The sequence below is a fragment of the Salarias fasciatus genome, chromosome 13, assembly GCF_902148845.1.
Source record: "Salarias fasciatus chromosome 13, fSalaFa1.1, whole genome shotgun sequence".
Lineage (NCBI taxonomy): Eukaryota > Metazoa > Chordata > Actinopteri > Blenniiformes > Blenniidae > Salarias > Salarias fasciatus.
In genome coordinates, this window is record NC_043757.1 from 24644813 (window position 1) to 24716266 (window position 71454).

At 45.9% G+C, this 71454-nt stretch overlaps 3 protein-coding genes across 4 annotated transcripts in view; all 3 read left to right on the forward strand.

Moving 5' to 3' along the window:
- The first annotated feature begins 7552 nt into the window (after nt 1–7552).
- LOC115399897 (E3 ubiquitin-protein ligase TRIM39-like) lies at nt 7553–27836 on the forward strand. Of its 2 annotated transcripts, none has more exons than XM_030107576.1 (2): nt 7553–7629; nt 17552–27836. In XM_030107576.1, the coding sequence occupies exon 2, from the start codon at nt 17561–17563 to the stop codon at nt 19202–19204; it is 1644 nt and encodes a 547-aa protein (XP_029963436.1). In that variant the 5' UTR covers nt 7553–7629; nt 17552–17560; the 3' UTR covers nt 19205–27836. The 2 variants fall into 2 exon arrangements, with proteins under 2 accessions (XP_029963436.1, XP_029963435.1); XM_030107575.1 differs by lacking the exon at nt 7553–7629 and adding an exon at nt 16383–16597.
- On the forward strand, nt 20089–37289 carry LOC115399375 (homeodomain-interacting protein kinase 1-like). Its single transcript, XM_030106699.1, has 7 exons — nt 20089–20163; nt 35613–35771; nt 35911–36087; nt 36177–36358; nt 36444–36489; nt 36899–36991; nt 37116–37289. Exons 1-7 carry the CDS (start codon nt 20089–20091, stop codon nt 37287–37289), a joined length of 906 nt encoding a protein of 301 aa, XP_029962559.1.
- Nucleotides 37290–67198: 29909 nt separating this feature from the next.
- Nucleotides 67199–71454, forward strand: part of LOC115399902 (E3 ubiquitin-protein ligase TRIM21-like) — a 5522-nt gene continuing 1266 nt past the window's right edge. Inside the window, exons 1-2 of the mRNA XM_030107582.1 lie at nt 67199–67336; nt 68317–71454. The exon at nt 68317–71454 is cut by the window's right edge and continues 1266 nt beyond it. Of these exons, the coding sequence (XP_029963442.1) occupies nt 68326–69960 (1635 nt within the window). The 5' untranslated portion in view covers nt 67199–67336; nt 68317–68325 and the 3' untranslated portion in view covers nt 69961–71454. The remainder of the gene's footprint in view (nt 67337–68316) is intronic.

The window sequence follows — 71454 nt, forward strand, 5'->3', positions numbered from 1 at the left end:
GGAGAAGGGGGGGAGAAGGGGGATCTCAGCTGAGTGCTGTGTGAGCATGCGCAGTTCAGCACAAACAGCGTGGCGCGGTGCCTAGCGACAGACTAAAAGCTTTCTGACGTCATATGTGACGTCACCAAAAGTAGCTCACGTTCAAACAGAGCCCCCAGAATCACTCATTTGCTCCCGAGCAGAGAGTTCAGGAGTGACTTGAAGGCGTAAATTATCACTACAGCTATCAGAAGTCTGAAGGTTCATCATGAGCGTTTTACACATCCGAACACGAAGGAAAAGAGGAGAAATGTCTGCTGCTTCAGGTGAGAAACATCCTCCAACTAAATGCAGATGCTGTGAAAAGGGCTTTGAGTGTTGAACGGAAAGCAGCTCACAGCCGCTCAGAGTCTCCTGGACCAGAAAACATCCTCATGGACTCATTTCATGTCAAATCAAACAGCTTCAGAAAATCCTGCTGAATGACTTTGATTCTTTCTGCATTTCTACAAGTTTTCCTGTCAAAAAAAGAAAAGTGTATGAACATTAGCAATGTTAGTCTCTGCTTGGCTGTTTATTCATCTGTCTCACATCTCTGTGCAAATGTTTCTTCATTAATCCAGGAAATACCTGCCCTCCTCCTGAAAAACAGCTGATGGGCACATTCACTGTTCATCCTTCAGACCGTCATGAGACAGGTTAGCTTCACTCTACTGATGATGTCTTGTTGCAATATTAATCCTGAACAAAACAACTTGGTGAATTGTGCTTCACAATGTTTTGACTGAGTGCTTCTCACACACTGACTGAAGGAACTCTCTCTCTTCTCCTCACCAACAGGACTTCCTCTTCAGGAAGGATCTTTCCTCTTTGGCGCCTCCTCCGTTTACAACATCCAGCAGTTCATCGGTGAAGGCAGCTTTGGTAAAGTGGCCAGGTGCCGCAACGTGAAGACCTCTGAGACCGTGGCGGTCAAGGTCCTCAAAAAGGAACGGGAGAAGGACGACGACGAGGTAAATGTCTGGACCTCTGATATTTCCTCACTCACATTTTTTCTTCCTCATCAGAGTTCATCCCAGGTTGTGCTGGTATTTGTTTGAGTCACCCAGACCACATCTTCCTCTTTTTTCTCTCCAGCTGTCCATCTTGAAGACCATCGGTGTCCTCAATCCTGACGTCACGAACTTGGTCAAGTTCTTTGAGTGTTTTACCCACCTGGGACAAACGTGTCTCGTGTTTGAAATGCTGGACATCAGCCTGTACCATCTACTGAAAGAACGGCAGTGGAAACCCATGTGTCCCAGCGAGATACGCCCCATCGCAGAGCAGGTTTGTCCTGTTGACTCTAATAATGTCTTGTTGTCTACTGAACTGTGAGTGCGTCCTCTCTAACCTGTCCCCTCATGGTTTGTCCGCAGCTAATGGTGGCTTTAGGCGCTCTGAAACGTTTCGGCATCCTGCACGCCGACATCAAGCCTGATAACGTGATGCTGGTCGATGCAGCGGCGCGGCCATTCAGGGTGAAGCTCATTGATTTTGGAGAAGCAGTTCCAGTCTCCAAAGTCACTCGTGGGATGCAGATCCAGGCTATTGGATACAGGTGAGTTCACATTCTGCTGCCAGTCGCAGGCTCCGTCAGTTCTCCTTCAGCTTTCACAGATGACGCTCTTGTGTTTCTCCTCAGGGCTCCGGAGGTGTGTCTCGGCCTCCCTTTCTCCGAGGCCGTCGATGTGTGGGGTGTTGGCTGCGTCCTGGCGTTCCTCTACCTGGGGAACAACCTGCTGCCCGTACACTGTGAATATCAGATGGTGAGTCTACTCCTTCCAACATTTATCCCCAAACAGATGGAAACATCAGAACCTCAACTAAACTGTGTGTGTGTGTGTGTGTGTGTGTGTGTGTGTGTGTGTGTGTGTGTGTGTGTGTGTGTGTCTGTGTATTTTGTCTGCAGATGAGGCGCATGGTGCAGCTCGTCGGTCAGCCACTGAACCGCCAGCTCGGCAGGGGAGTCTACACCAGATACTATTTTACTCTGGAGAGGACTGCTTTTTGCCCAAAATGGAGGTTGATGGTAAAGAAACTTACAGTGTCTCTCTGAAGTTACTTCAACAATCCTACTTAAACATTTGTAAGACAGTTGTCATAATTCTGTTCCTGCAGACGGCGATGGAATTCCGAGCAGCGAACCACAAGCCAGCACAGGAGGGTTACGCTTTACCTGAGGGGATCCACTTCCTGGAGGACATGGTTCATGTAGGTGTTCTCTGCTGCTTCGTTTGGCTCACTCACAGCTTCTGTCTTCCTAACTTTCTGAGTGAATCTGTTTGTGACGTGTCTCTGAGCTGATCCACTGTCCCGACTCTGTTTTTAAATCCAGATTCATCCAGTCAAGGACACTGCTGAGCTTGAGGAGAGGAAAGCCTTCATCGACCTGCTGAAGGGGCTGTTACATCTGAACGGGGACCAGAGATTGACCCCCCGTGCAGCTCTGAGACACCCCTTCATGAAGAAGTTCTGTCTGAGCCAGGACCCCCACAGCAGACCCGGGTAAGTATCTGTTCGTCTGCTCACAGCGGAATGCTTCTCTGTAGTTTCTGATTGACTCACTAACTCTGCTTTTTCTGAACAGCGCCCAAGACACGAGTGTGTGTCTCCTGGAGGACTCTGCTAAAAGAGGCAGCAGGAACCCTCAAGACCCCCAGGACTCAGACTCAGGGGTTTCTGACCTCTCTGAGACTTTCTTTGATGGTGTAGTCTGCAGACGCCTCTCAGAAGGAGAAGTCACAGGCCTGATTAAGAAGGTTTCTTTTCTCTCCGATAAATCTGAAGGGGAAAACGTCTCTGATGAGTCTGATGAAGAAAACGATTGTGAAGACTCCGAGGAGGAAAACGCCTCTGATGAGTCCGAGGAGGAAAACGATTCTGAAGAGTCCGAGGAGGAAAACGATTCTGAAGAGTCCGAGGAGGAAAACGCCTCAGATGAGTCCCAGGAGGAAAACATCTCTGATGAGTCTGATGAGGAAAACGTCTCTAACAAGTCACAACAAGAAATGGTCTCCTTTGACACTGCAGTCTGCAGACGCCTCTCAGCAGGAGAAGTGACAGGCCTGATTAAGAAGGTTTCTTTTTTCCCTGATGAGTCCGAGGAGGAAAACGCCTCCGATGAGTCAGAGGAGGGAAACGATTCTGAAGAGTCCGAGGAGGAAAACGATTCTGAAGAGTCCAAGGAGGAAAACGTCTTTCACAAGTCACAACAGGAAACGGTTTTCTTTGACAGTGCAGTCTGCAGACGCCTCTCACAAAGAGAAGCCAGAGGCCTGATTGATAAGGTTTCTTTTTTCTCTGATGAGCCTGAGGAGGAAAACGTGTTTTATAAGTCTCAACACAAAAAGTTCTTTCGTGAGCCTGTGGCAGAAATGTTCCCTGCCCAGGACTCCTCCTCCACTGGAGGCTTCAGGCAAATGAGGAAAAGAGTCAGCAGACTGTTCAGGAGGATCCGGGACACGTTTTGTTGTTGCTTCAAACTCGAAACTGATGACTAATTCCTGTTTTTGTCACGGGGTCAGAACTCCACATGAGCAGAAACAGGAACGGGGGCACAACGATCCGGCAGCGCGAACCGCGAGGTAGACGTCCGGAGGTGCGCCGGTGGCGGCCAGAGGCAGACGGCCCGGCGGCACGCTGGCGGCGGCCAGAGGCAGATGGCCCGGCAGCGACCAGGGGCAGACAACCCGGCGGCGGCCAGAGGCAGACGACCCGGCGGCGACCCGGTGGCGGCCAGAGGCAGACGACTCGGCAGCGGCCAGAGGCAGACGACCCGGCGGCGACCAGAGGCAGACGACCTGGCAGCGGCCTGAGGCAGACGACCCGGCGGCAGCCAGACGCAGACGACCCGGAGGCGCGCTGGCGGCGGCCAGAGGCAGACGGCCCGGCGGCGACCAGAAGCAGACGGCCTGGCGGCGGCGACCCGGTGGCGGCCAGAGGCAGATGGCCCGGCAGCGACCCGGTGGCAGCCAGAGGCAGACGGCCCGGAGAAGGCCAGAGGCAGACGACCCGACGACGCGCTGGCGGCGGCCAGAGGCAGACAGCCCGGAGGCACGCTGGCAGCGGCCAGAGGCAGATGGCCTGGCGGCGGCCAGAGGCAGACGGCCTGGCAGTAACCCGGTGGCGGCCAGAGGCAGACGGCTCGGCAGAGGCCAGAGGCAGACGACCCGGCGGCATGCTGGCAGTGGCCAGAGGCAGACGGCCCGGAGGCGCGCTGGCGGCGGCCAGAGGCAGACAACCCGGCGGCGGCCAGAGGCAGACAACCTGGCAGTAACCCGGCGGAGGCCAGAGGCAGACGACCCGGCGGCACGTTGGCAGTGGCCAGAGGCAGGCGACTCGGAGGTGCGCTGGCGGCGGCCAGAGGCAGACGACCCAGAGGCGTGCTGGCAGCGGCCAGAGGCAGACGGCCCGGAGGCGGCCAGAGGCAGATGACCCGGAGGCGCGCTAGCGGCGGCCAGAGGCAGACGACCTGGCGGCGACCTGGCGGCGACCCGGTGGCGGCCAGAAGCAGACGACTCGGCGGCGGCCAGAGGCAGACGACCCGGCGGCGGCCAGAGGCAGATGACCCAGAGGTGCGCTGGTGGTGGCCAGAGGCAGGCGACCCGGCGGCGACCCGGTGGAGGCCAGAGGCAGACGACCCGGTGGCGGCCAGAGGCAGACGACCCAGCGGCGGCCTGAGGCAGATGACCCGGCGTCACGCTGGCGGCGGCCAGAGGCAGACGACCCGGTGGCGGTCAGAGGTAGACAACCCGGCGGCGACCCGGTGGCGGCCAGAAGCAGACGGCCTGACGGCAGCCAGAGGCAGACGACCCGGCGGGGGCCAGAGGCGGACGACCCGGTGGCGGCCAGAGGCAGATCACCCGGCGCCACGCTGGCGGTGGCCAGAGGCAGACGGCCCGGAGGTGCGCTGGCGGCGTCCAGAGGCAGACGACCCGGCGGCGACCCGGTCGCGGGCAGAGGCAGACGACCCGGCGGCGGCCAGAGGCAGACGACACGGCAGCGACCCGGTGGCGGCCAGAGGCAGACGGCCCGGCGGCAGCCCGAGGCAGACGACCCGGTGGCGACCCGGTCGCGGCCAGAGACAGACGGCCCAGCGGTGGCCAAAGGCAGACGACCCAGCGGTGGCCAGAGGCAGATGACCCGACGACGCGCTGGCGGCAGCCAGAGGCAGACGGCCCGGTGGCGGCCAGACTCAGACGGCCTGGCGGCGGCCAGAGGCAGACGACCTGGCGGTGGCCAGAGGCAGACAACCCGGCGGTGACCCGGCGGTGACACGGTGGCGGCCAGAGGCAGACGGCCCGGCGGCAGCCAGAGGTAGACGGCCCGGCAGCAGCCAGAGGCAGACGGCCCGATGACGCTTTGGCGGCGGCCGGAGGCAGACGGCCCGGCGGCAGCCAGAGGCAGACGATCCGGCGGCGACCCGGTGGCGACCAAAGGCAGACGGCCCGGCGGCGGCCTGGGGCGTGCCGGCGGCGGCCAGAGGCAGACGACCCGACAACCCGCTGGTGGCAGCCAGAGGCAGACGACCCGGCGGCGGCCAGAGGCAGACGACCCGGCGGTGACCTGGTGGCGGCCAGAGGCAGACGGCCCGGAGGCGCGCTGGCGGTGGCCAGAGGCAGACGACCTCGGCGGCGGCTAGAGGCAGACGTCCCGGCGGCGGCCCGGGGTGTGCCGGCGGCGGCCAGAGGCAGACGACCCGACGACGCACTGGTGGCAGCCAGAGGCAGAGGACCCGGCGGCGGCCAGAGGCAGACGGCCCGGAGGCCTGTGGCGGCGGCCAGAGGCAGACGACCCGGTGGCGCAAGGCGTGCAAATAACAGGAACACGCGGACTGACCCCCAAGGAACTGACAAGAGGAGAGAGGGGAGCAGAGCTTGAGTCGAGGGCAGGACAGGTGCAACCATTTTGGGCAGTAACGAGGGAGGCCAGACAGGAGAACAAGCGGAGCAGGCAGATGACCAGGCAGGAGAAAATGAGGGGCAGACACGTACAGTTGAGGTGGGGCAAACAAAGACAAAACAGGCCCCCAAGCGCCCCCATCTGGTTGCAGAGGCAAAGGGCGTGACAGTTTTCATACTGTTTGGAAATAAATAAAAAGTAAACCTTTGTTTGCTCAAATAACTTTTTTTCACCCTTTTTTAAAATTTGGAATTCATATTTAAACTAAACTCAAAAAGTTTCACCGAAAAAACAGACAGCAACATTGATTTCACAAAAAGTTGTGGAATGTGGGGCAGTTAAACCCTGCTAATTTGAAGTAGTCACTGAGTTTATCTTCTTCATTTCTGTTTTCTTCATGTACATGAGAGATTTGTGTCTGTTTCTCGTAAAGTTGTTTCTTGTATCTTCAACAAATGTGTGAGTTTTAATCACAGCAGCACAGAAGATTGTCAGCTGCCCTCTCCCAGGTGTGGATCGCTTCATATGTCGTCCATGTATACAAATATGTTTAATACGATAGTTTTCAATGGGATTTAAAAAATAATCATGTAAATGGAGCCACAGTTGAGCTGATGTAATGGAAACCTGTTGAAACATGACAGTAAATGAACCAGTTTTCATTGAGTTTGATGACCAGACGTTTTGTTTACAGGAAACAGCTGATTGCTCTCAGGCCTCCAACACTTCTTTGTAAATATTCTTTATTGTCAGTCACTCTGTATATGTTTATTCACAATTTGACTTGTAAATATTAATATTGCCTGGTACATATTAATATCGACCCCAGTCCCGCTGAGTCTGCAGCATTTCTTATTGATCCACTGACTGGAGCCAGTGACCCATCAGCTGTTCACTGCTGTCATGTTTCCCAGCTGTCAGTGTGCTGGAGCAGTTTCTCAGTGGTTCATCAAATGTTGAATAATCTTTCTGAAAGAGTTAAAGAACTATCTGCCTGTCAGTTCTATATAACATGTTGACTTGTATATTCTTCTATATATCATTTCATAGCCTGCAGTGTGACCAGTTGATTACCTGATCACACTGACTGAAACACTTTTTCATGATTTTTGATCTCCAGATCACAACACGGTATTTCAAAAGAGATAATTCTCCACCTCGACCTGAAGTTACATTTCTGTAAATTAAACCATGTGAAAAACAGTCGAAAAATCACTGAGTTATATATATTTTGTTCATGGACAAACCTCTTTCCTCAACAGAAGAAAATGCAGAGCACACAAGGAATTTGTGTCTATTTACAGTTTCTGCAGCTCATCTTTCTGATGTGTTCCTGGATTCGGGATGTTTCTTCTTGGATTGTGGCTCCAACACTCATCAGTCCTCGGCCTCAGCCATTAAAGATTCAGCACTAAACTGGTTTCAGTCATATTTCTCATTGATCTCTCCTGGATGAACAACAACCCAGCCAGGGAGGCTCAGCAGAGACGACACTTCCTGAGAGTCTGTGTGAAGCTGATGGAGGAAACAAACACTGAAGAACAGAGCTGCAGGCAGAGGAGGAGACACTGAAATCCCACCTCACACTGGGGAAGTGAAAGTCAAAGATAAACTCAGAGCCCGAGTTCAGACACGTCTCTGAGTTTCTCTGTGAAGAAATCTAACCTGAGTTCATCTGGACTTTCACAGACACTGACTCCAACACTGGTGAGTACAGCTGATCACACTGATACTGACTCTCAGGAAACTGATGAAGAAGGTGAACAAATGTCCTCTTTTGTCCAGACAGGTCCACGTTTGCGGTCTGTTTCAGGGTGTGTCTGACAAAAACTTTTGTATTTAATCTGTGAACACATGAGAATGGTGACGTATAAAATACAGTCAAAGAACTGAATGATTTTTATGTAGGGCCGTCAAATGATTAAAATGTTTAATCAGATTAATCACAGTTTACAAAATAATCAATCACGATTAATCACAAATAATCGCAATTTCAAACTATGTGTGAAATATACCCTTTTTTCCTGTATTGCATTAACAAAAAACGACAGAACATGATTATATATATTTAACACATGATGTGTCTTATATTTAAGGAGCCAAATAAAATAAATATTCAAAAAACTAAAACATGCACACCATAACATATTGTGTGTGTGTGTGTGTGTGTGTGTGTGTGTGTGTGTGTGTGTGTGTGTGTGTGTGTGTGTGTGTGTGTGTGTGTGTGTGTGTAGTGCTCCCTCTGCAGTCCCTCCAGTTGGCTTTTGGCAGGAGTTACATTTTCAGGTCTGTAACCACAGAACAGTAAAACGAAGAAATACCACACTTTTTTCTTGCACAATTAAACAGGGCATTCTTAGCCAGTCTTCCTTTATGTGTGGAAAACAGAAAACTGCTTCAACATTTTTTTAATCAAACAAGTAGAATCCATGGGGCCAGCGGCTTATCTCCCTCCATATTGCTGTCTTCTTCTGCTTTGATAAATGAATTGACGCCAGGCCTCCTTTGCCTCTTGTCTGCTGCCCGTCCATGCTTCACATGTCTGCGTGGTAGGGTTGCCAACTCCCAGAGATTGAAATAAGGGACGCCTCTCGCAGGCAGCTGAAAAAAATTGGGTTTTTTAGGGGGTCAAAAACGTATATATATAAAACAGCATTTTGCCACAGTTATCCCTATTACAGACTATTAAAACACACTAGGCTACTGTATTACACTCACAGTAACAAGATAATAACTCATGATCAGTTTGATCAGTTTAGCATACATGTGAGACAGTTATCATTCAAGGATCAACCATCATGGACAACAGCTCTCAGCCACTGCACCAGACGGTAGAGGAGCTCAGCAGCTCCTTCAGTGGCCGACTGAGACGCCCTCAGTGCAGGAAGGAGCTACCACAGGTCTCTCATCCCCACCGCTGTCAGACTGTACAATTCTACTGTGAAGAATGTGTGCAATAATCCTGGATATTATAATATGCCCTCCCCCCTTAAGAAATTCAGCAACACTTTATTATCCATTCACTCTGCTGTATCCATTCACTCCACTAAAACATATTGTACATATTATATATCGTACTGTATAGTTATATATTGCATCGTATATTGCATACTGCATTTTATATATTGTACATATTATATAATTCCTGTTAAATTTTTAAGATTCATGTTGTACATACAGTTCATTGCCTTGAGCTTCTATTATCGATCCTACTATGATTTGCACTATTACCTGTTAATTATTGCCCCATTCATTACTTTTGCACCCCACTGTGTGTTTGTTCGATGAGCCTATACACCTGTAAATTTCTCCACTGTGAGAATAATAAAGTCTTCTATTCTATTTTTATTGCTAAATGTGCAAAATAACATCAAACAGCTGCTGTCTCTTCTGGATTGTAACATGCTCTTTTTTTTTATTTTCAACTGAAAAAGTGCAAAATCAAAACTGAAGAACCTTCCGAACAAAAAAACAACAAGGTGCAGTTTCTAAACTGAAAACACCACACACAGTCTGCAGCAGCAGACACAAATCAATGAAATGAACAAAACATACCCGATATGGAAACGGCTCAAACTTACATGTCTATGGACGCACAAGCGGCAGATCAAGAGATGAAAACAGAAACTTGAACTTGAACGAACAGACAGAGACACCGGATGAAACTCCACAGAGATACAACGTCAGTATTCTTCTTCTTCTGACCCAAACAGAGCAGCTCCACAGTGAGTTTCTTCTTCACTCTGCCTGGTGCGCTACTACTCTGGTTTTAGCGCCCCTAGTGGCTGGGCCCTCGAATTACATGCCATGCCATACAGCCTTCAGAACACAGAGAAAAAAATAAAATGCGTCTTGCCTTTACTCGTGCGGCCTGGACAAACAAAGTCCTGTACGGGACACGCCTCTTTTGGCTCAAATCCGGGACGTCCCGGCTAATACGGGACAGTTGGCAACCCTACTGCGTGGGTGTGCATTGTGCGTCGGTCCGCATGACGTAAAAATCGTCATGAATTCCTGTCCGCTAGGGTTCGCGGACCAATTTCGTTTTATTCTTTTAATCTGGAAAGCACTTTGGAACTGTGTTTTAGAAAAAATGCCACACAATCTGAGTTTATTATTATTATTATTATTATTATTATTATTATTATTATTACCAGGGCTGGCTCTAGGCATAGGCGAATTAGGCGGCTGCCTAGGGCGCCACGTCCAAGGGGGGGGCGCCGTGGTCGTACAAGGGGCGCCACGACGCTCTGTGTTCCGTGTGCCCCGCTGTGCAGCGGTCTGACGCACCGCGGCACTGATCGGTATCGTTCGGCATCGCTCCTCACCCCCCCCCCCCGAAGCCCGGGCCGGCCCTGATTATTATTATGACCTTGTAAAGTGTCAAGATGAAAAAACATTTCTAACCGAAAATAAAAATGAGTTGCTTTTCCTCATGTGTCCATTGGGGGCGCACTGTTAAAGTCCAAGCAGAAATCAGAGACCAACACTGAGAGCCAGAAGTGACCAGCAAAGGGCCGCAACACTAGCAGCCACAGATCAGAGATGCTGCAGTGAAAGCGAGTTTCTTTCTTGATGGCAGGAAAGCATCAGCATGAAGATTCACCATGAGGGAGAGTCAGTGAAAACACGCTGAAGGCTGCAGAAACCCTGAGTTCTGACAAGTGACAGATTAGACTGTAGAGAAACGTTGTTCCAGCTCACATCTCACTTTCAACATTGAACCATCTCCATGTCCTCCTTCACTCCATCCATGAAGCTTCTCTGAGGTCTTCCTCTACAGAGAGAAAACTAACTCTTTCATGGTTCACTTTGTGTCCACATCTCCTCATTTCTGCACAGGATGTTTCCTGCTCAGGACTTTTTACTGAGCTCCTCTCCACAATCCTCAGCAGCTTCAGTGGTTTAAAACAAGAGCATCACTATTTCAGCTCTGTCAGTGATCATACAGTCACATTCAGAGCTTTTTCTCCAGTGAGAAGCAAACAGAAATATATTTAAAGTTAAATCCAGGCATCATAAGTCTGATCCTAAACTTCCAGTTCACATTATTTTTAGCTTTAAAGGTGCTGTAGGCAGGATTTCGCTAGTCAATGCTAATTTTTCTGTGTTTTCTTTGCATTAAATGTTAGAGTATTCATTGATAATCCTTTAGGAGTGCAGCATATTTGCACTACTGCAAGGGTGCAGCGTTTCCATCTGTCTCTGTCCTGAGCTGAAAAGGAATCTCACAGCTCCAGGTATCTTTAACCAATCAGAAGAGCCCCTGAGGCTCTAACCGTGATTGGTCGAGGGGTGTTCGTTGCACGTTCTTGTGGGAGGGGCTTAACTTGGGTAAGGGCATGATGTCAGAGAAAACAGGACAGGATTGGCTGTGCTGAGTTTCAAATCGTCCTCTTAGATGGGTCAAATCGCCAGCAAGATGGCGGAGATGTTTCCTGTTTCAGCATCTCTGCTTCAGCATCTCAAATCAAAAACTCTCTTGGTTTTTATTCAGACTCCAGATCAGCTTTAACGCTGAGACTGAAACATTTCCCCAAAACACAAACAGTCCTGAAACAAACCAGAAGAAAAGACGAAGTGAGGAAAGTCTTGTTTCCACAATGAATCAAACTCTTTTTAAGAAAGGAGGCAGGAGGTTGATTTTATTTTCTGTCTTTGTGAAATATTAAAACTTCATATTGTGGCGATCTCGACAAGCGGCGGAGACAGAGTAGGAGCCCCTTTGCGTGGCCGCACTGTCCCACCAGCGGACACCGGTCTGGGCGAGGGGTTGGAGCGAAGAGCGGCGACCCCCTCACGGCACCGCTCCTCTCCCGTTTCCCCGGAGCCTGACTTTTTGGGGCGGGTGCTGAACAGTTTCTTGCAACGTGACCCGGCTCGCCACACCGGTAACAGCGGTCATGTTTGCGGCGTTTCCGACGAATTGTTTGGGGTGATGTGGAGCGCTGTGCCTGGACGGCTGTTTCGGCTTCTTCTTCTGTGGGTTCAGCCAGTCGAACGCAGGGCGATGATTTGGCGCCGACCCGTGGTGTGGAGAGGATTGTTTCGGCTCGTTCTGCTTCCCGGAGGGCCTCCTCCAGGGTCTGTGGGGTACCGAGCCGCACATGTTGACGCAGCTGCTCGGGTGTGAGTCCTTGTAGGAATGCATGGAGGGCCAGTTCCTCCAGCACGCTTACGGGGAAGGTGGGGAAGCCCCGCCGCGCGTATAGCTGGACGTTGGCGGCGAAGGAGCCCAGGTTCTCTCCCTCACGGCGACGGCGATTATTCAGCTTTTCTCTCTCAGCAGCCTCTACGGTGCGCCGTCCGAAGCGCCGCTCGAGTGCGGTGATTAACGCAGCCAGGACCCGCTTTTCTCCCGGCGCCAAATCGAGGAGAACTTGCTGGGCCTTGCCCTCCAAGGCCAGGGCTAGATGCGCGGAGGTGTCTTGGTCACGCCAGCCATTGTGCGTAGCGGCGACTTGTGTTTGCTTGATGAAGAGCTCCAGTGAGCCGGCGCCGTCATACTTCGGCAGCTTGACAGCGGCTCTCGCCGCAGCGGTGGGCGGGAGAGCTCCCGCATCCACGCGATCTTCACCCTCTTCGGCCATCTTTGCCGCTTCTGGACGGTGTTTTCGCCGATCACTGGATCCGTCGGGCCGGCTCGGGGTCCCCCACTGCGCGGCGATCCTTCCCGCGTTCTCCGGGCGTTTGTTCTCTGGAGTATGCCGTGGCTCCATCCCACTTCTGACACCAACGTCGCGATCTCAACAAGCGGCGGAGACAGAGTAGGAGACTCAGGTTGCTCTTTAGTTTAACAGCAGCAGGTTTATTGTTAAAACAACCAACCCACGCAAATAGCCTCTAACACCCTCCCTGGAGGCGCGCAGGCCAGGCCCCTCCCCCAGAGGTCTCCCTGACCCACGGTACACACATAATAAAAATAAAAGGAACACAAAACAGTGACAAAAGCACAACAACAATAAACCAAAACACATGTCAATGAACGGAACACACATGAACACATAAACCGGCCGTAGCGGCCCAGAAACGGTCCCACAAGTCCCCCTTCCCACGAGCCTTTGCGGCTCCAACTCAGTCCACAGGGCAGCGGTCCTCTACCGCCCCCTAGCAACCCCCCATGGTCGCTACATAGCCCCCACCCGAGGGGTTTAAACATCCCCGAAACCCTGAAGCCAGGAACAAAACAAGTCCAAATGTCCCGGCCGGCGGCGGCGGCGAGTGGAGCGACGCAGACCCTCCGGCACCGGTCCTGGCTGGGGGTCTACGTCAATAGTCCTGGGGCTTGCGGTGCCGGCTTCTCCCCCCTCCTGGGCGGCTCCGAAGGCTGGTACGGGGAGAGCCGGTCCCGGTGTAGCACCACCGGGTGTCTGCGGTCAGGCATTCTGACCCGATAAACAACGTCCGACAGCCTCTCCAACACCACTGCTGGTGCGCGCCAGTGGGTGGAGAGTTTTGGGGAGAGTCCTTTTTTCCGAGTGGGGCAGTACACCCACACCCGCTGTCCCTGGGTGAGGGGCTGCCCCCGACATTGGGTGTCGTACGCACGCTTCTGCTGGAGCCCCGCGTCCTCCTGGGCTTGCCGGGCAAAAGCGTGGGCCACACGCAGACGCTCTCTCAGACGCTGGTTGTAGTCCAACTCAGGACCTGCAGCGAGCTCTGGTTCAGGTGGTGGCCCAAAGGCTAAGTCCACGGGGGTCCGCAGTTCCCGACTAAAAAGCAGGGTGGCCGGCGTGCACTTGGAGGAGTCCTGTACCGCGGATCGGTATGACCACAGGACCAGGGGCAGATGGCGGTCCCAGTCTCATTGGTGGCGGCTGGTGAGCATGGCGAGTTGTGTGGCCAAGGTGCGATTGAAGCGCTCCACTAACCCGTCGCTCTGGGGGTGGAGCGGTGTTGTCCGAGTTCTCTCCACTCCGCCTCGGGCCACTCTGTGAAGTAGTCCATGGCGACCAACACATACCGGTTTCCGGAGTCGGTGATGGGGAATGGACCCAGGATGTCCACCCCGACGCGCTCCATGGGGGCCCCCACCAGATGACGCTGCAGCGGCGCTTGAGAGCGTTGATTTGGTCCTTTCTGAGCAGTGCAGGTGTCACAGCAGTGGACGTGGAGGTCGACGTCCCGCCGGCAGCCTGGCCAGTAGAATCAAGCCCGCAGACGGTGCGGCGTCTTGGCGATGCCGTAGTGTCCGGTCCCCACCACACCGTGAACGACACCCAGGACCGTGGAACGGAGCGCTCTTGGAACCAGCAGCTGGAGTAAGTCGTGTCCCCGACCCGGCGCCTTCCAGCGACGGTACAGCAGTCCATCATGGTTCTCGAAGCAGCCCCACTGTGAGTAGTAGGCTTTCACCTCGAGTGCACAGCCAGTCACCTCGGCCCACTCTGGCCACTGGCCCACCTCCAGCCATCTCTGGAGGAATTTCAGCGTTTCATCTGCCGCCTGGAATGCCTGTAACTCAGCAGCGGAGAGTGAGAGGAAGGCGGTGGTGGACTCGGCGAGATGCTGTCTCTGGACGGCGGACGTCGTTGGAGACAGCTTCTTGAAGCTCTGCTCCCGCCCTATGATTGGTGCGCGCTTTGTAGGAACGGAGTTGACTTCACGTTCTGCGGACGTAGTTGACGACTGCCTTTCGGAGTGGGCGGAGTTGTCGGTCTGCCCCACTTGGCAGTGTTTCTCCCGGTCCGGCCGGTGCGGGAGGAAGTGGGACCCCAGGATGATGCAGCCTCGGGCCACGTCGATCTTGGCTCTCCAGCGGCTCAACAGGTCCAGACCGATGATGCAGGGGGCCTGGATATTGGCGAGCCAGAATTCGTGTTTTATCTCTCGGTCGCCGGCCCGGACAGTCAGCTGCTTCTTCCCCGCCAAGTCAATCTTCTCCCCGGAGACAGCCATCAGCTTGACGTCGGTGGGGGCCCAGTCGGCGGGGAGTTGGTCCGCCATGTCGGTGAGGAAGCCAGGCCGCACGATGGAGATGGTGGAGCCGGTGTCGACGAGGGCGTGGCACGGTTGATTGTTTACGTGACAGGACAGATACAGCCCTTTTGCGTGGCCGCACTGTCCCACCAGCGGACACCGGTCTGGGCGAGGGGTTGGAGCGGAGAGCGGCGACCCCCTCACGGCACCGCTCCTCTCCCGTTTCCCCGGAGCCTGACTTTTTGGGGCGGGTGCTGGACAGTTTCTTGCAACGTGACCCGGCTCGCCACACCGGTAACAGCGGTCATGTTTGCGGCGTTTCCGACGAATTGTTTGGGGTGATGTGGAGCGCTGTGCCTGGATGGCTGTTTCGGCTTCTTCTTCTGTGGGTTCAGCCAGTCGAACGCAGGGCGATGATTTGGCGCCGACCCGTGGTGTGGAGAGGATTGTTTCGGCTCGTTCTGCTTCCCGGAGGGCCTCCTCCAGGGTCTGTGGGGTACCGAGCCGCACATGTTGACGCAGCTGCTCGGGTGTGAGTCCTTGTAGGAATGCATTGAGGGCCAGTTCCTCCAGCACGCTTACGGGGAAGGTGGGGAAGCCCTGCCGCGCGTATAGCTGGACGTCGGCGGCGAAGGAGCCCAGGTTCTCTCCCTCACGGCGACGGCGATTATTCAGCTTTTCTCTCTCAGCAGCCTCTACGGTGCGCCGTCCGAAGCGCCGCTCGAGTGCGGTGATTAACGCAGCCAGGACCCGCTTTTCTCCCGGCGCCAAATCGAGGAGAACTTGCTGGGCCTTGCCCTCCAAGGCCAGGGCTAGATGCGCGGAGGTGTCTTGGTCACGCCAGCCATTGTGCGTAGCGGCGACTTGTGTTTGCTTGATGAAGAGCTCCAGTGAGCCGGCGCCGTCATACTTCGGCAGCTTGACAGCGGCTCTCGCCGCAGCGGTGGGCGGGAGAGCTCCCGCATCCACGCGATCTTCACCCTCTTCGGCCATCTTTGCCGCTTCTGGACGGTGTTTTCGCCGATCACTGGATCCGTCGGGCCGGCTCGGGGTCCCCCACTGCGCGGCGATCCTTCCCGCGTTCTCCGGGCGTTTGTTCTCTGGAGTATGCCGTGGCTCCATCCCACTTCTGACACCAACGTCGTGATCTCAACAAGCGGCGGAGACAGAGTAGGAGACTCAGGTTGCTCTTTAGTTTAACAGCAGCAGGTTTATTGTTAAAACAACCAACCCACGCAAATAGCCTCTAACACCCTCCCTGGAGGCGCGCAGGCCAGGCCCCTCCCCCAGAGGTCTCCCTGACCCACGGTACACACATAATAAAAATAAAAGGAACACAAAACAGTGACAAAAGCACAACAACAATAAACCAAAACACATGTCAATGAACGGAACACACATGATCACATAAACCGGCCGTAGCGGCCCAGAAACGGTCCCACAAGTCCCCCTTCCCACGAGCCTTTGCGGCTCCAACTCAGTCCACAGGGCAGCGGTCCTTTACCGCCCCCTAGCGACCCCCCACGGTCGCTACAATATTAATCTGCTGTGACTGAAAGAAAAGAGTCTCCAGTGAAAGCTCAGAGCCAGGAATGAAAAAGTTGTGGAGCAGTGAGAGGAAGGAAGGGGGAGTCACTGTGGAAAGAGGAGGTCCTCCGTCTCCCTCCTCACATCAAACAGAAGTTCTTCAGACAAACCTCAGAGTTTGTGTTTCAGCGTCTTTCTCCTGAGTTCACCTGCAGTCCATCAAATCCTGGTGAGTCCAGCTGCTCTCATTCACACTGACTTTCAACAAGAACACTGCAGTCGGAGTCCAGCAGCTGCCAGGGAAAAGCAGAAAGTCCAGAGAAAATGAGCTTCTGGAGGGTTTGAACAGCTGTTTATCAGTCCGAGTAAAACACAGAGAGATGGAATTACAGGAAATCCTGCTGTTACTGATTAAATGTGTTTGTGTTGCGCAGCTCGAATGAAATCGAAAGTGAAAGTTTCAGCTCAAATGAGAAAAACTAAAGTGATTCAGCATCTGTCAAAATGACCGGAATAAACTTTAAAATAGACTGAAAAGATTTATAAAATAAGCTGGGTTGTCAAACCTGGGGCATGCGGGCCAGAACTTGTCCTTTAGATGACCTTATAAAGTGAAAAAGAGAGAAAACAAAAAACAAAAAAAAACAAAAAAAAAAACAAAAAAAAAAAACAGGAGTTGCTTTTCCACATGTGTTCACTGGGGGCGCACCGTTAAAGTCCAAGCAGAAATCAGAGCCCAACACTGAGAGCCAGAAGTGACCAGCAGGGGGCAGCAACACTCCAAACCACAGATCAGAGAAAATCTGATCAACATCAAGGAAAGTGTCAAACAGTGGAAGTGCTGAAGAAGGAGGGCTGTTTGTATTTCTACATGGCTCCTGGGTTCACAGTGGAGCCTTCTGGGATCTGGCTGGGGCCATCGCTCTTTATTGTTTAGTTTAAGGACCTGATGAACTTTTAAAACATTAAAGGTTTGTGATATTATTTCCTCTGATCATTGTTTTTTTCTTATGTATCCTTCTCTGATGTTTTTAGGTTTTATTTACAAAGTCGTGAATGATTTATGTCTCTCTCAGTCCAGCTTTTCTGTTTCTGTGGACATTTATCATCAGCTTTATCCTGAGTGAGATTACTGTCTGTTGTGTTGTTTCTGTTGTGTTCACTCTCTGTCTTTTGTCCTCAGTGTGTGAAGATGTCTGCTGCCAGCAATCTGCTCTTTGAAGACCAGTTTCTGTGCTCCATCTGTCTGGAAGTGTTCACTGATCCAGTCTCCACACCATGTGGACACAACTTCTGCAAGGAGTGCATCACTCAGCACTGGAACACCAAGGTCATCTGTGACTGTCCCCTGTGTAAAAAACTGTTCAGAAGAAGACCTGAACTCAACGTCAACACTTTCATCTCTGAGATGGTTTCTCAGTTCAGACGTGAAGCTGAACTCAAAGCCAGCAGCAGCTCAGAGCAACAATCTGCCAAACCAAGAGAAGTTCCCTGTGACGTCTGCACTGGAACCAAAGAGAAGGCCCTCAAGTCCTGCCTTGAGTGCCTGGTCTCCTACTGTCAGACTCATCTGGAGCCTCATCTGACAGTGTCAGGCCTGAAGAAACATCAGCTGATGGAGCCTGTGGAGAACCTGGAAGGCAGGATGTGTCTGAAGCACCATAAACCTCTGGAGCTGTTCTGTCAGAGAGAGCAGACATGTGTCTGCATGATGTGTACTGTTTTAGAGCACAAGACTCATGAGGTTGTTCCTCTGAGTGAAGAAACTAAACGAAAGAAGAAGGAGCTGAGGAAGACAGAGGCTGAGATGCAGCAGATGATCCAGGAGAAACGAGTGAAGATCAAGCAGATCAGAGAGTGTGTGAAGAGGAGTAAAGCTGCTGCAGACAGAGAGAAAGCAGAAGGTGTTGAGGTGTTCACTGCTCTGAAGGAGTGTGTTGAGAGAGGCCTGAAGCAGCTGATGGAGAGGATGGAGGAGGAAGAGGAAGCCAGAGAGAAACAGGCTGAAGGTCTCATCAGAGATCTGGAAGAGGAGATCTGTGAGCTGATGAAGAGGAGCTCAGAGGTGGAGCAGCTCTTCCTCTCTGAAGACCACCTCCACCTCCTCCAAGGCTTCTCCTCCCTGAAAGCTGCTCCACCCACCAAGGACTGGACACAGGTCAGCGTCCGTCCATCATCATATGAGGGGACTGTGGTGAGAGCTGTGGCTCAGCTGGAGGAGACTCTCAGCAAAGAGATGAAGAAGCTGTTTGAGGCTGATCTGAAGAGGAAGCAGCAGTTTGCAGTGGATGTGACTCTTGATCCTGATACAGCTCATCCTAAACTCATCCTGTCTGATGATGGAAAACAAGTCAGACATGGTGATGTGAGGAAGAAGCTTCCAGACAACCCAGAGAGATTTGATTGTTATAGTTTTATTTTAGGAAAGCAGAGTTTCTCTTCAGGTAAATTTTACTTTGAGGTTCAGGTTAAAGGAAAGACCGACTGGAATTTCGGAGTGAGCAAAGAGTCCATCAACAGGAAGGGAAAGATCACATTGTGTCCTGAAGAAGGGTTCTGGATAATAGGTTTGGAGAATCAAAATGAGTACTTTGGTGTCGAGAATGATACTCTCGTTGATCTCTCTCTGAGGAGCATTCTTGAGAAGGTAGGGGTGTTTGTGGATTATGAGGAGGGTCTGGTCTCTTTTTATGATGTAGCTGCTGCAGCTCCGATCTACTCCTTCACTGGCTGCTGCTTCACTGACAAACTCCTCCCATTCTTCAGTCCTGAGCTTAATGATGATGGTGAAAACTCTGCTCCTCTGATCATCTGTCCTGTCAATCAAACTGTCTGATCTGTTTTTATCATTACAGTTTTTCACGATTGTTAACACACGTTTCTCAATACAACAACGGCTTTCTCAACACTGCACACACAAAACTTTAAACTGCACACACAAAATGCTAAACTTGACACTCCCTTTGCAAGAACACTCTTGCCATCAAATCTCTAAATTGTGTTCACAAAATGGAACTCATGTTTTCATTTGCTACACACAGTCGTATTTTACATACCATTCATTGAGCACACACAAGTAAGCTTTTTGCTGCACACTTCCAAGCATTTACAGCACATTGTAGTGAAAAACTGAAAACACTACTGTAAAATGGAACACACCATATGAATGACAGTGACTCTGGAGAATAAGATATTTCTCCTTTCATAAAAATGACTCAATGTAGCCTATTTTTTCATTAAAAAATTAAAACTTAAAACAGCACACAAATATGCAGCCAAAAATGTTTTATTTTTGGACATAGTTGAGAAATCATTATGATCAAGCATCATCATGCCTTCGGTTTCTGTCAGGCCAGAGGCCTCATCCACATCACAGGCCATGTTCTCCTTATGGAGACGTCTCTGGAAGATCCGCCTTGAGCAGCGCATGAATCCCTGAATGGACTCGAGGCTGACGTCAGCACAGGCTCCTTCCATGGCCTGGACCGGTGGGACCTGGGTCTGGGGGTTTCACTCACACACCTTCAACCTCCAAGCAGAGAAGAACTCCTTTATGGGGTTTAGGAATGGGGAGTAATGTGGGAGGAACATCGTAAAGTGAGGCTGGTCCTGGAACCACTGATGTACAAGCAGAGCCCGGTGGAAACGCACACTGTCCCAGAGGACAACATCATTAATTCTTTGAAGATTATTAGTGTGATCTGGTGGAACAAGTTGTTCATGGAGGTCATCAAGGAAGGCCAGCAGCAAGTCTGTGTTATAGGCACCAAGATGTCCATGGCGGTGCAGGACACCGTAGTGATTTATTGCTACACACACGGTTATGCTCCCACCACACTGACCGGGGACCCCAACACTGGCCCGCTGGCCTATGACATTTCTTCCCCTGCACCGCCTCTTGACCAGATTACAGTAAACCCAGCCGCATCTATGAAAATAATGGTAACACTACTTGAAGCACCTCTGTATAACACATTATAAGTACATTATAGCACTGTATAACTTTAGTTATAAATACTCATAAATGATCAACATGCTTTATAACATCATAATCACCATAATCCTATGCTGTATAGTTGGTTATAAAGCATTGTGAACATTTATGAGTTTTTATAACTACTTATAATGTGTTATACCGGGTGCTTCAAGTAAAGTGTTACCAAAATAACATATTCATATAGTTCATTCGCCATATCAAGCTTCTCGATTCACTGAAACAACAGAGAGAATGCAAGTTACTGTATGGACAGAGAGGTCAAAAGACACTGTAGAAAAGGAAAAAAAATGTGTTACTGTACATCAGAGGTAGGCTACAATACCTGTATGTCAGTGCTGTACTGTAATGTATGGGACTTACAAGCACAAACTGGTGCTGGAGCCTGAGTGTGTTGGAATCCAGTCGTGGGCCGGATTTGGCCCATGAGCCACCAGTTGCCGACCCCTGGTATACAGTGTACTGACCTAAATGTGTTGAGTTTTGAACACTTGTGTGTTGTTGGTTGATACCACTGAGATGTTACATGAGAAGTGTGTGTAGCAACAGAACATTGTTTGTAGTGTTTTGACAACAAGTTAATGTGCTATTGACAGCAGAGTGTATCGTCGGTTGAAGCTTTGAGCTTTTACATGAGAGGTGTGTGCAACAACTGAACATTGTGTGTGGTGTTTAGACCACAAGGTGATGTGCAGTTGGCGTCAGAGTGTAAAGAAGGAAAGTCAAGAGTCTAGCGGAGTCATAAGGGAGAGTGAAGTAGTGACAATTTGAGTCGAGCAAATGGTACGTGAAGATAAGGTTGTGCAAATTGTGCCGAAGTTTAGATTTTTGTGTGTTAACAATCGTGAAAAACTATAAACATCACCAACAATGAATAAACTGGTGAGAAAGTGACAGATTAACTGATTCATGGTGAACGATTCTCTGATTTCATTGAGCAGCAGTTTGTACGTAAAGAAACGTTCATCTGACAGTTTGGACAACACAAGTAAAGCTGTGATGAGAAGAGGAAACAATGAATGAATGAATAAGTTTATTTGAGTATTTTGTATTAAAAAAACAGTACATGAAGACAATACAAAGCAATATTTGACACTCAAAAGGAGTAGGTTGGAAGTTCAAAGAACTTATGGGAATCCTACCCCTCATTCTACAAAGAATGATGCTTTAGTCAGTGGCAGATTTAACAAATTTGGGGCCCAAGGCAAAGGCAGGAATGGGGCCCTCTGAAATGAGAAGACAACACACACGCCATTTTGATACTCACTAGTTGCTCATCTCCACACGTCGACAAGTGACCCTCCCAAACAGGTGTCGACGTCACTGTTACACTTGCTGGTTGTTGTGGATATTGTATTTTATTTTGATTCATACAAAGTTTGAACATGATAAATACCATGAACAGTAAAGCCTCAGTTGCAACATCTGTCTTATTAAAACCATCTGCAGTGAAGTATGTCGTCACTTTGGGGCATTTTGAGAGCAGCTTTCTACTTTCCTCCTTTTTTCAGCACCGCTGGGGAAGCTTCTTTTCATCGTCTTTTTCTTCTCTGTTCTTCTCTTGTCTTCGCGCCGCTTGTTTTCGTATGTTTTGCTCTCTGCACATGCGCAGTAAGATGGACTGATCCAATGTCGTGGAGACTGAAGGGGGGCCCCGAGACACACATAATACAATAAGCATTCTGCTGGCATTTTAGCGACAGGATTTCAATCAAAACATAATTAATGTGTACAAATAAGTAATAACTGTATTAACCAAAAGTGTATGACGAGTTTTATGGGGCCCCCAGGAACTTGGGGCCCAAGGCAACTGCCTAGTTTTGCCTAATGGTAAGTCCGCCCCTGGCTTTAGTGCAACACTTTGTTGCTGGATTCTCCCTTGTAACTTATAGCATCATTTTATACATATCTCTATATATACATATATACACATATAAACATTTGCACGTGTGCTCTTGTATGTCTACTTAGATATACATACAAATACATGTATATACAAAGATGGGTACATTAGTTTATGGTGGAAAAAAATGAAATAATGGATAAAACAATTAGAAAGGTATATTGTATATTGTTTGTGTTTCTACAATTTGTCATTTATGATCATATAAACTAAAAACAATAGCTAAAAGAAATGGAGAGTTAATGTACGTTATTTATCTTCGTACACATGATCATTTCTGATCGTCTAAACTTAAAGAAATGGATAAAAAAAAGATGGAAAAGGAATGTCGTACGTTACCATTTCTGTTCGTACACATTATTGTTTATGATCGTTTAAACTTAAAGTAATGGATAAAGGAAAGAGAATCGTACAATCTATATATTGTTTTGGTTTAGACACTCGGTTACTGTTTTTCTTCTTCAGCATATTTATTCATGGAATAATTTTTGTAAACTGCTTTGAAATGTATTAAGTCATTTGCTGCTTTGATATTGTCGTCCAGACTGTTCCACATTTTCCCCCCACATCTGGTGATACACATTCTTTTTCGAGTTGTTCGGGAGAACTGTGTTTTCAGATCAGTTTCCCTTCTCAAGTTATATTTTCCTTCTCTCGTGAGGAACATTTTTTGAATATTTGTTGAAAGTAGCCCCTGTTTCACTTTGAAAAGTAATATATTTGTTTTATATTGAACAAGGTCTCTAAATTTTAATGTTTTTAATTGAAGAAAAAGGGCATTTGTATGGGCACAATATTCTGCTAAGTGTTCAATTCTAATTGCCTTTTTTTGTACTCTACAAAGAAATTCAGAATTACTTTTGAAAGCGTTTCCCCAAATCTCTACACAGTAGGTTAGATAAGGTAAAATGAGGGCACAATAGATTGTATACAGGGCTTTCCTGTCAAGAGAGTATTTGCATTTGTCCATTAGCGCTACAATCTTTGCTGTTTTATTTTTTATTTTTATTATGTGAGGTTTCCAAGAAATTTTGCGATCCAGTGTTACGCCCAGTAATGTGTGCTCATATACTCTTTCAATTTTAATATTGTTAATTTCAACTTCCTTTTGCTTATTAAGTTTATGTGTTCCAAAGTACGTAATTTTTGTTTTAGATACATTAAGCGACAGTTTGTTTTTGTCGAACCAGTTTTTAAGCTTACACATTTCAGTTGCAATCTCTGTCAACAGTGTTTCAAAGTTCTCTCCTGAGCACAGAATAGTGGTATCATCTACAAATAAAATGAATTCATATTTTTCAGAAGCTAAATGTTGATATATAACAGAAATAATTTTGGTCCTATCACTGATCCTTGTGGAACTCCACATACTGTGGTGTCACATACAGACCTGTGCTGTCCCCACTGAACATACTGTTTTCTGTTTGATAAATAAGACTCTATCCAGCTGTAAGCTGTTCCTCTTATTCCATATCGATGTATCTTGCCATAAAATGCCATGATCCATGGTATCAAAAGCCTTCTTTAAGTCAATGAAAATTCCAACCGGATACTTACTTTCATCTATGTTTTTTAGTGATTTCTTCAACTAATTCAATTAAAGCAAATACTGGTGACCTATGTTTTCTAAATCCATGTTGGCTATCATTTAGTATATTATTTGTATCAATAAATGCATCTAATCCATCTATAAAAAGTTTTTCTAATATTTTTGAAAGCTGAGGTAGGATTGATATTGGTCTGTAATTCTCAAATTGGTCGTTTGCACCATTTTTGTGAATAGGCATAACTTTTGCTACCTTCATTTGATCTGGAAACATACCAGTTTTAAAGGATATATTAAAAATATATGGTATAATGGTAGCACAATTTCCTCAATGACTCTTTTGATAATGCTTATGTCTAATTCATCACTGTCAGTAGATTTTTTGTTAGTACATTTTTTTTACAGCATTAATGATTTCTTTTTCATTTGTTAGAGAGAGGCAAAAGGAACTTGGGTTTAGAAGAATACCTTCACACACAGGCTCAGTACCTGTTGTGGCAATGGTTGCAGCTAGTTGTGGACCTATGTTTATAAAATACTTGTTGAATTCATTTGCAATGTCTTCTTTGTTTTCAATAATTTTATCATTATAATTGAAATTTTCAGGTATTGAAGTAGTTTTAGGTCCCCGCCAGATAACTTCTTTTATTGTACCCCATAAACCTTTAATGTTGTCTTTATTCTTTTGTAACTGTGCGCTGTAATATTGTTTTTTGCAATGTCTTAATATATTTGTGAGTTTATTTTTGTACTTTTTGTATATTTTTTCTGTTTCCTTTGTTTTTGTCTTTAGAAAAGTCACCTACAACTGGTTCTTTTTTTTATATGCGTTTTCCAGTCCTTTAGTTATCCATGGCATTGTACTCTTTCTTTGCTTACAGTTTAAATTTATGTAGGGGCAATGCTGATCATAAAGTGTCATAAAGGTATTGAGAAAGGAATTATAAGCTGCATTTACATCAGATATTTCTAAAAGGGATTTCCAGTTACAGCATGGAAGAGTTTCTTTAAATGCAGACAGAGTTTCATCATTTATTTTCCTTCTGTAATTAGTTGTAAGTTTCCCTGTATATTTAGTTTTTTTGTTTTTTAATTATAGAGAACAAAAACTGGAAAGTGGTCACTGATGTCGGTTATCAAAATCCCACTTGGGATTTCTTCATTCAATACATTTGTGTATGTTGTGTATGTTATGTTGTCAATGAGTGTTGAGCTTTCTGAAGTTATGCGCGTCAGTCGTACAATTTTTGGGTAAAATGAAAAGCTAAGCTATACATTGTACTCACGAAATTCTGTGATGGTCTGTGTCTGTTTGTTTTAAGCAAGTCAATGTTGAAGTCCCCACATAAAAACTCTTTTTGACCTACATTTCCAAATAATTTAACAATACTATCTACAAAAATATCAATATCGGTTCCCGGGGTTCTGCAGTTTATTAAAACATTTTTTCTCTTCTCAAAGATTAATTCCACTGTAAGGCATTCCATTATGCCATCAACAGATTCAGTCATATTTTTTTATATTTTTTACTTGTAAATTATTTTTAACAAAAAGCGCAACACCCCCTCTGATTTTATGGTTTCTATTTTGTTTAAACATTTCATAACCATCCAGTGCAAAGTCTTCAGGTTTCTCATTTTGCATCCATGTTTCTGTAATTACTGTAACATCAAAAGGCATACTGAATTTACTGAGAAAGATTCTTTTACTATCAAAATTGGCGCTCAAACTACGGCTTTTTAAGTGAATTATCGACAAGGTATCAGACTGAAATGGAATTTGATAACTTTGATAATATTTGCACTTACTTTTAATATTAGAAAAAAAAACTGTCATCAGGATCAACGTTACTTATGATAAGTGGGAAGTTTTGTTCTGTGTAGACAGGTGTATCAAGTTCATAACAATGGTTTACATTAACTTCTTCAGTATCACTTTCAGATGTAGATGTTTCATAGTTCTCGTCTGTCATTGTGTATTGCTGAAAAAAGGAAAAGAAAAAAACACTGGAAAAAAAGAACTGTCAATGAGATCTCTTACCTTGTCTATTCACATAATTTTTTCCAGGTCACGAGCGTCTCTTATACATAAAACTCTGGCCTCTTCAGGTGAGCCATTGAGTTTTATGTATACCTTGCAGTTCGAAGTCCAAGTAGCTTGAATTTTTTGCTGTTTTTTCAGGATGTGTGCTTGCCTGTCAATATCTGAGTTATTTTTAGTCAGGTGCTCATTAATGTAGACATTTGTTCCTTTAAGTTTTCTTCCCTGTCTGAGCACAGCGGTTTTCTGTTTTCTGTTGGTAAATCTGAATATTACAGCACTGGACGTTTGTCCCTCTTTGGAAGTGGGTGGCAGGCTTCAATGTCTTTCGTGTCAATGTATATAGGCGACCTTTGGTGGTGAGAAAGTTGACCACCTGTTGCTCCGCCGATTCTTGGTCCATCTCAGTGGGTTCTCCGTTTAGTCCAGTCACTGCCTTGGCGTAGGATCTTGGCTTGATGGCTAGGCCAGTGACAATCAAATCATTTATCCTGCTGTACTGTTCCAAGTATGCAATACAACATTCCATTGCATTTGTCCTTTGATCTTTCTCCTGGTTTTGAGTTTTTAAGTTCTTGATTTCATCCATAAGGTTTAAAATAATTTGCTGTTGATTAGCAATTGTGTCTGTTTGCTCCAAAACTTTACCCAGCGATCTTTTTATCTCCTCCAATTCCTCCTCCATTCCGGTGGGCGCCTTTTTTGGAGGCATCCTGAGACGTTAATCCAGACAAGGTCTCCTTCGTAGCACACCCGGGCATCCAGCGCCGTCCACCTGCCTGCTCTGCGCAAACACTGCGGTGGTAGCCTGTTAGCTCCTTCGCTAACGTCATGCAGTGTCCTGCTCTTCAGCAGTAGTGGCGGTGATCCGGCTATTTTCCAGTCCCGTCTTTAACGACCCCAAACCGTGAGCAGCTTGGGGTTTGTGATCCATTAAATCCTTGTTTTCAGGCCACACAGCGTTGACAAGCCGGGGCAGGTAGCTGGCCTCCGGGCTAGCCGCTAGCAGTTCGGCACGCCACAACTGCGTCAAGGCGTATAAACCACCCCAGTTCTTCTTAGGGCAAGGTTGTAGCCATCAGTTCAGGTATAATATACGGCACCAACAACACCGTGATGAATAAATCCAAAAGTTTAATCCAATGATTTATGCAGAGAAGCTTACTCTCGAGCGTGAGCAGCAACAGCGCGGTACACAACCCGGAAGTGACGTCAAGAGAATCAACCCAACTGAGCAGTCAGAGTCAGTATCAACCTGTTTCCTCTGAGTCTGATTCATGGCAGAGCTTCTTCATGGTTGAAGACTCCATCAGGAGAGTTTTCATGTGTTTTTATGTCTTCATGAGCAGGAATCTTTCAGTCTGTGTGTCTTCAAGCTGCAGAGTCACAACATGAACACGTTAGTTTTTCTCTCCAGCTTCAAGGTTTCTTCAAGGGGAAATTTAATGTTGACATTTTATAATCCAGTTTAACACAACCTGTCGGAAGAAGTATAACAGCTGTCTGTGAGGATCCAAACTGAGAAAACTGGGTAAATTGTGTGATAATCATCGTGTCATTTGTGATGATTCTCCCTGTACAAAGTGTTGAATGTTGGAATCATGGGCTTCAGTTGATGAATAAAAACTCCTTTGGATCATCTGGATTCCTCCTGAGTTTGCTCCTAGATTTTGAGTCATTGGAAGCCATTTTTTTGGGAACATGGATGTATAAAGTATTTCGGGCTGTATTACACTTAATGCAGGTGGAGATTTTCTAAAAGGGTCAAGATTTTTGTGAAAAATTCAATCTGCAGCGTTCAAATAATGAATAATACTAATTGATCGAAACCATTCCAGTTTGCATTCAAATGTCTCTGAAATGAGAACACTCTGTGGAGAAAGAGTTATGTATGTTGTCAACAATTCTCTGATAAGTTTGAGAGAAATGTATTTGATATTATCTGTGATTGTTTATGCAATGTTTGTTCCTCACATAAAGTTGAATAAAAAGACTTCAAAAAACACACTCACAGACTTGACTTTCTAAATGATTCCTGTTAAGAAATAACAGAATTCTTTTCATCTTGGACTCAGGCATCAAATCACTTTCATCTGTGGACTTATTTTGCTTGCGTCCCACACAATCCTTTTTTGTCCTGTCCAGCTGCAGCTGAGGAACTCCAGAAGAACTCAGTAGAATGGAGCTCACTCACAGACTCAGGGAGGCACTGTCAAATGATCCCTGTATGGACTGCAGCTACATGCCCTAGGCGCAGCGGGCTGCTAGGCTGGTGCAGGTCACTTCTATCCTGGAGGGGGGCCAGGGAGCCTCCCCCCCAGTCCAGTTGACACCTTCACAGCCGCGGGATTCGAAGCACCATGGGGGGTCCGCTGCTGAGGCCAAACCGCCTGGGAAGAAGGCGCGGACCGAGCCGCAGCTTTCCACTGAGGTGGATCAGTTGTACAGGGAGCTGGAAGAGATGAGGGCCGTCCTGTGGAGCATCAGCCTGCCTCCCCAGGGGGGGAGAGGTGGGAACGTCGCCTGGTCCCTGTGGTCCCAGACTTCCTGCAGTCTCTTTTGGACGGTGGCTGATCCCCTTCCATCCTGAGGGTGTATGTGGTGGCAAAATCGGCCGTGTATCGTCCCACCATGCACGGGTTGCAGGCGGCACAATTGGGGGCCACACTCTAGTGGCAGCCTTCCTAAACCCCCCTAGAGCCCCTCGGGCTCGAGCCTGGGATCTACATCTGGTACTGGAGAGCTGTAGGGGAGCTGCTCGCTCTGTCTGTTCACCCGACATGCCTCAGGTGGCATCCGGATAGGGCAGGAGTCACACTGGGGCCGAACACTGCTTTCCTTCCAAAGGTGTTGTTGTGGCTGCGAACCAACCAGCCTGTATGACTCGCTTGATATGACCCCCCATCTGATGACCCGGGGGACCAGCCGGAGCTCTTGTGCCCAGTCAGAGCCCTGAGAAGCTACATGGCGGCTACAGCGGATGTGCAGACATCTGAACGGTTGTTTGTCTGCTATGGAGGCCCTAATAAGGGCTCTGCACTGTCCAAGCAGCGCCTGTCCCACTGGGTGGTGGACAGACATCATTCGCCATTCCTATCAGGCCGCGGGCTGGCCTTTGCCCCAGGGTGTGTGCTGCCATTCTACCAGGGTGGTGTCCATGTCATGTGCCGCCCTGAAGGGGGTGGATTACAGTCAGGTCAGCACCAATCCAAGTCGGCCCTGGCCAACTCGGCACCGCCCCCGGGATACAATCAAGTCGGCATCAAAGCCAAGTCGGCATCAAAGCCAAGTCGGCCTCGTTTGATCAAACCAGTCGTCTTTCATTATAATTATAACTGTGCAAATCCTGGAGCTGATGCCGGCTGCAGCGCGACGATTTGCACAGTTATAATTATAATCAAACGCCGCCTGGTCACATGATCTGATCACATGACGAGACAGCCGCTCGCGCTGCGCGCTTGTAGCTAAGCTATTTGGCTCAAACAAGACGTCAAACATGAAGCTCCAGGTACATTATCCACCTCTAACCTGTCAGTCACTATAATCACACAGTTTGTCCTCCAGTCTCCTGTCTGCTATGTGAGGAGAAGTGGCTCAGTCAGCACGAAAAAAACTGTGCAAGTCGTCACGCTACAGCCGGCATCGTTGCACTACGATTCCCAGAATGCCTTGGGGACCGGTCACATGACCAGACAGCTGCTAAGCGCTCGTAGCTAAGCTACTCGGTTCAAACAGATCTCAAAAAACTGTGCAAATTGTCGCGCTGCAGCTGCATCATGATTAAAAAAAAAAAGAGGCTTTTGGCCGAGTTGGTCGGTGCCGACCTGACTGTAAGCTGCCACTTAAGAGCCCCCCGCGAGGCCGACTTGGCTTTGATGCCGACTTGGCTTGATGCCGACTTGACTGTATCCAGGGGGCGGTGCCGAGTTGGCCAAGGCCGACTTGGATTGGTGCCGACCTGACAGTATCCTGAAGGGGGTGACCCTGGATGACCTTTGTGCTGCCACCTCCTGGTCGATGCCTGGCACCTTTTCCAGGTTCTACAGATTGGATGTTGTACCTCCACATCTACTGCAGGTGGTCCTGGGCCCTGCAGAGGCATTTCAGTGAGGGGGGTTCCTGGGGTTCCTCGTGACGAAGTTAGCATATGTCATTCCAGTGCTTTAAGCACCGCATCTGGCGGTCATCCGGGATTCATTGAACCGCAGTTGCATTCGTGACTTTCGATTTACAATGGAAGTTAAACAACGTACCAATCATTGTCGTTTGCTTTTCTTGGTTAACTGTGTTCTTATGCAGACGTTTACATTAGTAAAACCTTATTTATAACAAGCGACTTCTGTCACATGTCACATCATGTAATGATATGCAAGTTTGTGTTTTAATAGGTGTCTTTTGAAAAATGACAGCTTGTGTCCCAGGTGAATAAAGGTGGAATTAAAGAAAGAAATCTAAGTATCCTTATCAGATACTCATGATAGGATGTGAGAAGCTGTCATTGTTGGAGAGCTGTATATTTTAATTACAAATAATTTTTCATGTTAAAAAGATGGAAATTGAGGTCCTTGGATTCAGCAGCTCTGATTGAAGAAATTTCTTTGTCCCATGACCGTTTTTCTGTCTGTAGAATTCAACTGTCATCAAAGACACAGAAGAATTTCTAATAAAGTAATTTTAATTCTCCTGTCTCCAGTTATTTTGTACCTTTGATGTGGGTGATTTAATCCCTCCAATCTAAACTCTAATCCAGACTGTCTCTCCTCATTTAGACAGGAAATGACCGGGGTACAGGTTGACCGGCATCCACTCAGAAAAAGCTTGGCGCTGAGCAGGTCAGGTACACAGTGTTCCAGTGGTAAATGGTCTTCACTGCAGTTCTAGATTCATGGAGAACGTGGAATGGAAGATGTTCACCCTCCATTGAGAGAAGCTTTTACATTGACATTAGTTCACCTGGTATCACCTGGTATCATCAAATACATGTTTCTTCCTATTTCCTCCCTCGGGAACTCTGGCAGGGTTGAGTACAGATTCAGGTTTATTTTGTTTTTGTGATGATTTGAATTAGAATGGACCCACTTTGTTTGTATATTGGAAGAAAACCAGGAAATACTCTGTGTGTGTATGATCATGTGTGTGGCATTCAATAGGCTATACTTTGTTGTGTATTATGAAATTCTGTATTTCACAGTTACTGTATTAAGACGATAATTCAGCACCATGGACAGCATCACATTAACTCTATATGTCCCTCATTTATCAGTCTTGCATGGAAAAGATTTATCTTTTGATCGGACCCACAAGTGATTTATGAACCATTCATATCTGACCCGTCTCAGCAGGGGAATGATCAAGTCTTGATGAATACAGTGACTGAAATTGATTTTGCTTGCTAAACTTTGTCTCCTCTGTTTGATTTGAGCAACCACTGTGCTTTGGGTTTTTCAAATACATCAACACACCAAACATGGAACTGATCATCTGGTCTCTCAACGCAATTGATACGATCATCGCAACGAAGAGCAAAGGTGTGGGAGAACCTGGTCGGACAGGTCTTTGGCAGCTGGGTATGTGACTGACGCCTGGGGGAAGTGGAATCTGTGCCTGTCCTTTGCCTTTGTCTCTTTCAGCTGAGTCCCCATCAACTGCAGCGTCCTCCACAGCTGATCCTGAGGCAGCTCCAGGCCTCGCTCTTCCTACGACGCCCCCCTGCTACTCTGGTCCCTCTGGGATGAGGACAACCCACAGCCAGAGCAGCTACTTTCATGAAGGATGAGAAAAGAAAAACACAATAAATGATTTAGACATGCAGAACTAAGATGTTCAAAGTTTAATAAAAAAAATTGTTCAGTCTTACAGTTGACATCTGGCTGGATACTTCAAAGTTACTTCCCAGTGATCACCATGCTGGTTGTTAATCCTCTGAGGGCATGTTGGAGGCAAATACTATTGAAATGAAAACAGAAAAGAAAAGCTGACCTTTGGCTGCAGTCACTGATAATGAGGTCAGGTTTTCATGCTTTAACAAACAAGATGATAAAGTTGCTCCTTTAGCGTTTCACGTAATTATAGGTTTTCAGAGTGTGACATGTCTTTCTCCACTTGTTTGGATTTCACGCTCATTTACAGACGATTCTTCTCCTTCCCTTCACCATCATTCTTTTCTTTCTTTCCCATTGTCTACATTCTATAATTTTCATTACTTTCGTGTTCATAATTCCCACTCTCGTCCTCTTTTTCCTCCCCCAAATGTTTTCCTAACTCGTCTGAGCTTCAGTGCCTTTTGTCCCATCGTTCTTCTCAGTTGTTCCTCCCACTGCAGTTTCTCATGTCTCCAAAGCAGAGTCTTGCATGGGTCCAATTTTCAAGACCCGCTCCGGCCCGACCCGGGGACGTACAAACCCGCAACTGAACCGCAAACCCGCGCATCAGCCCGATGAGTACCGCGACCCGATCCGACCCGGTGAAACACGACCCGCAGCCCGACCCGTAACCCGTATTTAAAGTAATCATTTTGGGTCACAATGTCTGCATGCATACAGCACATCGCCACAGTTCAGGTGCCAGTGACTACATAACGCACCTGAATGAAGCAGCTCTTCCAATAAAAGCCTGACTTCAGTCATGAATCATCAGCCCTGCTGTTCTTCTCCCATACAACTGTAAAAACACTTGTTACGTTTAATGCTTTTGAACTTTTAATCTCTTAAAGGTAACTTTACATGTGTAATAGACTTACTTTCTGTCCAGACTTGAGCGGCGATCAGCAGCTACGAGCTGTGACATATTTAGAATCCATGGAGGAGAAAAGTAATCCATCAGGGAAACACGGAGTAATGTTTGAACACTTCAGGAACATTACAAAGTGATAGTTGTACGTTTTATCCATTTAATTCTCAAATATCTAAATAGCTATTAACTGTTTTGGTAGTGGCGCTTGTTAGACGGCGACAGACCGTTTGATGCTCTCGCCCAATCACAAACTGTGTTATTAGATGGCGAAACAAGTTTAAACAGCTGAGCCAATGACTGTCACAAAACAGCGGAAGCGACCCTCAGAAAGTAAATAATGACCAAGATAGTTTTCTGTAGTTTGCTCAACTAACTGAAAAGCTGGAAATGGATGCAGAAGAGATGCGGTGCAGCTGCAGACAGTCGCAGCAGATGGATCACGTCACAAAGTTTTTATTTTATTTGTTATTATTTTATATTGATTCTCATGAGTCAATCAACAACCCGCGACCCGACCCGCAAGCTATTTTTCCCACCCAGATCCGAACCCGAGAAAAAAAAAAGCTTTTAAAAACCACCCGCAAATCAGCTGTTTTTGCAGTACCAACCCAGTGCAAGACTCAGCTCCAAAGCTGCCTTGCTGTTCTCTCTGGCTCCCCCTACAGGCGGTTCTACATCATTACAGCACAGACACTAATTTCTGTCACAGAGCAACCTGGACTGCAACAAGTTGCCTTCTCCACAGATAATGTCAAGAAAACTACAGAGATTAAAACAGGATTGATGAAATAATGAGCAATTGAGAAGTGTGTTTGTTTTTGGAGCAATTTTTTCCCCACAGAAAGGGAGAAAATACATTGTGATGGGTTTCAAGAGGTGAAATATGTTTTCTTAATTGGTTAAAGCTAGGGTTGGCGATCTTGGAAAACTAGCATGTAGCACGAATGTAGCATCTCCCCAAGGCTCCGCCCAGCTCCCACCCCATTGGAGGAGCTCCGTTGGGAGCGGAGACGCAGAGATGTTCCGCGCGCGCACCGTGCGTTCCTGGCGTAACCTGTCCTCAGCACTTCGTTTCTTCGTTTTTCTTTATTTGCACTATGCCAAGTATGGCGCACTCACCGGTAAGTAAAGCCCCAAACATTCTTCTCCGCCATTCTGCAACGACGCTCCGTCCTTCTACGCGCGCACTGAACCAGGGTCAGTGCACGCCATTGACATGTACGCACAGGGGGCAGGTCGAACGGCGAAGGGATTTGATTGGTTTAAAAAAAGGTGTCCCGTCAAGACGATTGGTTGCTGTTTTTCCCGTTTTACTCCTGCTGTAGATAGCGGATATTTTCCAAACTACTTTAAGAACACGCTATGAATTGTTTCCCATCGGGTCATAAAGATCATTTTAACCAGTATTTAAAAAAATGTATCTAATTCAAATCGCCAACCCCAGCTTTAAGTTATTTTTCATGTTTTGGCAGTAACATGGTTAAAGAGTGTTTTGGAGTCTGTGCAGCCTTCAGCTCTCTGATTCTGAGGAGCTGAACAACACTGCAGCTCAATTGAAAAATCTCACATTTTGCTTTTCACAAGTTTTTTGGATTGAACGGGGTCCATCAGTCAGAACAAGGCAGAAAACTGCTTCTCACTTGATATTTTCCCCTTTTCTGGGACATTTATTGCCAATAACAGAGAGTGAAAATCTCATTTCAATGTGTAATTGAGAAATATTCAAATATATTATGACATTATTTTACTCAAATGTCACATTAATCTGCTCTGATTGAAAGAAAGAGTCTCCAGTGAGATGATCTACTTCCAGTTGATGGGGAAACTCATGATTGACTACAGGCCTTCAGAATCACTATTAGAATCTTCATTATTCACAGCTCACACAAAGCACAGAGATAAAATGTGAAGCACCACATACAGTCACAATTATCAAAATGGAAACATGACAACAATATACTGTATAACAAAAAGTAGATAAGTTGGACCAATCAGCATTTACCTGCAACATGTTGCGTGCCAGCTTCTCACAATGGCCAATATATTGAAAACTAAGAAGACTTGTAATAGTAATTATTTAAAATCATTGTTTTTTAAATTATTTTATTGACAGAATTTTGCTCTGCCTTCCCGCCTGCTGAGAAACCTGACACCGCCTCGTTTACATACCAACAGTGATTGGCTGTTCAGCTGAGGGGAAGAATTGGGGGGGTGGGGGGTCTCAGCTGAGTGCTGTGTGAGCATGTGCAGTTCAGCACAGACAGCATGGCGCGATGCCTAGCGACAGGTGAAGAGCTTTCTGACGTCAGTTGTGATGTCTCCAAAAGTTGCTCTCATTCGAACAGAGCGCCCAGAATCATTCATTTGTTCACGAGCAGAGAGTTCAGGAGTGACTTGAAAGCGTAAATTATCACTACAGCTATCAGAAGTCTGAAGGTTCATCATGAGCGTTTTACACATCCGAGCACGAAGGAAAAGAGGAGAAATGTCTGCTGCTTCAGGTGAGAAACATCCTCCAACTAAATGCAGATGCTGTGAAAAGGGCTTTGAGTGTTGAACGGAAAGCAGCTCACAGCAGCTCAGAGTCTCCTGGACCAGAAAACATCCTCATGGACTCATTTCATGTCAAATCAAACAGCTTCAGAAAATCCTGCTGAATGACTTAGATTCTTTCTGCATTTCTACAAGTTTTCCTGTCAAAGAAAGAAAAATGGATGAACATTAGCAATGTTACTTTCTGCTTGGCTGTTTATTCATCTGTCTCACATCTCTGTGCAAATGTTTCTTCATTAATCCAGGAAATACCTGCCCTCCTCCTGAAAAACAACTGATGGGCACATTTACTGTTCGTCCTTCAGACCGTCATGAGACAGGTTAGCTTCACTCTACTGATGATGTCTTGTTGCAATACTAATCCTTGACAAAGCAACTTGGTGAATTGTGCTTCACAATGTTTTGACTGAGTGCTTCTCACACACTGACTGAAGGAACTCTCTCTCTCCTCCTCACTAACAGGACTTCCTCTTCAGGAAGGATCTTTCCTCTTTGGCGCCTCCTCCGTTTACAACATCCAGCAGTTCATCGGTGAAGGCAGCTTTGGTAAAGTGGCCAGGTGCCGCAACGTGAAGACCTCTGAGACCGTGGCGGTCAAGGTCCTCAAAAAGGAACGGGAGAAGGACGACGATGAGGTAAATGTCTGGACCTCTGATATTTCCTCACTCACATTTTTTCTTCCTCATCAGAATTCGTCCCAGGTTGTGCTGGTATTTGTTTGAGTCACCCAGACCTCATCTTCCTCTTTTTTCTCTCCGGCTGTCCGTCTTGAAGACCATCGGTGTCCTCAATCCTGACGTCACGAACTTGGTCAAGTTCTTTGAGTGTTTTACCCACCTGGGACACACGTGTCTCGTGTTTGAAATGCTGGACATCAGCCTGTACCATCTACTGAAAGAACGGGAGTGGAAACCCATGTGTCCCAGCGAGATACGCCCCATCGCAGAGCAGGTTTGTCCTGTTGACTCTAATAATGTCTTGTTGTCTACTGAACTGTGAGTGCGTCCTCTCTAACCTGTCCCCTCATGGTTTGTCCGCAGCTAATGGTGGCTTTAGGCGCTCTCAAACGTTTCGGCATCCTGCACGCCGACATCAAGCCTGATAACGTGATGCTGGTCGATGCAGCAGCGCGGCCATTCAGGGCGAAGCTCATTGATTTTGGAGAAGCAGTTCCAGTCTCCAAAGTCACTCGTGGGATGCAGATCCAGGCTATTGGATACAGGTGAGTTCACATTCTGGCTGCCAGTCGCAGGCTCCATCAGTTCTCCTTCAGCTTTCACAGATGACGCTCTTGTGTTTCTCCTCAGGGCTCCGGAGGTGTGTCTCGGCCTCCCTTTCTCCGAGGCCGTCGATGTGTGGGGTGTTGGCTGCTCCTGGCGTTCCTCTACCTGGGGAATAACCTGCTGCCCGTACACTGTGAATATCAGATGGTGAGTCTCCTCCTTCCAACATTTATCCCCAAACAGATGGAAACATCAGAACCTCAACTAAATTGTGTGTGTGTGTGTGTGTGTGTGTGTGTGTGTGTGTGTGTGTGTGTATTTTGTCTGCAGATGAGGCGCATGGTGCAGCACGTTGGTCAGCCACTGAACCGCCAGCTCGGCAGGGGAGTCTACACTAGATACTATTTTACTCTGGAGAGGACTGCTTGTGGCCCAAAATGGAGGTTGATGGTAAAGAAACTTACAGTTTCTCTCTGAAGTTACTTCAACAATCCTACTTAAACATTTGTAAGACAGTTGTCATAATTCTGTTCCTGCAGACGGCGATGGAATTCCGAGCAGCGAACCACAAGCCAGCAAAGGAGGGTTACGCTTTACCTGAGGGGATCCGCTTCCTGGAGGACATGGTTAATGTAGGTGTTCTCTGCTGCTTCGTTTGGCTCACTCACAGCTTCTGTCTTCCTAACTTTCTGAGTGAATCTGTTTGTGACGTGTCTCTGAGCTGATCCACTGTCCCGACTCTGTTTTTAAATCCAGATTCATCCAGTCAAGGACGCTGCTGAGCTTGAGGAGAGGAAAGCCTTCATCGACCTGCTGAAGGGGCTGTTACATCTGAACGGGGACCAGAGATTGACCCCCCGTGCAGCTCTGAGACACCCCTTCATGAAGAAGGTCTGTCTGAGCCAGGACCCCCACAGCAGACCCGGGTAAGTATCTGCTCGTCTGCTCACAGCGGAATGCTTCTCTGTAGTTTCTGATTGACTCACTAACTCTGCTTTTTCTGAACAGCGCCCAAGACACGAGTGTGTGTCTCCTGGAGGACTCTGCTAAAAGAGGCAGCAGGAACCCTCAAGACCCCCAGGACTCAGACTCAGGGGTTTCTGACCTCTCTGAGACCTTCTTTGATGGTGTAGTCTGCAGACGCCTCTCAGAAGGAGAAGTCACAGACATGATTAAGAAGGTTTCTTTTCTCTCTGATAAATCTGAAGGGGAAAACGTCTCTGATGAGTCCGAGGAGGAAAACGATTCTGAAGAGTCCGAGGAGGAAAACGCCTCAGATGAGTCCCAGGAGGAAAACATCTCTGATGAGTCTGATGAGGAAAACGTCTCTAACAAGTCACAACAAGAAATGGTCTCCTCTGACAGTGCAGTCTGCAGACGCCTCTCAGCAGGAGAAGTGACAGGCCTGATTAAGAAGGTTTCTTTTTTCTCTGATGAGTCTGAGGAAGAAAACACCTCTGATGAGTCCGAGGAGGAAAACAATTATGAAGAGTTCGAGGAGGAAGACGATTCTTATGAGTTCGAGGAGGAAAACGTCTTTCACAAGTCACAACAGGAAACGGTCTTCTTTGACAGTGAAGTCTGCAGATGCCTCTCACAAAGAGAAGTCAGAGGCCTGATTAATAAGGTTTCTTTTTTCTCTGATGAGTCTGAGGAAGAAAACGCCTCAGATGAGTCCGAGGAGGAAAACGATTCTTATGAGTCTGAACAGGAAAACGATTCTTATGAGTCCGAACAGGAAAACGTCTTTCACAAGTCACGACAGGAAACAAAGAGAAGACAAAGAGAAGTCAGAGGCCTGATTAATAAGGTTTCTTTTTTCTCTGATGAGCCTGAGGAGGAAAACATGTTTTATAAGTCTCAACACAAAAAGGTCTTTCGGGAGCCTGTGGCAGAAATGTTCCCTGCCCAGGACTCCTCCTCCACTGGAGGCTTCAGGCAAATGAGGAAAAGAGTCAGCAGACCTTTCAGGAGGATCCGGGACACGTTTTGTTGTTGCTTCAAGCTCCAAACTGATTAATAATTCCTGTTTTTGTCACGGGGTCAGAATTCCACACTAGCAGAAACAGGAACACGGGCGCGACGATCCGGCAGCGCGAGGCGTGCCGGCGGCGGCCAGAGGCAGACAATTCGGCGGTGACGAGTTAGCGGACCGAGCCACCCCGGTGGCGGCCAGGGGCAGACGAGCCAGAGGCAGACGAGCCAGCGACACGAGTCGCGCCGGCGGCGGCCAGAAGCAGACAAGCCAGGGGCAGACGAGCCAGTGGTGCAGGGCGCGCTAGCGGCAGCCAGAGGCAGTCGCGCTCACGCCGGCGGCGGCCAGAGACAGACGAGCTCACAGTGGCCAGAGGCAGACGAGCTCACGCTGACGGCAGCAAAAAGGTAGACGAGCTCGCCCCGGCGGCGGCCAGACGCAGAGGAGCCAGCAGTGGCCAGAGGCAGAGGAGCCAGCAGCGGCCAGAGGCAGACGAGCCAGCGGCGCGAGCTGCGCCAGCGGAAGCAAGAGGCAGACAAGCTTGTGCCGGCGGCGGCCAGAGGCAGACGAGCCAGAGGCAGACGAGCCAGAAGCATACGAAGCAGAGGCAGACGAGCCAGCGGCGCAGGCCACGCTAGCGGCAGCCATAGGCAGACGCGCTCACTCTGGCGGCGGCCAGAGGCAGACAAGCTCGCAGTAGCATTAGGGAGAGTTGTGAGGGAATGCCTCAGACTACCGCTATCCCTCGAGCTGCCACAGGGAGGCAGGCTTCGGGGTGCCCGTTTCGAAAGGGGCTACCCCGCCTGGCTCCGCCCAGGGACCGCCCCCTTCACTTTGGGGTACTTTCGGTTCAGTTCGAGGGAAGGTTTCCCGAGACGACCTGGGACGCCGGAGGGGCCACTTTTTTCCACTTTGGGGGACTCCCCCTCCCACTCTGGACTGTTTGTACACTGTCGTCGGCAGAAGGCCCCAAAAGGTCTCGGGGTGACCCGTGGCGTGCAGGAGGTTCCAAGTGGGGCATTTCGGTTCACACTGGAGGACTTTGTCCCCAAACCTTTCCGGAAGCCTCCCGACCGGGGTCGGGTGGGCAGGCACTGACGCTCCCTTGCCTCTAGGGGTACTTTTTCCCAATTTGGGGCACTTTGGACAGGATCCAAGGGAGAGTGCCCCGAAGCGACCCGAGGCTCACTGGGTGTCGTGGGGCGATACCGTACGGGGTGCCTTTCTTTGGTTCGGGGGACTTTTGTCCCCAGACCTGCTTCTCTGGCAGTCAGAGCAAAGCACAGTCTTATTAGCTCTCAGTCAACACATTTTGCATTTCAAAATCTAGCTTTTTTTAAGGTTTCCGTGCCCCAATTTTACCGCTTCATTTTTGGCTACTTTTTCAATTTAGAAAGTGTCAGAAAATTATTCTGCTTCATTTCCGGGTAATTTCTAAACTGAAAAAGTAACCCATATTTACCTCGTCCTTTGACGGTGATAAGAAGACAAGTCACCTCTTCGTTTTTGGCTACTTCTTGAATTTGAGGAGTAACCCAAATTTACCTCCTTCTGTTGGGTGACTTGAGGCCCATCATCATGTCTTCATTTTGGGCTACTTTGTCAGTTTGAGAAGTACCCCAAAATGACTTCCAATGGTAGTCATCTTCTCTAACCCTAACCAAATTGAAGTTGTCATTTTGGGTTACTTCTCATTATTATAAAGTTGCCCAAATTCACCTCGTTCTTTTATCTCTGGAACCAAAGGCTACTTTTCATTTCAGGCTACTTTTCTAATTGAAAAAGTTGCCTGAAATGAAGATTTCATTTTCGGCTACTTTTGAAAATTGGAAAAGTAGCCTAAAATGAAGACTTCAATTTGGGATACTTTTAGAATTTTGAAAAGTAGTCTAAAATGAAATCTTCATTTTAGGCGGCTTTTCCAATTTTCAAAAGTAGCCCAAATTTACTTCCCTCTTTTTCAATGGCAGGAAAAGCCAGCTTTTCATTTTGGGCTACTTTTCAAAAAGAAAAAGGAGCCCAAAATGAAAACTTCCATTTGTTGCAAGGAGAGATCAAATTGATGTCTTCAATTTAGGCAACTTTCCAAAGACCAAAAGTAGCCCAAATTGAAGCCTTTGTTTCATGGAAGAATAAAAAATGATGCCTTCATTTTTGGCTACCTTTTCAATGTGGAAAGTAGCCATAAATGATGTCGTCATTTAAGGGTACCTTCACAATAGACAATGTAGCCTAAATGTACCTCCACGGAGTACCAGGGGCATGAAATTTTCATTTCAGGCTACTTTTTATACACAGGTAGTACCCCGAAATGAAGACATCCTTTGAAGCGAAGCTCATATTAATGTCTTCAATTTGGGCTACTTTGAAAAGTTTGAAAAGTAGCCTAAATTGAAATCTTCATTTTAAGGCAACTTCTTCCATTTTGAAAAGTTACTCAAATTTACTTCCCTCTTTTGCAATGGCAGGAAAAGCAAGCTTTTCATTCGGAGCTACATTTCAAAAACAAAAAGTAGCACAAAATGAATACTTCTTTGTTGCAGGGAGAGATCAGATTGATGGCTTCAATTTAGGCTACTTTTCAAATTTTTAAAAGTTGGCCAAATTGAAGCCTTTGTTTAATGGAAGTTAAAAATGATGCCTTCATTTTGGGCTACTTTTTCAATGTAGAAAGTAACTATAAATGAAGGCTTCATTTAAGGGTACTTCTCCAATGGACAAAGTGGCCCAAATTTACCTCCACGGAGTACCAGGGGCACAAAATTTTCATTTTAGGCTACTTTTTGTACACAGAAAGTAGCCGAAATTAACAAATCCAATCCAATCCAAATTTATTTATATAGCACATTTTAAAGGTGCTGTAGGCAGGATTTTGCTAGTCACTGCTAATTTTTCTGTGTTTTCTTTGTATTAAATGTTAGAGTATCCATTGATAATCCTTTAGGAGTGTAGCATAATGCACTACTGCGAGGGCGCAGCGTTTCCATCTGTCTCTGTTCTGAGCTGAAAAGGAATCTCGACAGCTCCAGGTATCTTTGACCAATCAGAAGAGCCCTGAGGCTCTAACCGTGATTGGTCAAGGGGCGTTCGTCGCACGTTCTTGTGGGAGGGGCTTAACTTGCGTGAGGGTGTGATGTCAAAGAAAACAGGACAGGATTGGCTGTGCTGGGTTTCAAATCGTCTTCTTTGATGGGTCAAATCGCCATCTTGCTTAGGTAACCCGAAGCAAGATGGCGGAGATGCGGAATCCTGCCTACAGCACCTTTAACAACTAAAGACAGTTTCCAAAGTGCTGCACAGACAACAATTTCAACATGACACAATAAAAAAGAGATAAAAAAATAAATAAAATCAGAATAAAATAACAATAAAAATATAACACAATATAGAAATAGTATTAAAAACCCAGAGGACAACACAACTCCACGGTGTTAAAAGCCAGAGAATAAAAGTGGGCCTGAAGACGAGACTTCAAACACTCAACTGTAGGGGTTGTTCGGACGTGGAGGGGCAGAGCGTTCCAGAGTTTGGGACCAACCACAGAGAAGGCCCTGTCCCCTCGGGTCTTAAGTCTTGTCTTAGGCACCACGAGCTGGAACTGGCCTTCAGACCTCAAGGCGCGCTGGGGCTGATAAATTTGGATGAGGTCTGAGATGTACCGAGGGGCCAGTCCGCTTAAGGCTTTAAACACAAACAATAAAATCTTAAAATCAATTCTGAAACGAACAGGGAGCCAGTGCAAGGACGCTTAAATGGGGGTTATATGATCGTATTTCTTCCTCCCAGTTAAAAGGCGTGCCGCAGAGTTTTGGACTAACTGTAAGCGGGAGAGAGCATTCTGGCTGATGCCTGTGTAAAGTGCATTACAGTAGTCCAACCAAGAAGAGATAAAAGTGCATAACCTGTTCAAAAGATTTAAAAGTTAAAAATGGCTTAACTTTAGATAAAAGCCGAAGATGATAAAAGCCCGATTTGACGACGGCATTTACTTGCTTGACAAATTTAAAATCACTGTCAATGGTGACGCCAAGGCTGGTGACTGAGTGTTTGACATGGTGTGTAAAATGGCCCAGATCTAAGCTGGGATCGATCTGTCCAAATACAATTACCTCAGTTTTACCCTCATTAAGGCTAAGACAGTTGTTTGCCAACCAAGCCTTGACGTCACTAAAGCAATCAAAGAGGGGTGCCAAGGGGCTGGAAGAATGTCTCTGGAGTGGCAGGTAGGTTTGACAGTCGTCAGCATAGAGATGATAGTTGTTGAATAATTTTATAATATTCTTTACATCATGCTTATTATATTATGTTATTTACTATTGTTCATGTAATGCATGTCTCTGTTAGTTATAGTATGCTAGTGGACACAGGCGTAGAAAAGACATGTATCCTTTTTCTGTTCGCCAGTCTGCCATGTTTCATTTTTACGGCAGCCTCTTGGCAGCTGGACAGTTTGTTTTTTAAAGTTAAGACTTCAGGTCAATTGTCTCTCTGTCTCCCTCTGGTGCAAATGAGGCTCATTGGATAAGAAATGTGACACTATGATTTGTTGCACAACACCTGGCATTTGGGAAGACTTGATGGAGACTTGATGGAGACTTGATGGAGGCTGAGAGGGCCTCCCAAGGGGTCACGGACATTGACCTTTGTAGGGAGGGGGGAAGAGTCAACTGAGAAGCAACGAATGGTTTTGAGTGATTGTGTCTTGACGAAGACTCAACTAAGACTCAACGAATGGTTTTGAACAATTGTGTCTTGACGAAGAATCAATTGAGAAGCAACAAACTCCCAAGAAATAGCATAAATAGATGGAGCGGAGAGCGATCGGCGCGTCAGTTCTTTTGGTCAACCTGGCTGCCAGGAGGTTTTTTTGGGAATAAAGTCCTCCTTTTTGCATTCTGACTCTGACTCTGCCTGATTTTTCTGAGGAGAACTACGATTGAAGACTTCAAGAACCAAGTGGATATAATTGAGGATTTTACGTTTTTTCTGGAATATATGTTTGTGGGGTTTTTTTTGCACCGTGACTGGCCTAGGATACTTTTTTAAATAAAATTCCACGACATATTATTGGCGAGCTCCAGCCAGGAGGAGTTACCGGAGATTGATTTTTATCTGTGGAGGAGGACTGATTCAGCACACTGTGGCCACAACAACTGGAGGTAAGCAGATTAATTTATTCTGTGTTTAAATTTTTTTGTGTGCTTATGTCTGGTCTCTGCCCAGGTGAAATCTAAAACCGGATTAAATTAATCCAAAAGAACCTAGTTAAAGTTAAAAAGTGATTTTTAAAGATAAAAAAGAAAATTTGATTTAAAAGAAATTCAGAGGGGGAGTTCGGAGTCAGAATGCAAAAAACGACCAAACCGCATAAGAGTAACGACCATGGTGCAGAAAGAGGTAAAAAGGGTGCTAAGGGTAAAAAGGGGCCGCTTGCATGCGCGGACTGTCTTCAGGCTGCTATGTGTCTTAACTTCTGAGGGGGAAGCGACACCGCGGCGAGAGAAGGGTCGGCATAAGTATAAGAGTAGGAGCCGCTTGAGGATAATACTCCTGAGAGGGGAGTAGGCGCCAGTGTGGAGATGCGGATACCGCTAAGGGTTTGTTAGACAGGAACAACTGTAAATCAATACGTTAGACAAAGTTCTAAATTTTACATGGAGTAAAATGCATGCAAATTTGCTTGTTTGAATATTAAATACAAAACGCCATGTTTAACATACATTATTTACCCAATTAAATTAAAGTTTAGATAAGTCTGAAATTTAAGTAGTTTAAATTCCTAGTGATCTGTATTAAAAAAGAATTTTGCAGTTAAGTGATGTTTATTTGGAAATAATTAAGGTAACAATTACTCATAATTTTTATGTCTAAATGGTTGCCAAGGTTGTTCTAAGTAAATAGCACTCGTCACTTTCTGGATGTGAGTGTGTTGTTTCTGTGTAATTTAACCTTAGGGCTGAATGGGTAATCTCTGCCATAAATAACCTCCCAGGAGAGGAGAGAAAGTGTACACAAGAGACTCCAGGAGAGGGTCGAGTACGGATGGATCTGTCCCAGCTGCGGTTACCGCCAAAGGTCAATTTGTCGGCTCAGCTGTGAGCTGGACCGCCAAAGCAAATTTTGGGGCTGAAAGGGTGGTTGTAAAACAAAAAACCTTCTGACTCGGAGGAGGTAATTGTGTCTATGTCTAAGTAAGAGTGCGTAAAAAGAGCAAGTGAGTGTTATAAAGATGTGAGGAAAGGAGAAGGGGTGACTGTGCGCATGAGACTGTGAGAGTTTGAAGGAGAGCAGATGGTAAAAGGAGCAGAAACTTTGGCCAAAAAAAAGTACATATGTAAAGAAAATGCGCATGTAATCATAGGGTATTTTAGCAAAATGATATAAATAGTGTAAATAGACAGAAAAAGAAGACTGACTAAATTGAGAAGGTAGAAAGGTTACAGCAAGTTTGCCTTCAAACGTGACAATTAAAGAGTATTTTAAATACTGCAGCTTTTGTGACGTTAAAGTTTTTATTATGAGACGGGTATGGATAATTATAGATAGGAAATTGTATTTGGGATGATGGCAGAAACTAAGAGATCAAATTTAGAACCCTATAGTACAGGGCTGCGTGAAAGAGTACGCTGAGAATAGAGTCAACCTAGGGGAGTGACTGCTAGTGAGAAGAGGCAGCAGTGATAAGGAGTATTTATTACTCTCCTGAGAACATAGATGAAATGGAGAGATGCATGAAATAACTTATTGTTGGATAGAATGTAAATATAAAAACAAAAACTGAAGTTGAATTGTGGCAAAATCGGCAGGAAATCATTCAGAAAACTGTGGCATTTGACCAGATGTGTTATTCTAACAAGTACAAGAGAATATAGAATATACTTTCTGTCAAAATGGTATGACGTCATATAAATTTAATCATCAAAAAAAAATACCTGAAAAATAAAAGTCCCGCCCCCAGCACCCCCCGCCTGCCCCCCGCCCCCGCCCCCCGCCATTCTTCCGGAATGAGGTCATGTCTGAGTAAAAGGCGGGAAATTTAAAAAAGGGGTTCTGTCTTTCCATAGGCGTAAGAGTGAGTCAAGATTTGCATTTGCTATATTGTAGATGTGTACTGGCTGCTCTGTAGTCTGCATGAATGTGTTGAACTTCCATCCAGAGAGCAGGGTTCTCTTTGAGTGGGAGTTCAGGGAGGTAAGAATCGCGGGCTTTTTTTTTTTTTTTGGAGGGAAAGTTTCATATGTCAGGCTGAGGGATGATGATGAGAACCAGATGTAGTAATGTAAATATCACGTGTCAGTGTCAGCAGAAAAAGAGCGGGAAAGTTAGCCTGTCACAAGGTTGCCATTGTATGTTGCGGGCTGAGGGATGATGAGAACCAGATGTAGTAATATGAGAAACAGATGTGAGACGGGGAAAGTGGGCGTGCATTGTACTGTACTGTATATAAAATGTTTCACATAAGTGTGATCATAGCAGTGGAATCGTTACTCGGCAGGGAAAAAACATGGAGAAAGATCTGTTGATGAAAAAGACGTGGCGTCTTGATGGTGGCCGGGGGTTGTTAGTCAAATTTAAGAGTGGTGGAGTATCGCCACACGTCGATCTATACAGCTATGAAACCACGCCTGAGGTCTATCATCTGAAAATCTACCCTAAAGAATTTAACGGTCTGAAGGATGCTATTGAAGAATATATTGATTATATTGAACGTGTTCACAGCGATGGGCGTGTACAACTGAGCTCTATGCGTGCAAGTATACCGACATGGACTGATCGTAAAGTTCGTCCTCTAGCCGGTACTTTCATGGTGGACTGTTCCAGATCTCACATCTGGTTACTGGTCCGATTTCGACATGATTTCCACCCTGAAGAAAGACCAAAGACGGTGATGGAGAAAGAGCGCTACTACCCAATTCAGCTGGCATTCAAGGTGACAGACTTCCCACAGCTGCGCGACCTCTTACAAGAAATGAAGAGTTTTTTCAACGAGGAAGAAAGGAAGCAAAAACAAATGCTGTTGGAAAAGAGATTGACAAGACAGTCTGGTGATCGCATTTCAGAGCTAACTTTCACTCGGCGCATCATGCTCAATCCGTGTATCGAATGCGATGGAGGCCCCGGGGAGGAGCCTGAAAATTGGGGTGGCTCTGTAGACCAGATTGATATGTTGGAGTAGAGAGAGCCCTTCTCTCTGACCTGCCCTAGCCCCTCCCCATGCCCCGCCCGCTTCCTGTACGAGTGAAATATATACTTGAACGCTTGAAGGGCAAATAGTCGGAGTGCTATACTCATACGCTGCACCATGTCAGATTTTTCAGTCAACGCAACGGACTCACCTGGACAAGATCTTCTCGATGAAGAACTTCTCAGCCTGCTGCCGGACCTTTCTCAAGAGTCTTCAGGAGATACTCGGGTGTATCAACCGATTTTCCGAGGATGTCGGGGGGTTGATTCGCCCCCTTACACGGAGTGTAAAACTGAAGAAGAAGAAGCGGAGATGCCGAACGATCGTGCTGAAGGATTCATAAGCTCGGCGTATGGTGGCACGTGTTCTGCAGACTCTCTCCACAAGGCCGGCGTTGCGGGGGATGTACCATGCGGTCCTCCACCGTACTGCTCATACTGGGGCGAGGAGTATAAGAGCTTTGAAGACCCACCTCCGGCTGGAGTCTACACCGGGCCCACTCTCTTCGCCCTCCCGCCGGGGACACCTCTCCCACGCCCTGGTAAAGTCTACACTCCACCCACTCTCTTCAACTCGCTGCCAGGGACATCTCTGCCCCGGCCTGCTAGAGTGTACACCGGGCCCACTCTCTTCAACGGCATGCCTGGGTCACCTCTGCCACAGTCTCGATTGTCAACGAGTGGGGATTTCCTGGATATTGTAAAAGCTTGTGTGGCTACAGCGGTGAAAGCAGTTGTGGTACGCCATATGAAAAAAAACTGCTATGGCTGTCAAATACATCACCCGAGTCAAATTCAACACGCCTGTCTGTACCCTCCAGGTCGCGGATATTTTTATGCTCACTTTGAAGAGTTAGTAGTGGACTTGCTGTCCTGGGAATTTCTTCCGGCTCTCAAGCACACCCTGGAGAAAATCGGGTTGGATATCGTGGAGGCTAGAGTGGAAGGCGCAGCTGACGCTTTCCTTTATGATCTGAGGGAAGAAGATCACATTCTGGAAAAGGTTGAAGAGATCACTGCAGCTTACATCGCGGGAGATAAGAAGAGGGAAGATTTGTTGGAAGATTTCTACGATTTCTGGAAGCCTTAATCACCTGTGAAAAGAAACAAAGAAAAAATGGGCGGGTATTTTTTTAAACCGACTCCCAAAATTGTTGACGTTTCAGTTTTGAAGCATGCAATTGCTTATCGTGTCAATTGTGATAAAGTATACCAGGCAGAGGACCATGTCAATCCGGAAGATTTGTGGAGTTTTGAATGTGCGATGGCAATTGTGAGAGAGACAACGCTTTCAGTGGACTGGAAAAAACTGGTGTATGACGGCTCAAACTCAGATGGTTTTGAACAAACAATGTGTGGAATCATTCATTATGTTTGTATTGATCATTTCAACACTTGTCATTTATATGCCTTGTATGCCTTTGTAGTTGATGTAACAGCCTATAAACTGAGAAAGGGTGATATAATCGATGTGAATCATGTACTGAATGTAATACAGGCTTTAATTGTCAATGCCATACATAAGAATTGATGTCTTCTTTTAATCTGAATTACGTAAGCATGTAACCAATGAATAAACTCCAAACTCATAAAAATCAGACCGCTCTGACTTCTTCTGTTCACTAACAGATATGTCTTCAAGAAAGACAGACCAGGTATTCAAGAGAATATATTACGACCCTCGAAAAGCAGGATCATATGGTGGAGCCGAGAGCCTTCAAAAGGCTGTAGAAGAGCAGACGGGTAAAAAGCACGCAATTGCCAAAGTCGAGGATTGGCTGGCCGGGCAGGACGCTTACACATTGCACAAACCCTCTCGAAAAAAGTATGCTAGAAACCGTGTTTTCGCACCTCGTCCCCTGTATCAATTTCAGGCTGATCTTTGCGATATGACTGCGCTGTCTAAAGACAATGACAAGTTTAAATTTCTGCTTACCGTAATAGACATATTTTCAAAAAAAGCATACGCACGCCCGTTGAAGAACAAAACGGCGACTGAAGTTGCAACGGCTTTTGCTTCCATATTAGACGAGAGCGGTATACCGTCTAAAATTCAAACTGATGCGGGAAAAGAATTTTTTAACCGCGTCTTTGAAAAGCTGATGAAGAAACACAACATACGACACTTTGCAACCGGGAGTGAACTCAAAGCCTCCGTAGTAGAACGGTTTAACAAAACTTTGAAATCCAAAATGTGGCGGTATTTCACGGCAAAAAACACCCGGCGGTATATAGACGTACTCAGGGATTTGCTGGATAGCTATAATGGCTCTTATCACACCAGCATAAAAATGAAACCGTCTGAAGTAACTCCGGCCAAGACAGCTGAGGTGTTTGAAAATTTATACGGGACGATGCCGCTGAACGTCAAGCCCACAGTGTTTAAATTCAAAGAGGGGGACATTGTGAGGATATCAAAATACCGCGGCGTATTCGATAAATCATATGAACAATCATTCTCCGATGAATATTTTATCGTGAATGAATGTATCCCTAGAGTACCACCGGTCTATAAATTAAGAGATATAAGAGGAGAAATTTTGAATGGGGCATTTTATGAGCCTGAACTGCAGAAAGTCAGAATCACGTCGGACACTCTTTTCCGTATAGAAAAAATTTTAGATAAGAAAATTAAAAATGGTCAGAAAATGGTTTTAGTCCGCTGGCATGGATGGCCTCGTCAGTTTGACTCGTGGCTGCCTGCTAAAGAGGTCGTTGAGCTTGGGAAGAGGAAAAAGGGGAAAGAGACGCAATCAAAATAATGGGCGAGTCTTTTTATGTGACACTCCCCTCCAACGCCTGTCACGATATTTTTCCGGACAACAACAGTTCGAATTTCACCATAACTTTATCACAACCCATAGAATTACAAGGATCTTATGAGGTGGCGCTAGCTGAGATAATGTACTGCAACACATGGAATAATGTTGACACTTCAGAAAACGGTTTCGAGATCATTGATCATCACCATCCGGAACAGCCTCCGCTTTATCTTAAGATTGTGACGGGGTCGTATGACTCTATCGAACTTGTAGTGAGGGAGCTGAATGCTATGTTAAAGACTACTAAAATTGATCTGGTGGTTTATTACAGTTCAATAAACAAAAGGATTTCTATATTGGCGACTGAGAGGTATTCTATAAAATTTTCACCACGGTTGTGCTACATACTTGGTTTCGAAGAAGGTGTATGGGTTCGACTGAGTGGAAAAACAAAGGGTAAATACCCCTGCGATATTAATGCAGGCCAGTATAATTTTTACGTCTACACAAATATCGTGGAAGCGCAGCATGTTGGAGACTACGCCGTCCCCCTTCTCAGAATCGTTAAAAAAGAAGGATCATACGGAGATGTTGTCATTCTTTCTTACAGCCACCCTCATTACATATCGGTGAACAAACAACGGATACAGGATATACAGATTGAATTGAAAACTGATTTGAACACTCCAATTCGATTCACCTACGGCAAGACCATATGCAAGCTACACTTTAGACCTGCATCAAAGTCTTTCATCTGAATTAGAAAGAAAATAAGTCAAAAAAATGAATTCACAAAGATTTGTGAATTATTATGTGAACCAGGCTGGCGCAGGCTCATTGAGCGGCTTTGTCGGAGCTCCAGTCATCTATGGGCGTGGCCTAGGATCAGTGCTGAGCAGAGCCTTCAGATTTGTCCTACCCTTTCTTAAACAAGGAGTTAATATCGCTAAACCGCACTTGAAATCGGCTGCGAAGGGGATAGCAGCAGACGTCGTCGGGACCGTAACCAACCGCTTAATTAACCAAAACACTCAGAGTCAGGAAGGATCAGGACTGCCACGATTAGCACGTAGAAAAGGAAAAAGACCTGTGCGTGCATTATCGGACCTCGTACCTACAAAAAAGCGTAAAACCGTGCGCAAATTACAGAGAAAAGTTAAAAGTCAGCTGCGGCGTGGTGATATATTTTAAACATGTCTCTTACACACCGTCTCTCGACCGAGTGCACCAAATCGGAGCTCGACCTCTTTGCCCCACCGATGACTCAACTTTCTGTGGAACAAAACAATTATGTTGAGATTTTTCCCCTCAATTCAATAGCGGATCAAGAAGTGCTGGATTTCCTGATACCTGGAAGCGGGAATTTTTATTTAGACCTAAATTCAACACTGATCTACCTTCGACTGAAAATTACCAAAGCAGATGGAACGAATCTAGCTGATGGCGACGCCTGTGGAATAATCCAATACCCACTAAATACTATCTTCTCTCAGGTTGATGTGAGTCTGAACGACGTGCTCATTAGCTCGTCCTCTGCCACTCATCCTTACAGAGCCATGATTGAAACGCTTCTTAATTTTTCACAAGAAACGCTGGAGAGCCAGTTTTCTGGAGGACTTTGGTATAAAGACACTGGCGCCGACCTTGATTCAATTGCCATGACCCCCGACGCCCCTAACAAAGGGTTAGTTAAGCGTGCAAGCTTTATACATCGTTCACGCCCATTTGAACTAATTGGCCCGTTGCATACAGACATTTTTTTCTCCGAAAGACTCTTGCTAAACAATGTCGATGTGCGATTAAAACTTGTGAAAGCAAAAAGGCTTGCCCCTAAAATATTTAACTTGAACTCGTCTCCTGCCGCAGACATCAGTGTAAAAGCACTTTTTGCTTTCACAAGTTTTAATCGCACATCGACATTGTTTAGCAAGAGTCTTTCGGAGAAAAAAATGTCTGTATGCAACGGGCCAATTAGTTCAAATGGGCGTGAACGATGTATAAAGCTTGCACGCTTAACTAACCCTTTGTTAGGGGCGTCGGGGGTCATGGCAATTGAATCAAGGTCGGCGCCAGTGTCTTTATACCAAAGTCCTCCAGAAAACTGGCTCTCCAGCGTTTCTTGTGAAAAATTAAGAAGCGTTTCAATCATGGCTCTGTAAGGATGAGTGGCAGAGGACGAGCTAATGAGCACGTCGTTCAGACTCACATCAACCTGAGAGAAGATAGTATTTAGTGGGTATTGGATTATTCCACAGGCGTCGCCATCAGCTAGATTCGTTCCATCTGCTTTGGTAATTTTCAGTCGAAGGTAGATCAGTGTTGAATTTAGGTCTAAATAAAAATTCCCGCTTCCAGGTATCAGGAAATCCAGCACTTCTTGATCCGCTATTGAATTGAGGGGAAAAATCTCAACATAATTGTTTTGTTCCACAGAAAGTTGAGTCATCGGTGGGGCAAAGAGGTCGAGCTCCGATTTGGTGCACTCGGTCGAGAGACGGTGTGTAAGAGACATGTTTAAAATATATCACCACGCCGCAGCTGACTTTTAACTTTTCTCTGTAATTTGCGCACGGTTTTACGCTTTTTTGTAGGTACGAGGTCCGATAATGCACGCACAGGTCTTTTTCCTTTTCTACGTGCTAATCGTGGCAGTCCTGATCCTTCCTGACTCTGAGTGTTTTGGTTAATTAAGCGGTTGGTTACGGTCCCGACGACGTCTGCTGCTATCCCCTTCGCAGCCGATTTCAAGTGCGGTTTAGCGATATTAACTCCTTGTTTAAGAAAGGGTAGGACAAATCTGAAGGCTCTGCTCAGCACTGATCCTAGGCCACGCCCATAGATGACTGGAGCTCCGACAAAGCCGCTCAATGAGCCTGCGCCAGCCTGGTTCACATAATAATTCACAAATCTTTGTGAATTCATTTTTTTGACTTATTTTCTTTCTAATTCAGATGAAAGACTTTGATGCAGGTCTAAAGTGTAGCTTGCATATGGTCTTGCCGTAGGTGAATCGAATTGGAGTGTTCAAATCAGTTTTCAATTCAATCTGTATATCCTGTATCCGTTGTTTGTTCACCGATATGTAATGAGGGTGGCTGTAAGAAAGAATGACAACATCTCCGTATGATCCTTCTTTTTTAACGATTCTGAGAAGGGGGACGGCGTAGTCTCCAACATGCTGCGCTTCCACGATATTTGTGTAGACGTAAAAATTATACTGGCCTGCATTAATATCGCAGGGGTATTTACCCTTTGTTTTTCCACTCAGTCGAACCCATACACCTTCTTCGAAACCAAGTATGTAGCACAACCGTGGTGAAAATTTTATAGAATACCTCTCAGTCGCCAATATAGAAATCCTTTTGTTTATTGAACTGTAATAAACCACCAGATCAATTTTAGTAGTCTTTAACATAGCATTCAGCTCCCTCACTACAAGTTCGATAGAGTCATACGACCCCGTCACAATCTTAAGATAAAGCGGAGGCTGTTCCGGATGGTGATGATCAATGATCTCGAAACCGTTTTCTGAAGTGTCAACATTATTCCATGTGTTGCAGTACATTATCTCAGCTAGCGCCACCTCATAAGATCCTTGTAATTCTATGGGTTGTGATAAAGTTATGGTGAAATTCGAACTGTTGTTGTCCGGAAAAATATCGTGACAGGCGTTGGAGGGGAGTGTCACATAAAAAGACTCGCCCATTATTTTGATTGCGTCTCTTTCCCCTTTTTCCTCTTCCCAAGCTCAACGACCTCTTTAGCAGGCAGCCACGAGTCAAACTGACGAGGCCATCCATGCCAGCGGACTAAAACCATTTTCTGACCATTTTTAATTTTCTTATCTAAAATTTTTTCTATACGGAAAAGAGTGTCCGACGTGATTCTGACTTTCTGCAGTTCAGGCTCATAAAATGCCCCATTCAAAATTTCTCCTCTTATATCTCTTAATTTATAGACCGGTGGTACTCTAGGGATACATTCATTCACGATAAAATATTCATCGGAGAATGATTGTTCATATGATTTATCGAATACGCCGCGGTATTTTGATATCCTCACAATGTCCCCCTCTTTGAATTTAAACACTGTGGGCTTGACGTTCAGCGGCATCGTCCCGTATAAATTTTCAAACACCTCAGCTGTCTTGGCCGGAGTTACTTCAGACGGTTTCATTTTTATGCTGGTGTGATAAGAGCCATTATAGCTATCCAGCAAATCCCTGAGTACGTCTATATACCGCCGGGTGTTTTTTGCCGTGAAATACCGCCACATTTTGGATTTCAAAGTTTTGTTAAACCGTTCTACTACGGAGGCTTTGAGTTCACTCCCGGTTGCAAAGTGTCGTATGTTGTGTTTCTTCATCAGCTTTTCAAAGACGCGGTTAAAAAATTCTTTTCCCGCATCAGTTTGAATTTTAGACGGTATACCGCTCTCGTCTAATATGGAAGCAAAAGCCGTTGCAACTTCAGTCGCCGTTTTGTTCTTCAACGGGCGTGCGTATGCTTTTTTTGAAAATATGTCTATTACGGTAAGCAGAAATTTAAACTTGTCATTGTCTTTAGACAGCGCAGTCATATCGCAAAGATCAGCCTGAAATTGATACAGGGGACGAGGTGCGAAAACACGGTTTCTAGCATACTTTTTTCGAGAGGGTTTGTGCAATGTGTAAGCGTCCTGCCCGGCCAGCCAATCCTCGACTTTGGCAATTGCGTGCTTTTTACCCGTCTGCTCTTCTACAGCCTTTTGAAGGCTCTCGGCTCCACCATATGATCCTGCTTTTCGAGGGTCGTAATATATTCTCTTGAATACCTGGTCTGTCTTTCTTGAAGACATATCTGTTAGTGAACAGAAGAAGTCAGAGCGGTCTGATTTTTATGAGTTTGGAGTTTATTCATTGGTTACATGCTTACGTAATTCAGATTAAAAGAAGACATCAATTCTTATGTATGGCATTGACAATTAAAGCCTGTATTACATTCAGTACATGATTCACATCGATTATATCACCCTTTCTCAGTTTATAGGCTGTTACATCAACTACAAAGGCATACAAGGCATATAAATGACAAGTGTTGAAATGATCAATACAAACATAATGAATGATTCCACACATTGTTTGTTCAAAACCATCTGAGTTTGAGCCGTCATACACCAGTTTTTTCCAGTCCACTGAAAGCGTTGTCTCTCTCACAATTGCCATCGCACATTCAAAACTCCACAAATCTTCCGGATTGACATGGTCCTCTGCCTGGTATACTTTATCACAATTGACACGATAAGCAATTGCATGCTTCAAAACTGAAACGTCAACAATTTTGGGAGTCGGTTTAAAAAATACCCGCCCATTTTTTCTTTGTTTCTTTTCACAGGTGATTAAGGCTTCCAGAAATCGTAGAAATCTTCCAACAAATCTTCCCGCTTCTTATCTCCCGCGATGTAAGCTGCAGTGATCTCTTCAACCTTTTCCAGAATGTGATCTTCTTCCCTCAGATCATAAAGGAAAGCGTCAGCTGCGCCTTCCACTCTAGCCTCCACGATATCCAACCCGATTTTCTCCAGGGTGTGCTTGAGAGCCGGAAGAAATTCCCAGGACAGCAAGTCCACTACTAACTCTTCAAAGTGAGCATAAAAATATCCGCGACCTGGAGGGTACAGACAGGCGTGTTGAATTTGACTCGGGTGATGTATTTGACAGCCATAGCAGTTTTTTTTCATATGGCGTACCACAACTGCTTTCACCGCTGTAGCCACACAAGCTTTTACAATATCCAGGAAATCCCCACTCGTTGACAATCGAGACTGTGGCAGAGGTGACCCAGGCATGCCGTTGAAGAGAGTGGGCCCGGTGTACACTCTAGCAGGCCGGGGCAGAGATGTCCCTGGCAGCGAGTTGAAGAGAGTGGGTGGAGTGTAGACTTTACCAGGGCGTGGGAGAGGTGTCCCCGGCGGGAGGGCGAAGAGAGTGGGCCCGGTGTAGACTCCAGCCGGAGGTGGGTCTTCAAAGCTCTTATACTCCTCGCCCCAGTATGAGCAGTACGGTGGAGGACCGCATGGTACATCCCCCGCAACGCCGGCCTTGTGGAGAGAGTCTGCAGAACACGTGCCACCATACGCCGAGCTTATGAATCCTTCAGCACGATCGTTCGGCATCTCCGCTTCTTCTTCTTCAGTTTTACACTCCGTGTAAGGGGGCGAATCAACCCCCCGACATCCTCGGAAAATCGGTTGATACACCCGAGTATCTCCTGAAGACTCTTGAGAAAGGTCCGGCAGCAGGCTGAGAAGTTCTTCATCGAGAAGATCTTGTCCAGGTGAGTCCGTTGCGTTGACTGAAAAATCTGACATGGTGCAGCGTATGAGTATAGCACTCCGACTATTTGCCCTTCAAGCGTTCAAGTATATATTTCACTCGTACAGGAAGCGGGCGGGGCATGGGGAGGGGCTAGGGCAGGTCAGAGAGAAGGGCTCTCTCTACTCCAACATATCAATCTGGTCTACAGAGCCACCCCAATTTTCAGGCTCCTCCCCGGGGCCTCCATCGCATTCGATACACGGATTGAGCATGATGCGCCGAGTGAAAGTTAGCTCTGAAATGCGATCACCAGACTGTCTTGTCAATCTCTTTTCCAACAGCATTTGTTTTTGCTTCCTTTCTTCCTCGTTGAAAAAACTCTTCATTTCTTGTAAGAGGTCGCGCAGCTGTGGGAAGTCTGTCACCTTGAATGCCAGCTGAATTGGGTAGTAGCGCTCTTTCTCCATCACCGTCTTTGGTCTTTCTTCAGGGTGGAAATCATGTCGAAATCGGACCAGTAACCAGATGTGAGATCTGGAACAGTCCACCATGAAAGTACCGGCTAGAGGACGAACTTTACGATCAGTCCATGTCGGTATACTTGCACGCATAGAGCTCAGTTGTACACGCCCATCGCTGTGAACACGTTCAATATAATCAATATATTCTTCAATAGCATCCTTCAGACCGTTAAATTCTTTAGGGTAGATTTTCAGATGATAGACCTCAGGCGTGGTTTCATAGCTGTATAGATCGACGTGTGGCGATACTCCACCACTCTTAAATTTGACTAACAACCCCCGGCCACCATCAAGACGCCACGTCTTTTTCATCAACAGATCTTTCTCCATGTTTTTTCCCTGCCGAGTAACGATTCCACTGCTATGATCACACTTATGTGAAACATTTTATATACAGTACAGTACAATGCACGCCCACTTTCCCCGTCTCACATCTGTTTCTCATATTACTACATCTGGTTCTCATCATCCCTCAGCCCGCAACATACAATGGCAACCTTGTGACAGGCTAACTTTCCCGCTCTTTTTCTGCTGACACTGACACGTGATATTTACATTACTACATCTGGTTCTCATCATCATCCCTCAGCCTGACATATGAAACTTTCCCTCCAAAAAAAAAAAAAAAGCCCGCGATTCTTACCTCCCTGAACTCCCACTCAAAGAGAACCCTGCTCTCTGGATGGAAGTTCAACACATTCATGCAGACTACAGAGCAGCCAGTACACATCTACAATATAGCAAATGCAAATCTTGACTCACTCTTACGCCTATGGAAAGACAGAACCCCTTTTTTAAATTTCCCGCCTTTTACTCAGACATGACCTCATTCCGGAAGAATGGCGGGGGGCGGGGGCGGGGGGCAGGCGGGGGGTGCTGGGGGCGGGACTTTTATTTTTCAGGTATTTTTTTTTGATGATTAAATTTATATGACGTCATACCATTTTGACAGAAAGTATATTCTATATTCTCTCTAGTACAGGGGGAATTCCCCGACGTGCTCTGGACACGGGGATCAGGAGCCGCTGGAATGCAGGGGGGTTGGACGCGTTATCTTCGCAGCTGAAGTGAAGCACCATCAAGGCGAGCCACTTTGCTGCTAAGTAATCTATTACGGCACGGAATGGCAGTAAAATCCATGGTTGGATATCAGTCATTCCATGAAAGGGTAACAGGTTTCCCACGGATTGGTTCGTATCTCAGTTTAGGCTTACAGTTTTATTTCAGTATGTATTTTTGCATCCTGAAAAGAAAAAAAAAAAAAAAAGAGAAAAAGACTTTAAACGAAATGTATTTTCTTTTTTTTTTTTGAAGTTTTGAATGTAACTACATGAGAAAATACACAGATTTAAATTTAAAAATACCTCGACAAACTTTTCCTTCTCGTTCTCCTCCACTCCTCCACTCGCAATGGCTTTCTGAAACGGGTGATTTGCGATCTGTAGGTGAGCGCTCCTCTTGCTCCTCTGGCTCAGATTTCACACATAGGCAGGAGGGGGGTGTGGAAGAACCAGTGATTGGATAGCTACTCGCAGGGTGGGGATTTCCTTAGCAGAGTGCTTATTCATGCAGGTAGACAGCCATAGAGATCTGTTCTGCAAGCAGGTGGCCGGCTGTAAGAAATTAATTAATTAAGCAACGACAGACCGTGGTTTATAGGCGAATTGATCTATGTATGTTGTACCGAAGGGTTTAGTTCAAAATCGAGAACCGCAGCATGCCTAATGATTATATTAGAGAACTAGTATTGAGAACAGCAGTTCTAAATAAAGAAAAATAAATAAATAAATAATTTATTGTTCTAATATAAACTACCCCCACAGACACAGAAGCTGTGTGGAAAGAGTCAAGGGATTTAAAATGGATCAAGAGGACAACAGGAGGCACAGGTACTAATATGACAACACCCAAAATTTGAAAAAAGAAATTCTAAAATGTATAGAAAATAGAACAACAGAACTCCCGAAGGGGCAAAATGGCCTCTAGGAGTCTTTGATGAGAAATGTTGTGATGAAATGGCATCAAAGTTCAAGCATTATGAAGATGAAGATTTCAGCAACAGAAGAGAAGAGGATCTGAGTAAAGAACTGACAAACAAATCGACAGCAATGCAACTTGGAGAACAGTGCAAGCAAGTTGTGACAGTAAATCAAGAGCAAGGAATGCTGCAATGGATTTGGCTGGACGGGAGGCAGAAACAGCTGACACCCGCCAGGCCCACAGCTCCTAATAGCTCCACCCACCTATCAAATTCCAAGAAGAGGGATAAGAAGGGGGGCTACACAGGCAGCTGCCAGGCAGAGGAGAGACGCCTGCTGGGGAAGAAGAGACTCTGCAGACAGTGGAGACAGATGACATTCCAACCACACTGCAATGAGTTCATCTGCTGAGGCTGCGGTAGGATCTATGGATCCTGTATAGGCCTCTACAGCTATGCCTGACGCTGTAGACCTGACTGAAGACCCATGGCATATAAACCCCATGATCTTTCAAGATAGATGGAGCCAACAATTTTATGCCAACTACAAGCCAACATAATGTGCATACCAGATGGGGTATGTGGATTTCCCTGACAAGGAAATGGAAGAATCAAGCACTATGATGTGCCAACAACCAGAGGGGAAAAAAACCAACAACCCTGATCTACTGGATCCAACAGATGGAGAACTTCAGTCAACTCTCGAAGAAGACGAAGAGCTAATTCTCCAACAAGTGTCATTGGAAGTATGGTCAATACATAAGACTGATGTGGGCAAAGTCAATTCAGTGAAACCCATCCACTGCCAAACTGAAATTGGTACTCATTGAAGCAACATGCAATCAAAGGCATTGAACCAACCATGAATAGAATTACTAGAAATGGGAGTGCTCGTTGAAACAAAAAGTTAATGTAACACACCAATCTTCCAATCAAAAAAAAAAAAACAATTCTACAGATGATAGGTTGGTTCATGATTTAAGAGCTGTCAATGCCATTGTCGATGCTGGGACTCCTGTCGTCCCTGATCCACATATGTTTTCCCTGATCCACATATGTTGTCCCTGATCCACATACGTTGTTATCTAATGTTCCACCAGATACTAAATGGTATACGGTAATAGACCTTTGTTCTGCATTTTTCAGTATGCCGATAGATAAAGAGTCACAGTATCTTTTAGTTTTTACATATCAGAAGCAACAATATACGTATACTCGACTTCCACAAGGTTATGTAGAAAGTCCATCAGTATTTGATAGCATACTAGCCTGAAACTTACAGCAGTTAGATGTTGCAAGCATAGTAATACAGTATGTAGATGACATAGGAAAAAGAAACATAGCACCATCACAGATAGAGGCGATAACTCAAGCTCCATGGCCACTAACGGTGGGACAAATGCTTTCCTTTCTGGGGATGACTGGATATAACCATCCATGGATAACTGACTATGTTGGAAAAAAAATAAAAGAAAAAAAAAAAGAAAGGGAAAAAAACGCTCCATTACGTGCACTGAAAAAAGCTGCAGACCAATTAAACGTGAAAAAGGACCTGCAGTCGACACCAGTTCTAGGTAATGAAGTTATTCTTGATGCTCCTGAGCTCACAATCCAGCAGTGCGCCGCGGTGAATCCTGCCACTAAAATGGTAACTCCTGATGAGGGTATCCAATATGACTGTAGACAAGAAACAGATAACTTTATGAGGGTACATGATGACTTATACAACAAACCAATAACGGCTGATGTGACATTAATTATGGATGGATCTTGTTTTAAGGATGCCATGGACAACCATGTGGGTTTTGCCATAATTGAACTAAAGCCAGATGGCACCTTTTTGGAATTATAAAGTACTAAATTGAGAGAACCATGCTCTGCCCAATTGGCAGAAATAAAGGGTTTTAGGACACCCATGCAGATGAAATTGCCAAACTTTTACAAGTAATGTTACTTTCAATGGCAGTTACAGTGATTGAATGCCCTGCCAATCAAAAGCCAAACAACTTAATAGCTAAAGGTAATCAATTAACTGATGAAGAGGAAAAAAGGCAGCAGGGGTAAGTATGTGCCCCATACTATTTGCAGTTGACTGTAAACCTTAACTATTCCATCTTTTCTTATAGCAGCACAGGACAAGGCAGTCCTGCAAGGAAAAACGGTGTGGCTTAAGGGGTATGACCATGAACACCCTGGATGGGCCACAGCAGGATGGGAGGAAGAAGTACCAAACTATGCACCAGACAGTGGATCTGTAGCAAAGTTTTGTGTAGAGAGGTTTTCCTAAGGTTCAGTTTTCCTGACACATGTAGTTCAGACAATGGATCCCACTTTGTGGTGGAGGTAATAAAACGTATTATGAAATACTTGGGATCCAGCAGAAGTTTGGATGTATATAACCCACAGTTGCAGGGAACAGCTGAATGAGCAAATGGAATTTTGTAAGCTATGGGAATTAAGTTCATAGCGAACAGAGAGAACAAACTAAGATGTTTAAGAATGTTTTGCTAAGTGTTGTCAAACTAACTAAACTAACAGACTAACCCATCTAACACTGCATGAAATGTGCATAGGGAGACCCATGCCTATACCTTTTTTGAAGGGACTTTAGGAAGGTCTATCTTTTGAACAGCTGAGAAGTTATGTTCAACAATTGTCCTGTATTTGAAGGTGATTTTTCAACAGGTAAAAGGGGCCAAAGAAGATGGAGAGGCTGAAATCACACCATCTCTAGAATGAGTGTGACCTGGAGAGGGGGTATACATAAAAGGTTTCAGAGGGAATGGAACCAACTGAGACGAGGAGGTCCATTCAAAGTTGTCCTGACCAAGTCGCACTGCACTGGACATCGAGGGTAAGACTGTTTGGTTCTATTGAAACTACTGCTGCAGGGCTGACAGACCGCCCTCAAAGCATCAGCAGACACCACCTGAGCTGGAAGTGGAAGGTAATACCTCCACGCAGGGACGAGGCGGCCACAGGAAGGGAAAAGATGATGCCTCCCCTGCAGATTAGGCACAGCCAGACAGAAATAAGATCATAAAGACTGATCTCCAAACCAAGCAGCAAAGAAACTAGGAGTAGAGGTTTGTTACCAAGTAGGCAAAGGAGTGATTCAGTTAGGATTCAACTAAGTTAGAAACAAATAGGCTCTGGAGATTTAGAGTCAGGAGAAGGACCATTAAGATATAGATTATGAGAAAGTTTAACACAACCAATAGGTTGTTGCTACCGTACAGTTGCTATGCTACCTCACCCCACAGTAGGTGGAGTGCTAGCTACTTCTGGAGAACTCCAGATAGGGGTAGTATGGAAAACAATGAAGAAAATGTTTATGGGAAAAAAAAAAAAAAAAAAAAAAGGAAAAAGGTAACAATGTGGCTATGGTGGATACCATTAGAAGAATGCTTAATGGGTTATTTGTCTTTATAGGGAAAATCATGGTGGAGAGCAATATTGACGGGAATACACTCCTGTTGGACAACATACCATCGATGACTGGAGACCAAACAGGGGAGAGGACGTCGGACAGTGTCTTCCAGATGGAGCCTGCCCCATGGCAATTGACAATTGGGGATCTACAACCAGGACCCAGCAGACTTCGTCCACCGGCGTGTACTGGGCTCCACCTCCATGCCGCTATCAGCCTCCGAGGACCTACTACCAGCATCCCCTCCCAACCTATGTCACCAGTACACAGGAGACCCTCTCCACATCTCCCATCCCTTTATGCCAACGCAGGGATGCGCTCCAGCGCAGGAGCAAGGAACGCCGATAACACACACGGGTCCTCGAACCCCTGAGAAGCCCAGGGAGACACCTCTCTCCCCAACCTATGACCCAAAATCATCTGACGGCAGCGACGTCAGCGACAGCGACACCAATGCTCGTGTAGGATCCTGGTTTCTGAAAGTTTGTGTTTATACTCGGAAGGACCTTGCCACCATGCCTTTGAATGATGTACGAGAGATGATGAAAGATGTTCAGGTGTTGGAAGATACACCACGTAGCAGTGTGCGTCAATACTTGCCGCTCACAAAAGATGATTTGCTTTTCAGCATTTCCGCTGGCAGCAGGATGCGGTTCCCGCTGCACCCAATAATACCCCAAGCTTCACTGAGTAGTGTACTGCTGCTTGTATCCCTCTGTTGGGAAGGTTCAGTCAGGAGATTGATTGATAGTGGAAGGTTAACCGTTAGTAGTATAATCTCTGTATTAAGTTAGTCATATAATCTTAGTATGATCATTTATGGGAATGTGTATTATGTTATTTACTATTGTTCATGTAATGCATGTCTCTGTTAGTTATAGTATGCTAGTGGACACAGGCGTAGAAAAGACATGTATCCTTTTTCTTGTTCGCCAGTCTGCCATGTTTCATTTTTACGGCAGCCTCTTGGCAGCTGGACAGTTTGTTTTTTAAAGTTAAGACTTTAGGTCAATTGTCTCTCTGTCTCCCTCTGGTGCAAATGAGGCTCATTGGATAAGAAATGTGACACTATGATTTGTTGCACAACACCTGGCATTTGGGAAGACTTGATGGAGACTTGATGGAGGCTGAGAGGGCCTCCCAAGGGGTCACGGACATTGACCTTTGTAGGGAGGGGGGAAGAGTCAACTGAGAAGCAACGAATGGTTTTGAGTGATTGTGTCTTGACGAAGACTCAACTAAGACTCAACGAATGGTTTTGAACAATTGTGTCTTGACGAAGAATCAATTGAGAAGCAACAAACTCCCAAGAAATGGTATAAATAGATGGAGCGGAGAGCGATCGGCGCGTCAGTTCTTTTGGTCAACCTGGCTGCCAGGAGGTTTTTTTGGGAATAAAGTCCTCCTTTTTGCATTCTGACTCTGACTCTGCCTGATTTTTCTGAGGAGAACTACGATTGAAGACTTTAAGAACCAAGTGGATATAATTGAGGATTTTACGTTTTTTCTGGAATATATGTTTGTGGGGTTTTTTTGCACCGTGACTGGCCTAGGATACTTTTTTAAATAAAATTCCACGACATAGTGTATCCCATGCTTCTTAAAAATGACACTAAGTGGGAGGAGATAGAGAGCAAATAAAACTGGAGCCAGAATTGAACCCTGGGGGACTCCACAGTGAAGAGGGGCAAACGGCGAGGTGGACTCCCCCAGCCTAACACACCAAGGTCTCCCCCTAAGATAAGATCTGAACCACTCCAGAGCAGACCCCTTGACACCTACACAGTTTTCCAGACGATCTAGAAGAATTGTGTGGTCCACTGTGTCAAAAGCAGCCGTTAGATCTAAAAGCACTAAAATGGCAGAATCACCACAGTCAGTTACTAAAAACAGATCATTAAAAACCTTCAAAAGTGCAGACTCAGTGCTATGAAAAGCTTTATAACCTGATTGGAAAATGTCAAAAATATCATGAGCTACTAAAAAGGGTTTAGTTTAGTTTAGTTTAGTTTAGTTTAGTTTAGTTTAGTTTAGTTTAGTTTAGTTTAGTTTAGGTTTGGTTTGGTTTGGTTTGAGACAAACGGTCAGACAGACGGCCAAAAATATCAACCAAATCCCAAAAGAAAGACAATGAAAAGAGGCATAATGGAGAGATATAAGGTGGAAGAAGCTTGAGCAGGAGGTAAGTGAGGGGGAATCGGCAGGACAGCAGGAGCACTGCAGCGTCTCCAGAGGTGCCAATTACAGATTCAGGTAAAATATTATATCCTCCATCAAAGTACAGTAAACCATGTATTTCTCGTTTCCACAAATTAATTTTCGAACGAATACATTTTCTGAATAAAAACCTTTGTCCTGTCGAGCCTGCAGTCCCAGAAATGAGCAGGGAAGACGGGACCGTGTGGGAAGGTGTCCATCCTGCATGGTGCACAGCCGGGGAGACTTATTTTACTAATTTTAATATCTTCCTGATTATTACTGATGTTTAATAATACAACTATTTTGTGTGTGTTGGTGTGTGTGTGCGTGTTTATCAAGGAAACGAGCGCGCAGAGTGTGAGTGAGAGGTGACGCTGCGCAAATGCTGTAAAAATTTAATAAATTTTAAAACCTGATTTGAGGCATTAATAAAGCAGACATGAGGCATTAAAAGGTTTGCTTTAGCATTACCGCCACGTCATCACCAATTATTTTCGGCCGTGTTGTTTCGGTGATTTTTTTTCTTTCGGTGGCCGAATTTTCGGTGCATCACTAGTTCAAATACACCTTTTCAACTCTCATGTCAGTTCCAAGTATAATTGAACTCCACTTATAGAGTACTACTTGAGCAGAGCCCAAGGTGCTTTAAACTGTTCATGTAACATGGTTGGTGTAGTAAAATCTAACATTTTTGCTTGTACAGTCTCAGAGGAACAAAATACAGGATGGTGCAGAGTACACTATCAAGATAATGACAGAAAGAAAAAGTGGACTCCTGGTTTCACACGGACTGGAGCTGTGAGCCATCAGACAGTCGATAGAAACCAGTGGCGGCTGCTGGTCTTCCAAGGAGGGGAAGCTCATTTTCAGCACTATTGTCATATGTGACTGTTTATTTGTATGTAAATTCGACCCTCCATTCCTTTTCATGAAAATGATCTGTGACCCTGTCGTACCAACGAGGTGTCTTTTCCAGGGAGCTGCTGCTGGAGGCTAGAGTGCTGTGTGACCGCCTGAGTGTGAGTGTGAGTGACGGGGGAGAAGCTCTGCAGCTTCAGCTGCTGGTCGAGGACACAACCTGCAGAGTGACCGAAAAGAGTCGCCAAACACAACACTAGTCATTTTTCACAAACAGAAATTCTGAGGATCAGTAAAGCCTCCACATCAACTCAGAACAACAGAGTGAAAAACTTGAGAAGCGCTTAGGTGCAGCTTTTTACTTCAAGATCGCAGATTTGCTCATTTCGCTGTCAGTCAAGCTCCAGACAGCTCATCCAATCACCATGCAGAAGCCCAGCGTCCGGGCCAGCCCACTGCCCCACAGACCCCCAGAGACGTCCAGCGTCCGATGGGCGGGACAAAGCCCAGCATGATCCAATGACCGTCCAGTTTCACTGCAGTGGAACAACGCACTCTAGTTTCCCCACTGAATCAGTGGACTGTGGCGCTGTGAGGATGAGTGAGACAAAAAGCTGAGTCAGTTACCTGTGGTAAGTAGCTGATTCTGAACAAAAGAAGAATGTGTTGTAGCACATGAAATGAAATGCACACACAACATCAAATATTGGACCACTCATTTTTTGACATTTCAGGGGAAGCTGAGCTTCCCTTGCAGTCTGAGAGCAATCGCCACTGGTAGAAACTGTGCTACTGTAGACTGAAGCAGGAGAAGGAGGAGACTCAGGAGGAGGAGCTGGCTGACATGATGGACTGAAGGAAAATCAAACTGGTGAACAGGAGAGCAGGTGAGAGTGTAGCAAGACTGAGAACATCAGATCTGGGTACCAGTAGTCCCCTCATTGAACAGACAGCAAGAAAAATTGTCTTGCAGGATGAACTCATTGGCTGTTTGACAGCTGATAATTCTCTAAATTCCATTTTGGGTTCAGTGGATAGGTCAAGAACACTTCCACATATAGACAGGACAAGATGGGAAATCAAACCAACAACCTCCCAGTCAGGAGATGACCACCAACCAAGTCACAGTCACCCCAAGCTGTGATTTACTTTTCACCATGTCAACTCGACAACATCACAACGTTGAAGTTCCTTCTTGGTTTGGAGGATTTCAGATTGAACACGTGTTCTTAATAAATCAGTGTGTGTCGTCACAATCGGTGTTTCCACTCATGACAGCTTTCACTGGAGCCAACATCAGTTTGCAAATAATCCACAAGAGGACACAACAGAATGAAAAGTCCAGATCATTTCATGTCTGAAGAGTCTCTGAAGTGCTGCAGGAAACACTGAGTGTCAACACAGCAGGGGAACACTGGCTCCTTCTGGATGGTCCTGCTGCTTCACTGCATGCTGAATGGAGGCAACCCATCATGATAACAAACAACAGCTCCATCTTCTGCTGTGAAAAGTCCAAGCTGTTTCCTCTCATGTGTTATCTTGGAGCGCCCCCTGCTGGGAAACTAGCCACATGTTTCTAATATGCTGGAAAGTCATTAATCTGTGAGATATTGTGGAAATAATACAGTACAAGCTGTGAATGGATGTGAATCTGCATGCTGTATGTTCCTTCAATGCTTGCTGGAAAATAAAGCTGCCACAGTCATTTCTCTTTGAAACTGTGAATCTGTTTCTTCATTCAGCTTCTCTTCAGAGGTCACCGCAGTCCATCGTCTGCCTCCACCTCCCTGCTCCCCTGCCTCCACCACTGCTTCACCAACCATCTCCATGTCCTCCTTCACTCCATCCATGAAGCTTCTCTGAGGTCTTCCTCTGCAGAGAGGAAACGAACTCTTTCATGGTTCACTTTGTGTCCACATCTCCTCATTTCTGCACAGGATGTTTCCTGCTCAGGACTTTTTACTGAGCTCCTCTCCACAATCCTCAGCAGCTTCAGTGGTTTAAAACAAGAGCATCACTATTTCAGCTCTGTCACTGATCATACAGTCACATTCAGAGCTATTTTTCCCAGTGAGAAGCAAACAGAAATATATTTAAAGTTAAATCCAGGCATCATAAGTCTGATCCTAAACTTCCAGTTCACATTATTTTTAGCTTTAAGTTTTATTTCCTTTATAAATCTGAACAGTTTCTGTCAAAAAGGGAACAAAGCAGAAAGTTTTCCTGCATAGTCAGTCGTTAATCTCGCGTCCATGAAATTTCACAAGAAAACAACAGTTTTTATTGAGCTTTCAGTTAGTTTGGTTGTGTGTGTTTTAGCCGGGATGGGTTGAGTTTCTCAAATCAAAAACTCTCTTATGGTTTTTATTCAGACTCCAGATCAGCTTGAACACTGAGACTGAAACATTTCCCCAAAACACAAACAGTCCTGAAACAAACCAGAAGAAAAGAGGAAGTGAGGAAAGTCTTGTTTCCACAATGAATCAAACTGTTTTTATGAAAGGCTGCAGGAGGTTGACTTTCTTTTCTGTCTTTATGAAATATTAAAACTTCCCATTAATCTGCTGTGACTGAAAGAAAAGAGTCTCCAGTGAAAGCTCAGAGCCAGGAAATGAAAAAGTTGCAGAGCAGTGAGAGGAAGGAAGGAGGGGTCACTGTAGAAAGAGGAGGTCCTCTGTCTCCCTCCTCACATCAAACAGAAGTTCTTCAGACAAACCTCAGAGTTTGTGTTTCAGCGTCTTTCTCCTGAGTTCACCTGCAGTCCATCAAATCCAGGTGAGTCCAGCTGCTCTCATTCACACTGACTTTCAACAAGAACACTGCAGTCAGAGTCCAGCAGCTGCCAGGGAAAAGCAGAAAGTCCAGAGAAAATGAGCTTCTGGAGGTTTGAACAGGTGTTTATCAGTCCGAGTAAAACACAGAGAGATGGAATTACAGGAAATCCTGCTGTTACTGATTAAATGTGTTTGTGTTGCGCAGCTCGAATGAAATCGAAAGTGAAAGTTTCAGCTCAAATGAGAAAAACTAAAGTGATTCAGCAACTGTCAAAATGACCGGAATAAACTTAAAGTCGAAAAAGTAGAAAGTAGAAAATAGAAAAGTAGAAAAATAGACAAAGTATTTATAAAATAAGCTGGGTTTTCAAACCTGGGGCATGCGGGCCCGAACTTGTCCTTTAGATGACCTTATAAAGTGAAAAAGAGAGAAAACAAAACAAACAAACAAAAACCCCCCCCCAAAAAACCAGTTGCTTTTCCTCATGTGTCCACTGGGGGCGCACTGTTTAAGTCCAAGCAGAAATCAGAGCCCAACACTGAGAGCCAGAAGTGACCAGCAGGGGGCAGCAACACTCCCAGCCACAGATCAGAGAAAATCTGATCAACATCAAGAAAAGTGTCGAACAGTGGAAGTGCTGAAGAAGGAGGGCTGTTTGTATTTCTACATGGCTCCTGGGTTCACAGTGGAGCCTTCTGGGATCTGGCTGGGGCCGTCGCTCTTTATTGTTTAGTTTAATGACCTGATAAGCTTTTAAAACATTAAAGGTTTGTGATATTATTTCCTCTGCTCATTGTTTTTTTTCTTATGTATCCTTCTCTGATGTTTTTAGGTTTTATTTACAAAGTCGTGAATGATTTATGTCTCTCTCCGTCCAGCTTTTCTGTTTCTGTGGACATTTATCATCATCTTTATCCTGAGTGAGATTACTGTCTGTTGTGTTGTTTCTGTTGTGTTCACTCTCTGTCTTTTGTCCTCAGTGTGTGAAGATGTCTGCTGCCAGCAATCTGCTCTCTGAAGATCAGTTTCTGTGCTCCATCTGTCTGGAAGTGTTCACTGATCCAGTCTCCACACCATGTGGACACAACTTCTGCAACGAGTGCATCACTCAGCACTGGAACACCAACAACATCTGTGACTGTCCCCTGTGTAAAAAACAGTTCAGAACAAGACCTGAACTCAACGTCAACACTTTGTTCTCTGAGATGGTTTCTCAGTTCAGACGTGAAGCTGAACTCAAAGCCAGCAGCAGCTCAGAGCAACAAGCTGCCAAACCAGGAGAAGTTCCCTGTGACGTCTGCACTGGAACCAAAGTGAAGGCCCTCAAGTCCTGCCTGGTGTGCCTGGTCTCCTGCTGTCAGACTCATCTGGAGCCTCATCTGACAGTGTCAGTCCTGAAGAAACATCAGCTGATGGAGCCTGTGGAGAACCTGGAAGGCAGGATGTGTCTGAAGCACAATAAACCTCTGGAGCTGTTCTGTCAGAGAGAGCAGACATGTGTCTGCATGATGTGCACTGTTTTAGAGCACAAGACTCATGAGGTTGTTCCTCTGAGTGAAGAATGTGAAGGAAAGAAGAAGGAGCTGAGGAAGACAGAGGCTGAAATGCAGCAGATGATCCAGGAGAGACGAGTGAAGATCAAGGAGATCAGAGAGTGTGTGAAGAGGAGTAAAGCTGCTGCAGACAGAGAGAAAGCAGAAGGTGTTGAGGTGTTCACTGCTCTGAAGGAGTGTGTTGAGAGAGGCCTGAAGCAGCTGATGGAGAGGATGGAGGAGGAAGAGGAAGCCAGAGAGAAGCAGGCTGAAGGTCTCATCAGAGATCTGGAAGAGGAGATCTGTGAGCTGATGAAGAGGAGCTCAGAGGTGGAGCAGCTCTTCCTCTCTGAAGACCACCTCCACCTCCTCCAAGGCTTCTCCTCCCTGAAAGCTGCTCCACCCACCAAGGACTGGACAGAGGTCAGCGTCCGTCCATCATCATATGAGGGGACTGTGGTGAGAGCTGTGGCTCAGCTGGAGGAGACTCTCAGCAAAGAGATGAAGAAGCTGTTTGAGGCTGATCTGAAGAGGAAGCAGCAGTTTGCAGTGGATGTGACTCTTGATCCTGATACAGCTCATCCTAAACTCATCCTGTCTGATGATGGAAAACAAGTGAGTGATGGTGATGTGAGGAAGAATCTTCCAGACAACCCAGAAAGATTTGATGATGAACGTTTTGTTTTAGGAAAACAGAGTTTCTCTTCAGGTAAATTTTACTTTGAGGTTCAGGTTAAAGGAAAGACTGAATGGGCTTTAGGAGTGGCTCAAGATCCCACGAACATGAAGGGAGAGGGCACCTATGAAGGTGTCTGGGCGATAGGTTTGGAAAATGGAAATGAGTATTTAGCTGGTAAGGATGATACTGAGATTGATCTCTCTCTGAAGTGTGTTCCTGAGAAGGTGGGGGTGTTTGTGGATTATGAGGAGGGTCTGGTCTCTTTTTATGATGTAGCTGCTGCAGCTCTGATCTACTCCTTCACTGGCTGCTGCTTCACTGACAAACTCTTCCCATTCTTCAGTCCCTGTGATAATGATGATGGTGAAAACTCTGCTCCTCTGATCATCTGTCCTGTCAATCAAACTGTCTGATCTGTTTTTATCATTAAACATCACCAACAATGAATAAAGTGGTGAGAAAGTGACAGATTAACTGTGATTCATGGTGAACGATTCTCTGATTCCATTGAGCAGCAGTTTGTACCTAAAGAAACGTTCGTCTGACAGTTTGAACAACACAAGTAAAGCTGTGATGAGAAGAGGAAACACTGAGCAGTCAGAGTCAGTATCAACCTGTTTCCTCTGAGTCTGATTCATGGCAGAGCTCCTTCATGGTTGAAGACTCCATCAGGAGAGTTTTCATGTGTTTTTATGTCTTCATGAGCAGGAATCTTTCAGTCTGTGTGTCTTCAAGCTGCAGAGTCACAACATGAACATATTAGTTTTTCTCTCCAGCTTCAAGGTTTCTTCAAGGGGAAATTTAATGTTGAGATTTTATAATCCAGTTTAAGGCCTGATTCACACATACGCGGTCACTGCACGGCGCGGGCCAGACGCGGAGACGGCGCGGTCGCTGGAGCGGCGTGTTTAGGCGTCCCTTTCTCATCAGCGCGGTCTTCGTGAGTGGGTTGTCCGCGGCAATGGGCTACTAGTGTAATATGTTTGAAGTAGGGCTGAAATGATTCATCGAATAAATCGAATAATTTGATTATAAAAATGCTTCGAATTAAATTCTGTTGCTCCGAGGATTCGTTTATTAATTGTGTACAGTGAAACTACCGTGAAACCACTAGCGTGTAGCGCCCGGAACTAAAGCGCAGCATGTTTTTGCACGAGAGTGTAAGCCGCACAGACATGTTGGAGCAAGCAGATGGAGCACAGCGCGGTGGAACGGCGTGAGAAATGGAGCTGCGTCCACACCGCCAAATGCTTTCCGCGATTTTGCGTCAAAATACAATTGAAAACAAGGGGGAACGCGCTTTTCACCAGCGACGAGACGCGTCTGACGTGGCGTGTTGTCGCGATGCGTCCGACGCGTTTTCGCGGCGCGGCGTGGCGTTGAAGGGCAGAATGAAGAAAATGCTGGTGAAAAGGAGGAAGGACAACAAAGAAAACGCCAGAAAATATCAAAAGTTTGGAACAACTTTAAACGAAAAAAAGGGAAGAGCTCTGTCCAAAGTTTGCACTGCCAAGCGGAGCTGGCGTATTATAACAGCACCACGTCAGAAAAAAAAGTGACTGTATTCTGACATTGTTGTTTGCACTCCTTTGAATGCACTTTAAAATTTTAGGGCAACTGTCAGTTTATAAAGGTGAATGTGCTGTTTTGGACTCAGCCTGAGTATTATTATTTTTGTTTTTTGCACTAGACAGATGGCAAATTAATATCAATAGGAATTGTTTGATAATACAGAATATTGCCTGCCGTACTTGAAGTGTTCTTTAATAATCAGCTTTCATGTGCATTTTTTTTTATAATGAAGGTAAGGGCTTAACCCTCTCTCGGGTATTTTATTTATTTTTTATTTAAATAATTTGTGAATTTAAAGTGCAATGTTCATCCTCGCAATGAATGTTCTTGTGCAG

Coding starts and splice junctions, on each gene's coding strand:
- LOC115399897 (XM_030107576.1), top strand. CDS start 17,561: ATGTCTGCTGCCAGCAATCTGCTCTTTGAAGACCAGTTTCTGTGCTCC.
- LOC115399375 (XM_030106699.1), top strand. CDS start 20,089: ATGGAGGTCATCAAGGAAGGCCAGCAGCAAGTCTGTGTTATAGGCACC. Junction 36,088..36,176: donor TACGCCCCATCGCAGAGCAG/GTTTGTCCTGTT, acceptor GTTTGTCCGCAG/CTAATGGTGGCTTTAGGCGC. Junction 36,359..36,443: donor ATCCAGGCTATTGGATACAG/GTGAGTTCACAT, acceptor GTTTCTCCTCAG/GGCTCCGGAGGTGTGTCTCG.